Source organism: Natrix helvetica (assembly GCF_964273705.1).
Source record: "Natrix helvetica genome assembly, chromosome: 2".
Taxonomy (NCBI): Eukaryota; Metazoa; Chordata; class Lepidosauria; order Squamata; family Natricidae; genus Natrix; species Natrix helvetica.
Window position 1 is genome coordinate 51,150,289 of NC_138552.1, and position 72,089 is coordinate 51,222,377.

General features: G+C 39.5%; 1 protein-coding gene across 10 annotated transcripts; it reads right to left on the reverse strand.

The window, feature by feature from the left end:
- Positions 1 to 341: 341 nt before the first annotated feature.
- Positions 342 to 56,211, reverse strand: PJA2 (praja ring finger ubiquitin ligase 2). Of its 10 annotated transcripts, none has more exons than XM_081941313.1 (11): positions 56,099 to 56,173; positions 46,434 to 46,546; positions 42,499 to 42,699; positions 38,866 to 39,913; positions 35,522 to 35,707; positions 29,702 to 29,887; positions 28,576 to 28,687; positions 15,055 to 15,096; positions 7,029 to 7,143; positions 6,704 to 6,819; positions 342 to 4,276 (listed from the first exon to the last, which is right to left on the reverse strand). In XM_081941313.1, the coding sequence occupies exons 2-11, from the start codon at positions 46,474 to 46,476 to the stop codon at positions 4,148 to 4,150; spliced, it is 2,178 nt and encodes a 725-aa protein (XP_081797439.1). In that variant the 5' UTR covers positions 46,477 to 46,546; positions 56,099 to 56,173; the 3' UTR covers positions 342 to 4,147. The 10 variants fall into 10 exon arrangements, with proteins under 10 accessions (XP_081797439.1, XP_081797437.1, XP_081797441.1 ...); XM_081941311.1 differs by having other exon boundaries at positions 6,704 to 6,825; positions 56,099 to 56,171; XM_081941315.1 differs by lacking the exon at positions 46,434 to 46,546 and having other exon boundaries at positions 6,704 to 6,825; positions 56,099 to 56,211.
- Positions 56,212 to 72,089: the final 15,878 nt, after the last annotated feature.

Below are 72,089 nucleotides of genomic sequence, written 5' to 3' on the forward strand. Positions count from 1 at the left end.
TCCCCCCCCCCATTTTGGGAGGAAATTATACTGAAGTAATAGACATTTTCTTGTAGATCTAATGGCTTGGATCCTAATGTGTAGTGAAAAAGACGTTCATCTCCTTTTCTAGCTGTTCCCATGCACTAATCTGCTATTGCTAGAGATTCCTGTGCACATGGAGGTGTATATTTATATATTCATAAACCAGAGATGGATTTTTGAAATGCAGTGCAGTGCAAACCACAGCTAATTTGTACTCTGCTAATTTTGCACTTTGGGAAATAGAAATATTAAAGGAAACTAATTCAGCTTCACTTTCTACATTAACAAGCAATAGGAAGAATTAACTCAGACGAATATTAATATTCAAACAGAGAAACAATTTATTTTTTTTACACACAACCAGAAAGCATGGAGAAAGTAGTTCAATTTTACAGAGAGAAAATTAGTTTAGTTTACATGCTCACATCATAGCACAAGGTTGTGCAATTTTTTAAAGCTAGGAAGCAATTCCAAGAGGCTTATATCCTTCTAAGAGCTTAAAGGGGTTGCAGCTAATGATTGATGTAACTAGAATGGAGGTGTGTACTAGGATTTAAAGAGTGAAACTGGTAGCATCTTGCAGCAGCCTATAGTATCTGTTGTGCTCAGTTGTTCTTTATCTTAATTTGAGGAAAACTTATCATTTAAAAGGTCTCTATTGGGTCTTTAGCCTACACAAAATCTGAGGCACCTGTTCAAACAATAAAATCCATGTGGCATCCTGGTTAAGTTGGTTTAATCAAGTCCAATCTTAGCTATGAAGGCCCAATAGGTGACCTTGGGCCCACCATTCTTCCTTAGCCTAATGTTTTGCAAGGTTGCATAGCGCTTTTACACGTCATTTTTAGCTTAACGGAAAGGTGGGCTATACCTCTGGTAACCATAGAAATACATCCAAAATATAACCACTGTGGGTATCCTACTTAACATTTCTAATCCTAAGGAGAGAAAAGGCTAAAAGAAAAGGGTTAAGTTCAAATTTGGATGAAATGACAATATTAAAGCTGTGAACAATAGTTTTACAGGCCAAGAGAAAATTGATTTCTAATGAAAGGGGAGCCAAAGTTTTGGAGACAACAGAGGAAAGGCAGTTTACCTGCTACCAAAGCAGCATGCTAAAGGATTTTGGTACAGAAAAATGCTGCTTGCAGTATTTGGGACAATATTTATAAAAGGCAACATGTTAAGTTTATATAGACCTCATCCAAAAGACTATTATCCAGAAAGAAAGTTTTCTAGGAAATAAAACTGATTGTGGCATTAGGGCAATACAAGAAAAGGCTAATCTAATACTAGAGGCACACAAGCCCAAATAATTTAGATTTAGAAATAGTGAATAGTTCCTATTGGTCTGAATCAGCTCTTGGATTGGTGGACTCATTATTTGACTGCTAAAAGCTATTTCCCTGAGCATTCAACATCTAGTAGATGCATTACTTTCCCAACAGAGCTTTCAGCACCCCAATTCAAACTGCTGAAATCTTGATTGTACAGAACCTTTCTTCTATCAATGGAGAGAATTACAAACTTTTCTTCTCTATGTAGCTTCTGATTATATGTGGTTAGGATTGGCTGACAGTTGCAGACATTTTGTTGAGATGAAATCTCCAGATGGACAAGAGGAAACCAAAATTTATGGCTACTAACCCTGCTTTTTTTGCTTTCTAATACTATTGACTTTATTTACTTCACTTACATTGCATATATACATTTTCTCTCTCTGTTTGCATGGCCAGACAGGAATATAAAATTTGTTCCAATATGTTCATGGCAGTCATTATCTTAGATTCTGTTTCTGTTTCTATAGATACAGTACTGGCTGAATGACTGTTCATATGCAAAAATGCAGGGTGGAAAATTAACATAAACAACATAGTAACTCGTGTGTTTACTGAGTTTTCCATGAGATTTATGGACTAACAGCTCATCACAAGGATTTGCTAGGTTCAATTTTTGTATTTATCTCCTATGAAGTTTAAAGAAAAGCTGTTTTTTGCTGCTCTTTCGAGTTCAACTTACAGACTTTACATCCTCAAATTGAAAGAAACATTACAACATGGAATCTGCTGTATGCTTGCTCCTCAGGTCACGAGTAGTTACAACTTAACTAACCATTGCCATAATACTGTTTAAAGGTACTTCTTTCAACAATGGAATTTATAAGATGTTAAAGCAATAAAGCAGGTAAGCCTGCTTAGTAATAGCAATAGCACTCAAGACTTATGTGGGGTAGAAAGAGCAGAATGTAGCTCTGTCAGCTTTATTTCTGCAATACAGAAAATATGTGAGCTGGATGATCATGTATTTTGATCATGTCCCTAGATTATATACGTGTACAAAAAATCACACAGCTTCAATACAGTTTAATTGCAGAATGCCTGTGTATTTGGGAAGTCTATGAACTTTAGTTTTCAAGAAGCATCTTTAATATTGCTGAGAATAGAAAATGCCCAATTTTTTTCATCATATATTTGTCACCAAGAAGCCAAGGGAACCTAGTCTTCTGTGGCCAAAAAAGGAATTCATCTTAATGTCCACGTTTGGTTTTTCACACCAAATAGTCTATGAATGTTTACCTGGTCTTTTTAGAAAAGATGAAAGAAAACATCTTGTAACTAGGCAACTGAGAACATAATTTCCTTTTCGTTTAGTCCTGAAAAAATGGGTAAGGTTGTGTCTTCAGCAATGCAAGAGTTTGCAGGAGTGGGAGTGCAATAATGCTCTGGAAGTCTTAATAATAATTAGTCTATTTCATTTTGAAACAAGAGCCCAACTGTTTTTCTCTTCTACCCTATAAATTGTTAGGTGATGGCCTTGTGGGTAAAACATTGGATTATTCCTTTACTGATTTCCACCCCCACAATCCTTCACTGTTCTTGTTTTATTGCAAGTATTTTTCCTGGAAAAATAAAGGAAAACAGATTCTAACTACAGATAAGAAGAAAAAAATGTAATCATTAAATAGATTCTTTTTCAATAAAGGCTCAATCCAGCTAGTATTAAATTATTTGAAAAAGACCTGGGTATGACCTCTGAAAGCATATCTTATGGCACTGTACAATAAAATAACCTATGCTATATCTCTAATTATAAGAAATTAATTTCTAACACTCAAAAATGTTTGATTAGTCTCTTTGTAATATATAGTAGTGAATACAGTTAATAAGTTAATTCAGTATTTTACTGAAATGAACTGTAGTTTCACTCAAAACAATACTATAAGGAGGCAGAAACTAAATACATTAAGAAAATGCATTGCGAGGCTATTTTGGTGTTCTAATAACGGGTCACCTGATTTCCATTGTATATCAGTATTATATGACTATTACAGCTTTGTACTTATGAAAATGCGCCTATTCCGATTTCAATTCCTGTCGCTCCAATGGAAGGCTGTTGCTGGTTCTTCTAATATCAAGCAATTTAGCTCTATACGCCTTCTATAATTCCATTGCTTTTTCCTCAATTCTTATAATGGGAATGTGAAAGTGCAGATTTTGAACTTTATAAAATAATCCAAATTAAACCTATTTTGTACTAGTCACAAAACACAGAGGTCATGATGAAATCACAGGGTAATTCTTTGATTATATGCTGTTTATTTTCAGTGAAACCAAAGTATGTTACTGATGTTATCACAGAACATCTTCACATTTGATGCAAATATGAAAGAGTTATATACAAAGTAATTAAGTGGCACTATTTTAAAAGAAATAACCCCAGCCTCCAAAATTATATTATGTAAAACATACCATATGCATAACTTGTGTAAGTTCCAACTGCACTGCAGCTGCATTACTTTGAATATAAGTGCCACATTAACGATCATTTTTCAAGACAAACTGAATAATTACCATTAGACTTTAGTTAAGAGCAATGTTTATCTCAGAAAACTAGTGCAACCTTTTTGTTTTTCAGTCTGTTATTCTTCTTATAATTCTAAACCATTTTGTAAGCTCGCATATTCTTGCAAAATGTGTGTGTTGGAATTTCTACATGTTTTTGTGTATGTGTGTACAGTATGCCACATACACAGGCGCACATACAAAACCAATTTCATGTTATCATTAAATAAAAGAACTTTACAGTACAATGTCATGGGCTAAATTCTTGTTCAGGTATTCCTTTATTGTGTTCCCGAGGCACTCTGGACTGAAGGAGTAGAATCCTGATCGGGCAAGAAGGTGAATATGGGAGCGGCTGACTCTGAGAGCCCAGGAGGAAGCACATGGCGGCACACAGGACATGTTCCAGACTAGGCAAGAGAAAACACCACCGTTTAGGTACAATTCAAGTCAAGAATTCAAGAGTAGCCAAACGTAGTCTCAAATACTGTTTCCCCGAAAATAAGACAGGGTTTTATTTTCTTTTGACCTCCGAAATAAGCGCTTGGCCTTATTTTTGGGGAGGTCTTATTATTTTTGAGGTGCAGGAGGCAGTGACCATGGTCACCTAATGGCTAATGCTGTGCTGCAATATTTTCAGGGAAGGACTTATTTTAGCGTGTGTGCTCAAAAGTCCGATTGGGCTTATTATCCAAGAAGGTCTTATTTTCAGGGAAACAGGGTATATTTAGGGAAGTACTGCAAATTAAAGAAAGCAAAAAAGGTAAAAAGATCTAGATTCACATATTCATGTTGCCTCCTTTAAAAGGCTCATATCAGCTTCATAGTGGTTTCTATGGTATGTCAGTATTATTTTTGATAAAGATATGAATTTTAATTACACACAAGAGGATATGTTCATGTGGGACCGTTGTTCAATCACAAAATCACGACTGACTCTTCGCAACCCCATGGACAAGGGAGCATTCATGTCTTCTGGAGTTTGCACAAATTCATGTTCATTGCACCAGTGACACTAACCATCTCATCTTCTGCCATTCCATTCTCCTTTTGCTTTCAATATTACAAGATATTGTTAGGTATTTTGATAAGGTGCTTAGTATTAGACACTACATAAGATTTGTGTGTTTAAAATACACCACATATTATCCTAGGAAGCAGGCAAATACATTTCAATTAAATTGAGATATTGTCTGATCAAATGGCAATCTCTATGTGACACCTAATTCATTCCCCCAGCTCTTTACACACACATATACACATCAGAAGTGCTGTGAGATCTGGAAGGGACTGTAAATTCTCTACATTGGGTAACTATCAATTTGAAACTGTTTACTAGGTAGCCTGAGTGTACTTAACAGTATTCATCTCACTTATTAGGGCATATGAAGATGTATTTAATTGCTTGCTACTTAGTGGAAATTATATTTCCAGTCTCTTTCATAGTGAACCATAGCATGGAATCTTAAACCTTTGAGAAATAATTTAACTCTTCAAGGATAGTGCATAGATCATGTAACTCATTTTGCAAAGCACCTTTTCAAATGCTTTGCCCAAGCCTAGAAAACATTAAATTTATTTTTATTTTCTTTAAATTTTATTTATTTGTATCTTGCTTTATTACGTTTACAAATAACTCTGGGCAGCAAACATTTCTAACACACCTTTCTGCTTCGTTTTTACCCTCAACAGCAACCTTGTGAGGTACCATGCCAATATAGCTAATCACCGTTATGCACATCAATATACAGCGCTACTGTTGATGTGTTTCCAACCAAGACTGAACTAAACTAAGTCACTGATTTTAAACAATCAATGGGCATTTCTTAGTGCCTTGTATACAGATCTAAGAGAGATAATCTGGATTCAGCTCAACCCTGACAAGACTCAAGGGCTGTGGGTTTTGCCCCCTTTCCCCTCATCTAGTGATTTGCCATCTTTAACTTTGCCTGGGATTACAATTACATTCCACAAGTAGTCAGAGATGGCACACAATCTGAAGATTCTTCTGGACTTAATTGTGGCTAGGACAGCCTTTGCTCAAATACATCTCATGTACCAGTTATGCCCTTTCCTAGATCAGGAGACCTTGCTCAAGGTCACTCATACCTTAGCCAACTGGAGTACTGCAGATGCTGCATGTGGAGATGTCCTTGAAAGCATTTAGAAGATACAGATGCTCCAAAATGCAGTAGCATGAGCAATAGTGATCATATTGCAGTACGCCCAGGTAACACCATCCCTTGATGAACTGCACTGGCTTCCGGTAAACTTCTGAATGTAATTCAAAGGGCTGGTTATCATCTTTAACGTGCTACATGGCTCAGGGTCAGGTTACTTATGCAATTGCCTACCCCTAATAGATGTGGTAAGCATGCAACAAATTCCCTTATGAAACTCAATTGTGGAACCTTGGAATCATGTCTTGTCTGTTACAGTGCCTATCTTATGGAGCAGCCTGCCTTAAGAGATATGGATGGCTCAAACCCTGTTGGCCTTCCAGAAAACAGTGAAGATCTGGCTTTTGTCAAGACACTGGGACCAGGATACAGATGGGATCAGGTTACTATGTTTGATTGATGAATGCAAGTTTTATCAGAGTCTCAATATTGGACTTTTTTGTTGTTTGTCTAAAATATTTTTGTCCCATATTGTATTTTTTATTATTGTTGGCAGCCAAGAGTTTCTTGTGATAGGTGGGCGGCCACAGAAGATAGATAAAGACAGACAGACAGACAGACAGAGACAGAAGATAGACAGATGATAGAGATAGACAATTTTTTAAATAAAAACTTCCTAGTTTAAAAGCAGCATTAAAGTATAACATAATTACACACCTTTTGTAACCAAAGTGTTATGCATGTCACGTGAAAGAAGTGGCGACATGGAAGCTCTGTTACAATTTCTTCTTTGATGTACTCACTACAGCAAATAGCACAACACTGCTCTTGCCCTACAGCTTAGGAAAACAATGTGCATATTAGTATACAAATGTAAAACTAGGTTATTAAAATTATGGTGAAATAGTTATTAATAAATTAAAATAGTTTTGAAAATAGTCACATTCAACCAAATTAAATTACAAAAGATAATAACATATCATACTATTACATCATATAAAGTTACTCGACCAAAACAGTGAGTATGTAATTTATACCTTACCGTTGTGATCTTCTGTAATAATAATTTGTGGCAGACAATCTATGCTCTCTTTACTAGCTGGTGGATGAGCCTGCTCAACATCAATTGCAAGAGACTCTAGATGTGCCAGCGCGGTCTAGAAAAATACATGAAAAGAAACAAGCACATAATTATATATACATGTAAGTATGTGTCTCTGTGCAATCACTGTTTAGGATCCCGTCACTATAAACTAGATATAAATTAATTGCTTCTATTTTGCAGAAATGAAGGCCATATTAATATACATGACATTAACAAAGTTCTACAGTAAAATTATAGTAATTAAATTATGAGAAATTATAATATAAACTTTGTTAATTAACTCGAGTGCATTTTATTAAGGTATGCAACTGTCTGTTACAATTTCAATTGCTTTAGTAACAATGTGACATTGTCATGAATTATGACATTTTTTTTCAATTACTTGTAGTTGTAACTTGAAATTGGACCATAAAATAGTGGCTTCAATAATCTAAGACTAAGGAGGTATATATAAATAATGTCATCTTTTTAAATGCCACACAGAGAGACATTTCTCTTTCAGTTTTCCACATTTTTAAGCAACAACCATCTCTCCTAATGCATGCTTTATTGCTCATTAAGTCAAATCTTTATTTCAGTCATTGATCAACCTAAGTTTTGTCAGGACAAAAGCACAGTCCACCAGGCATTCTTATATGAAGTAGTTAAGCAGCCACTACTATCCAGTTCATAACTTTCCAAAAAATCTTATTAGAATGTTTATGGAGAAACTCATCACCACCAAACTGATAGCCAAGACAAACCTATGTAGAATAATTGCCTATGAGATAAAGAATAGTTCCATATATTTGGGATAGAAAACACCCATTTTCTCAGATTGCAAACATAATTTCTATACTAGTTAGGATTGTGGAATTCCAGTCCAAAATATTTGGAAGATAGCAAGTTGGACAAGGCTTGTTTTTCATCTTGTTTCCACTTGGTTATAATTTCAATCAAATGTTCATTTATCAGACCACAAGTTTATACAGTATGAAAATATTGCCAAGCTTGGTGACCAAATGTCAAATTTCATATTCAGTAATGGATCAGAGAGTACTAGGGAATGGCTAATACATTTAGTCTATGTCTCTGAGAAGACACTGGGAAGATATTCTATCCATTAATTACAAAGCACTTTGCAGTTCTTAAGAATATATATATCAGGGGTCTCCAAACTTGGCAAGTTTAAGACTTGTGGACTTCAACTCCCAGAGTTCCTCCGCTCACTATATCAAGTCTAATGCAAAGGTTTTTGTTCTTAGAAGGATTGTAACCAATTCTGGCAATATAATTAATTATCTGTGCTTCTATAAGCTCCATTTAGTCATTTATGTCCTTTCACAAAATTGACATTTTTACATCACTTGTGGCAATGGCATAAATATGTCCATTATATAATAGTCTTCATAATGTCATTGACATAAATTTGAATGGACTTTTGGATTTAACAGATATCCTTTCCCCCGGTCTGTTAATTCAAGATTTTACTGTATTTCATTGAAGTTGTTCATACATCTGGCAGAATCTCTCTTTCCTGGGTCAACAACAATAAAATACATAATTATTGTAATTATCTATGCATTTAATAATTTTTTTTGCCAATCTAATTAAAGTCCGTTCATAGGGACATATTCAAAGTTCAGATAACTATTCAAGTAAGAAAGTTACTAGTTGAATTCATTTAGCTTAAGGGAATACATAATGAAACACTTTATGCTCAATTCATATTAGTTGGTTACCACTACACAGAAAAATCTCAACTGATAACCTCCACTATTGGCAGCTTATAAACATGGTTGTTTACAATGAAAGCAACACATTCAAAACCATCATAGCATAGTACATAAGATGACTAGGATAACAGCTTTTGTTTAAAAAAGCAATGAAATAAAAATAACATTTACCATGATGTCTTAATACACATAATTGGCCTCTTTGCCCGTGCACACAACAAATGAACAAATAATTAAATAAAAAGCAAGAACTAGTATTCCCAAGGGTCTGGCTGTGCATTGTAAAACTAGGAAACCGTCATACGACTAATCTAATAAAGTTTGAAGATTGTTCAGAGTGAAAAAGTACACACTTTGAAAATGTAATCTTCTAAGCACTTTTGAATTATTTTCTTCAACTTTATGACAACTATAGTAAATTAAAACTAAGCTATACTGTAACATTTATATTCAATATGGTTCTGTAATTAGCATATGGCAAACTGTATGAGAAAAAAACCACAACTCAATCCAAAAGTGTTAGATGGTAACACTGTTACTTCATTGCTAAAATTATTAATTAAACAAATCTTTAATGTTATGCTTTCATACATTGCACAGTAAGAATTTAAACAGTGCCATTTACCACTTTTATATAGTTGGGCCAATGTTTCTGTTTCCAATTAGACATGCCTTGTTTTCATTTGCTGATTCTTTTGCCTTGTGCACAAAATGAAAAGAAACTGATGAATATTTAAATGCCCTTGTGTATATAACATTGATGTAGACACAACCATGGGAAAGTGAATACATGAAAATAACTGAGAAATTATAGGAAATATACAGATTTTCTTTCTACTCTGAAAGACTTGGAAACTTGCCAATATTCTGTTCAGAAGGGAATAAAATAACCATTGCTTTGAAATTTCAAACTATAGTATTGGTAATCAGGCCACTTAAGCCTTAAAAGAATTAACTTTATGGATACACAAAAATTTGTACATGAACTAACAAACCCTCTGAAAGAATAGATAAAAGAAACTATGGATAATGAGAACTACCTGTGCAATTTTTGAAGTGAACTAATTAGGATGCTTCCCTTAGAAAATTAATATTTTTACCATATTTTTTGGAGTATAAGACGCATCTTCCCCCCCACCCCACAAAAAAAGAGGGTGAAAATTTGGGTGTGTCTTATACACTGAATGTAGCCCCACCCACCCCTACCAGAGGCAAAAAAGGCGAGGCATGGAGGCAGTGATGGTCTGTGACAATCCCTGCAGCCTGGAACAGTTGATTGGGAGTATTCCAGCAGTCAGATCCACCCGGCAATCAGCTGTGCTGAATCAGGCTGCAATAAGTGCTGAAGCTGACCTAGTTGGTCAGTTTACGGCAGCAATCACATTCAGAAATCACACACAAGTAATTCATTCAGCAGGATTCAAAATAAAATAATGTAGGTTTTCCAGGGTAGCAGTAAATACAAACAAAACACAAGCAGTTTCACTTTCAGTTCTAAGCTAAGCCAGGCTCCTTCGGGTCTCCTTGTTGCTCACACAGCAAATACTGTTTCAGAATCCAAATAGACCTCATTAGCTGACTGAGTTACTATGCCTATTCATTGGCTGACCTTGTTACCATGTGGTCCAAGTCAGGAAGCTAGCCAGCTGAATACCATGGATGCTGGTAGGCAGAGGCAGAATTTTTCTTCTTCTTATTTTCCTCCCCCAAAACTAAGGGGTGTCTTATACTCCGGAGCGTCTTATACTCTGAAAAATACAGTACCTTTAAGTATAATTCACTAAGAGCTATCCAATAATTATTTTCTACTTTTAAAAAATTATACTTACTAATGTATTCATCTAATAAAAATGTTTTGGTTACATATGAACTTCCCAACCAATAGTCAAGACAAGCTATCTATTTCCTACTGGCAAAAAGTTAATTTACTAGATATGGTTTCAAAGGTTTATACCTGAGGACATTTTGGGCGATCAGTGATTTTATTATTGAAAGCAATATTGACTGGAAAGATGTGTTGGAGCAAGCAGTAGTGGGACATGAGAAATGGCAGAGTACTATACTGGGCTTACTTTGTAGAATGTTATGTGCAGTAATGCTAGACCAGCGATGGCGAACCTTTTTTGGCTCGCGTGCCACAAATGGGGGGAGCGCAGGGGGGTCGTGTGCGGGCGTGCCGCACCCATAATGCAACGTGTCCCCCCAGTGCGCATGCGTGCACAACGCGCCCCCCATTTTTACATGCTTTTTTCGCCTTCCCTAGGCTCCAGAGGCTTTATAGGAGCCTGGGGAGGGCGAAAAGAGCCTCCCCCGCACCCCTGGAGGCCCTCCGGAGGCTTCAGGGAACGTCCGGAGGCTTCCCTGAAGCCTTCGGAATGCTTAAAACCACCCTCCGAGCAACTTCCGGGTTGCTCGGAGGGTCGTTTTAAGCGCTCCGAAGGCTTCAGGGAAGCCTCGGGATGGTCCTTGAACAGGTACGAGACGTGTGTCTCCATCGCCCGAGCCCGGATCATCTCCGCCATGCGGCGCCTCGGGCCCGGCGTACTTGCGCCGCTCCGCCCAGCCTCGGCGCGCTCGCCATGGCCCGGCCTTCACATCGCCGCCGCTGCCACCACGACGGGCAGGCCGCACAGCCGCCTTGATCCCAGCCTCGGGCGGCCCCGCGCTGCATCGTGCTCAACCCCGCGGGCGGCTCCATCCTCGGAGCTCGGCTGCCTGCTGCCTTTCCCCTCCTTTGTCTCCCAGCCGGGGTGGCCCGCCGCCGAGTTGCGACTATTGCCGCCGCCGCTGCCGCCGTTCACGGGACCCGTTTCTCACCCTCTTCTTCCGGTCGGCAGGTTCCGACTCGTTCGCTGCCTGCTGGGCACCGGCGCTGCGTTCGAGCCGGAGGGGGAAAGGAGGAGAAGGAGAACAACAAAGCCCCCTTCGCTTTCCCCGTCGCCCTTCCTTTCGGCTTAACCCTTGCGACACCCACGCAAAGCCCCGAGAGGACGGATTCCTGTGCAGGACGCATGGCAGGAAGGCTATAGAATCCCCCCTCCCTCCGCCATCTGGACGGTCCCTGAAGCTTTCGGAACGCTTAAAACGACACTCCAAGCAACCCGGAAGTCACTTCCGGTTTGCTTGAAGGGTGGTTTTAAGCGCTCCGAAGGCTTCAGGGAAGCCTCCGGACGGTCCCTGAAGCCTCCCGGGGGGCGGGGGAGGCTCTTTTCGCCCTCCCCAGGCTCCTATAAAGCCTCTGGAGCCTGGGGAAGGCAGAAAATAGCTTTTAAAAAGGTGAACTCAGCTGGCCAGCACGTGCCCTGACAAATGGCTCTGTGTGCCACTTGTGGCACGCGTGCCATAGGTTCGCCATCACGGTGCTAGACTGTTCATGATTGTATTGAAATGTGTACATACTATAATTTATACTTCCAATTATATTATTATTGTTCTTGTTATCATTATCATCATAATCTCAGGCAAAAAAAAAAGAAATGAATATGAGTATCTCTTTTTATACTTCATGGCTTGATGACTATCAAAAGAAAGACATGTTTTTGAAATTCAAGTTGAATTTTTGTTCTTCCTTGAGTGGCATCTTCTATCAACAATGCTAATTTAAACTTAGAGATAGGTCGCATGAGCTGGATTGTCTAACAATAGTGATTTATTTGTTGTCATATTTTGACATTTAAGTAAGTTAAATTTCAATTTACAAGGTCTAATGTTTAAAAAAGCAGAAGCAATTATTAATAACTCTTATGGACACAGCAAGTTAACTATGGAAATGTTTTAAAAGCTTTTTGTTCTTTAATCATATGGTGAAAATAATGTTATCTCTGGTATGTTTTATGCAGATCTTTTTTTTGGCTAACATATATTTTAAAAGAGTATTTTCCTCCAAGACAAAAATATTAAGAACCAATTTATACTCAGTAAACATAAAACAAAATATTTTGTTGAGTCTCATCCTATTCATTAAGAAGTTATTTTAAAATATATTTGTAGTCCTTGATAAATGACCATTTGTTCAGTGACTGTTCAGCAGTACAAGAGCCTGAACAAAGGTGACTTAGGGTGGCTATAGTTGGGTGATCACAGTATTCTTGTCAAATGATCACATGCTGGGTAATTAGCAACAGGCTCACAATTACGACACTGCAATGTCCTGCAGTCATTGGATCACTATTTGCAATCTTCACTGCCTGTATCTGATAAGCAAAGCCTATGGGGAAGGAGGCAGGACGTTGCAAATGTCAATGGTCCTGAAATGCTGTGCTAATGCAGGATTCATAGTCCTGCATAGTCACAGCAACTGCAACTGCCATAACTGCTGTTGTAAGGTGGCATGATCATGTGATGTGTTTTATGCATCACTTAGCAACAGAGTTGCCAGTTCCCATTACCATTGCTAAGTGAGGAGTTTGACTTAATATATGTTGATATCTGCAGCCTTTAAATAAGAAATATAGTAGTGTTACTGCTGAAAGTGAAGACACCCCCCTGCTGTGATGTCAAGGAAGTCAGATAACCGTCTAATTGTGCCCAAAGTGAGGGACGTTTTTTGACCACTTGCATACCACTGAAAAAAACAAGCTAAATATATGCATAATGGGAAAATTAAAAATCAGCTGTTAAAGTGCCCATCCAAATATGATAGATAGATCCCTAGTGGCTCAGTGGTTAAACTGCAGTATTGCAGGCAAACTCTGCCCACAGTCTGGAGTTGAGTCCTGACAGGGTTCAAGACTGATTCAGCCTTCCATCTGGTTAGTGAAATGAGGACCTGGATATGCAAATAATGCTTACATTATAAACTGCCCAGAGAGTGCTATATTGGGGCAGTATATAAACCTAAATGCTATTGTTAGTCATAATTCAGATAAAGAAAATGTTTCCATTAAAAAACACACCTTGGCATCTTAACATTCTACTTAAAGTACTTTAAGAGTTATCATCATAGCATTATAACATAAGGCTAAAAATGTACTTAATGTCATTCTTATGCTAACCACTTCTCTAAATAATATAGATCTATGTAGCAGTAATACAGAAAGTAGTAAAGCATACAAAAATTCAATTTATGAAATGATATGAAATAATCTCTCTAAATTTTCTTCTTGTTCCAAGCTACTGAAAGCCTCCGTGGCCTTAAAATGCACAGCAATTTCATATTTTAATAATAAATTGGATTAAAATAAAATAAGTGGAAAATCATTGTAGGTAACATATTACAGGCGGTAGGCAAAGCATCAGGACTTCACTCCTAATGCATCGATATTGATGTAGCTAACTTATCATTAACGGCGGAAGCCAAAATGATGTAGTTGCTGGGTAGTTGTTGTTTTTGCTAATTTCTATATTAATTCTACATGAATGAAATCAAATTGTCAAAATCACTCTAGTCAGTCCTCTTCTCCGTTTGTAAAATTCAGGTATAATTATCCTAGATGCTATTATCATTACAATGTGCAGAATTTTAAAGCCTTCAGTATGAATACCCAGTTACTGTTTCTAAAGCAATTTTATTAAATATAGTTCTTATGGAAAGGATCTATTTTCAGTTGAGGTTCTAAACCTTTCCTTAAACATATAGAAATCAGTTGCTTCTGTTCAGTGGTGGGATTCAATTTTTTTTACTACCGTTTCTATAGTTTGGGTGGGTATGGCATGGCTTGGTGGGCATGGCAGGGGAAGGATACTGTAAAATCTCCATTCCCTCCCAACTCCAGGAGAAGATTAGTGCAAAATCCCCATTTCTCCTGATCAGCTGGGACTCGGGGGGCAGAGAATAGATGGGAGCAGGACTAGACAGAGGTGGTATTTACTGGTTCTCTGAACTACTCAAAATTTCTGCTACCGGTTCTCCAGAACTGGTCAGAACCTGCTGAATACCACCTCTGCTTCTGATGGATAGTCTGACGTAAAATCAAAACAATATCTGTCTGGATTTTTGTTGAAGGTACATCTAATATAATTTCCAACATATATACGAGCAAGACTCAATATCAATAACATGTACTAATTACTTCATGCTATTAACATTTCAAACTATGTCATTTTAAAGAAATTAGAATGTTTGGAATTCCAAAACCTCCATGCAAAAATTTCCTGCAGTGCAATGCATTTTAAGAGATCACTGCTACACACTCACACATAAGTGACTTACTCAACCACAAAAATAAATACAAATAAAATGCTGCCTACCTCTCAATTTAAGTATATTATCTACATTTGGAATGTAGGCAATCAGAAATTGCAAGTACCTGTAGACGCTGATAAGTCATTTCCATGAACATGCTTGTTACCTGAATTTGAAAAGATTCAGGTTAGTGAAGGGAGGAGCACAACTTTCTTAAAAATTGTACCCCACACCTAACTATAGAATTTTACTTATGAAAATTACAAAATACTTTTTCTTTGGGATTATCACAACTGAAGGGACCTACCCCCAGCCCCCAACTAAATGAACACTTACAGTTAAATGAACAATGGTTTTGTATCTGCTGGTAAACTATTTTAGGTTGTTTGCTTCAAATTAGGTTTAACTAGAAGTGTTTTTATTGTCACTACCAGAGTACGGATATATTAAAACTATCAAAACTAATAATGTTCATATACAAGGTTCTTCCAACGTTTTCCGATCAATGAAACCCGGAGAGATTATTCAAAGCAAGTCTAATATGACTTAATACAGAGAAAATCTCAAATTACAGAAGATGCAGTTGAGTCTTTTTTTCATCTACCCTTCTATTCTGTTTTCCTAAGATTTCCCACCATTTGTCAAAATGTACATAATTATTTGAAACTTCAAAAATCTATCCAATTCAAGATGTCACTAAACATCTTTACTAAACTGGACATGATGCCAAAACAGTTATTTAAATTTACAAGGGCAGTTTAAGAGACAAAATGCAATAGCTATGGAAATTTTCCTCATCATGAATTGCTGCCTTGACTTCTTGGTGTTTTTTCTCAACAAACAACAATTTCTCTGTATTTCAATTAGTGTTTATGATATACAGCAGGGTGTCATGTGATGTATTGCAATGTTTTATGCGTTTACCAAGCCGGGTTAGATGTGGCCTATGCAGGACTCATCCGGCTTGCGGGTCGCCAGTTTGACATCCCTGATCATCCTATACCTTACTCTCACTCACCCACAAGAAAAGAAGAAAAATCTTATTGTAAAGACAACTGATTCATTTAACATATCACAAGCAACTAATGAAATATTGAAAGTTAGTTATGAAAGATTATGCTCTTTCATAATTTTACAGCATAGCAAACAAGCATAATTATTTTATCTATTTTTCATAAAATAGATTTATAGTAGCATAACATTTTATAATGGTGTATAAGTTTATTTGGTATAATTTATTTTTATTTTTTAGCTATAATTATAAATACTTTATTGAAAAATCTCTTAATACAGATTAAAGTTGCTTAAAGCAGTATCTTGAGAAATGATTATAATATGCTTTAAATGAGAAAATAATATTTCACTAGCAGTTTTACATTACACTGGTGTTTGGAAATATGTCGATGAAGATTCACAGTAGTTGTTTGGAAGTTGAGTCATGGCAACTAAGAAGCTACTCAAATAAGAAGTGAAAAATGTTTCAAACCACAAAAGAAAACAAGTTCAATTGCCATGACTTCCAGGTTACACTAGTGTTGTCTTTTCCTACTGAAATTAAGCCACATCTCAAGCATACACAGTATTTTCAAAGAATGCACACTTTTTAAATGTACAGACTCATGCATTGTTTGGTTCAAAAGTTGTACAGTATTGCTTTTCACAAAGCTCAGGAAGCTCAAAATCTCCTAAAAGGAATTATTACTATTAGCAATTAACAATGGTTTCTCTATATAAAAGATCTGTAGTGTGGTAAGGAATAGGAATCCATTTTAATGTAAGAAATAGAAGGAGTTTTTGGCAACAGATTAAAGAGAATGGCTTGTTTTAAATTCAACTGAAATAGATAATCCATTTACTAACAAGATGACCTACTTTAAAACAACTGAAGTACTATGCTGGGATAATGCTAAGATCATTTTAAAATGTTTTTACTGCCTAGCTGGGAATATTAAGCATTAGACACTGGAATACAGTATTTAATTTTATTTAACTGTATTTGGAAAAAAGGGATTGCAATTATTAAACTGTAAAATCTATTAAAATAGCAAAATTATGTATATGTATTTACTTATGGATTTAAAATACTGTGTTTCCTATATATCTCAAGTTACGTTTTTACTTTGGAGCGAAAAAGATGCCCATTTTTAAATCACTGTATTTTTAAAAACCTAGAGGACAATTAGCAGGATTTTGAAACAACTGCAAGTCCAGTGCCAGAACATGACAAGTGTCCGAGCTTATCAACATTGTCAGCAGATTGCTGCTGCTATTAACATCTTTGCTACCGTGTTTCCCCGAAAATAAGATAGGGTCTTATTTTCTTTTTACCCACAAAATATGGCTTGGGCCTTATTATGAGGGGAGGGTTTAAGGTTTTGGGGTTGCTGGGTGGCTGCTCTCTTGCAAGCGGGCTCCCCAAAAGCCGGGCACAACCTTATGACGTAGCTTGGCGATACCCCTAGGTCAATGAATGGCGCTCTGCATGGCTGGAAAGGGGGTTTGCCAGGTGGCTGCTGTGCCCAGCTTTTTTGGAACCCGCTCGCAAGAGAGCAGCCACCTGGCAACCCTCCTCTTTAGCTGGGCACAGCGCCGCTCACCAACCTAGCAGTATCCCGAAGGCATCAAGCAATGCGATCACCTTTGCCCCCCCCCCCCCCCCGGTTCCTGTGGCTTGGCACCTTCAGGATACCACTAGGTTGGTGAGTAACATTCTGCCTGGTCGGATCTATTAATTTAAATTATTCATGATCAATGTTATTTTAAAAACAATATTCAGAAACCATATTATCTATATACTACTAGAACTCTTATGTCTAATACTTCGCAATCTTCAACTGAACAGAACGCTGCATCATAAGGCAAAAACTTTGCCAACAAAGTTATCTCAAATGGGCTAATTTGCAGAATGGTGGGAATTAATACTCCCAAAGGAATTAAATTTGGGAAACTGTTTTGCTGCTGTTTAGATGGCCTTCATACTGTCATAATCAGCATTAAATTCATTGTCAATGTTTCCTGACACTTTTTCACAAGTCAGTGGGGAGCCCACAAGGAGCTGCTATGATTGCCAATGCTCCTTGCCACCTTCCCACTATTAAAGTCTTTACTTGTGGGAAACTTGCAGAGAGAAACTCAACGGAGAAATGGTGCACCCTCCACCAGTCCCTCTGCACTTGCACTACACTGGCTAGTTGCATACTTCCTTACTCCCTCCCATACCTGTCAGCAGCCACATTTCTGCCTGAAAGGAAGGAAAGAACAGGGAGGAAGGAAGGGGGGGAAGGAAGGAAGGGAAAGGGAAGAAGGGGAGGGAAGGAGGGAAGAAAAAAGGGAAGAAAGTAGAAAGGAGGGATGAAGGAAAAATGAAGAAAAGAGGAAGAGGGGGGCCGGGAGGAAGGAAAATTTCTGATGTTCATTATCAACTTCCCACAAGGAAACTCAATGGGGAAACAGAAAGTTGGAAGTCACTCATATTCCTGTGAACTTTTGCCTTTTTTCTATTTATGTAAGGAAATATCTCTGAAACAGGTCATGGTAGTTTAGTATTTCAATAATATTTATTAACTTTATTGCCTTTTAGTTAATCTCCCCAAATAATATTGAAATATAAAACAAATAAGAAATGGTTGAATTGTTATGAAAATAACATGTGACGAACACTGATGCTAAGAACTGTATTCAAACTTTACACAGACAAAGATAAAGAATTATTGGAAGACAAAGAAACCCACACCTCAGTAAATGCAAACCAATGTAGAAAACAGGCAACCAGGTCAAAATCTCACTCAACAACTTAACAAAGAAAGATTAAATCATGAAAGAAAAACAGTGGTGAATGAAAAGACATGTATCCATCTTCCCATGCTTCTATGGACTTCTCAAAATATACAAGTCCCACATACCTCTTTAACCAATTTTATCATTAACAGGGACCCCAACATACAACATGTGAAATAATCTCCCTAAATTTTCTTTAGGGGGAAAGGAACATAGCCACACAGGAAAGAAACATAAGATAAAAGATAGCCAAAGAACTTACAAAAAAAGTTTGGACATCTCATAGAGGGGAGTCAATATTCTATTAAATTCCCATTACAATGCCTCCACAAAAACCAAATACTTAGAAAAATATGAAATATGCTTTCATTTGATGTCATAGTATTTTTACATCCATAGTTCCAGAACTAGCAAAAGAATCCATGGAATTGGTACTATACACAATGCAGTCGACCTAACCAAATTCACTAAGATCGAAATACCTGTTTCACTACCTACTTTCTGTTTGAAAACTAATGCATTACACCAACCCAGAACACTAGGAAAAGGAAAGAGACCACCTACACAATGTTTTCCAATAAAACAGATATCCATGCAACTTTATCAGAAAGTGCTTTACCACTCAACCCACTATAGCCCAACCAATACAAGTTATGAAAAACCTAACACTTGTCATACATCACAAATATCTCAAAAATAATCAACAGAGTATTATAACCACATGGTATCACCATAGTATACAAACCAAGTGAAGTCCTTCAATGCATCTTAACCAGAAAATCTAATAGCCCAGAAGAAAAACATAAGTCATCTACAACGTACAGTGTAAGGTCTATAACAGCCACTATGTAGGACAGATAGTGAGAAGACTAGCAGAGTGCATCCATGAACACCAACTAGCAATCAGAAGATACAATTAAAAACTCCTTAATCCTACAACATATATAGACATATATAGCCACTATGTAGGACAGATAGTGAGAAGACTAGCAGAGTGCATCCATGAACACCAACTAGCAATCAGAAGATACAATTAAAAACTCCTTAATCCTACAACATATATAGACACCCAGTCACAGTTTCAACTGAAAAACTGAGCATCCTAGACCAAACTAAATCCAAAAATGCTAACAAATTCCTGGAAACTTGGCATTCAGACAAATCAGCCATTAGTAAATACATAGAGATAAGCCACATTCAAGAGACTGTGAAAAAAAAGGAAACAAAAGGACCAGAACACATCCTCTTCAGCAACCTATACTCAGATAAGCAGGGATTAACACCAGACTACCAATCAAGCAGAAAACAATAACCTAATCAAAGAATTATCAAAGAGAAAACCATACACCCACAACACTGGCAGGACAAGCTGCTATATATAAACAAGGAGCAAACCCTGTATTCATTAGTGCAGATATTACCTAGTCAGGTAATGAAATGTTGCCAGCAAGCAACCAAACTATAGATCTTAAAGCTCAATCCTAAATGTATATAATTACTACTAATATATATAAAATTAATAATTATATTATTACAAATTACTCACAAGTAAATGGCCAAATTACTCCAGTACCTTGTCTTTGAAACACTTTGTAGATTCTCCTCCTGAGTTCTGCAGGAGGATTCTTGGTCAATTAAGATGAGCTCAAATAGCTTTTAAGAGGCTAGTGAATTTTAATATCCTTCTAACTTTTTACTCCCCCTTAGGCAGAGTAATATAGCTTCCTTTTACATTGGGACAATTGCTAATTTCATAGATGAAACTATAGTGCATCATATTAAATTATCTACCCAGTTATTAGAAAACCTCATGCTAATTGAAATAATTGATAGGCCATCACTTGGAGTTGGTCCTATGTGGTAAAGTACAACTCCTCTGCAACTAAAAATAAATGATTATACAATATTCTTGTCACTATATTCATATCTTTCTTAAATTACACATTCCAATAATTCTGGACACATAATTCCTAATTCATAGGTCCACTTGAAGCAAGGGAAGAAAGATCTATTTTCCATGTAAAAAACATCAGTCCCACTATTTGTAAGCATCCCACTCTTCTCCTCTTCCTCCTGCACTGCAACCTGCATCTCGTTCCCTGCACAAAAAGGGCGTTGGTACTTACTTGATATGCCTCTTCTCATAGTGGGGCAGGAGTATCCAAGATGGGTTGACCTTGTCCTCTCATTGAGTGGGCTGAGTCAGATAAGCTATTTGGGCCACGTCCTGGTCACCAGGTACCACCCAGTTATCGGCGAAGAACCTTATCCGATCACTGTGTCATCCACTCCAGACTTTATCTTAGTTTCAACCTTCATTTATTTCTTCAACAGAACAGCTCAACCACCAAACATAACGCTCATGTTACATAACCATATCAGGGAGGGGCTGGATACTCCTCCCCCACTATGAGAAAAGGCGTATCAGGTAAGTACCAACACCCTTTCTCCATAGTGAGGGGAGGAGTATCCAGGATGGGACATACCAAAGCTTACACGTCCCTAGGGAGGGTTACCCATGTTAAGAGCTCGCACAAACCTTATGCCTGGTGAGGCGTCACCTCCGCCCTGTGCACAGCCTGCAACACCCTACGCCCGAATGAAGCTTCTGCAGAGGCAAAGGAGTCCAGTTTATAGTTCCTCACGAATGGTGAGGAGGAAGACCAAGTAGCTGCCCTACAGATCTCTGGTCCAGGCCGTTGAGGTGGCTGCGCTTCGTGTGAAATGCGCTGTAATAGAGCTTGGTGTTTGCAGACCCCGTGCTTGGTAGGCAGTAACAATACAGGCTCGTAACCACCTGCCTATGGGGGTGGATGTCACCTTGTTCCCCAGGGATCCCGGCTGGAAAGAGACAAACAGGGCTTCAGACTTCCTGTTCGGCCGGGTTCTTCTGAGGTAAATCCTCAGAGCCCTCCTTACGTCTAGGGTGTGCCACTTCCTCTCTAACGGGTGAGAGGGGTCCGGGCAGAAATTGGGCAATATCAATTCCTGCGAGCGAAGGAAGCAGGAGCACACCTTAGGGATGAAGGAGGGGTCCAACCTTAGTACCATCCTGTCCTGGTGGAACACACAGAGATCCTCCCTGGCCGACAGCCTGTAGTTCGGACATCTCCCTGGCTGAGGTGATGGCCACCAGAAAGGCCACTTTAAGAGTCAAAAATTTAAGAGACACAGTTCGCAAGGGTTCAAAAGGAGGGCCTATGAGAGCATCCAACATCTTATGCAAGTCCCAGGAGGGGTACCTGTGTACCGTAGGTGGCTTAAGATTGGATGCCCCCTTGAGGAATCACCTGACCATAGGGTGGTGAGTCAAGGTCTGAGACATACCGCACAGAAGTACCAATGAGATGGCCGAGATCTGTCTCCTAATCGTGTTGGGAGCTAACCCTCTGTCCAAGCCCGCCTGAAGGAATCAGAACCTGTGGGATCGTGGCTCGAACTGGATTGTGGCCCCTGGAGCTGCACCATGTTGAAAAGGCACGCCATGTAGTGCCGTAAATGTGCTCCGTGGAAGGTCTGCAAGCCGCCTGAATAGTCTGTATCACCCTGGGGGAGAAGTGGCCTTCCCTCAGGATGCTCCGCTCAAGCGCCAAGCGGTCAACTGAAGCCACTGAGGGTCCGGGTGCTCCAGCGATCCCTGGCTGAGGGAGATCCTTTCCTGGGGGATCCTCCAGGGCCTATCCACTGAGAAAGATTGGAGATTGACAAACCAAGGCCTCCATTGCCAGTGTGGAGCAATCACCTCCGCCCCCTCCCACAGGATTTTCTGTATGACCTTGGGAATCAGGGGTAATGGTGGATAGGCATAGAGGAGCCCCCAGGGCCATGGGCATTGGAGAGCATCCACCCCCTCCGCCCCCCGTGTCTGATACCTGAAATAAAACCTCGGGAGCTGGGCATTGAGAGGGGTGGCGAATAGGTCGACCTCCGGGCGTCTGAAGTGCCTTGCTACTTCCTCAAATATCACCAGCTGCAGTCTCCACTCTGAATTGTCCACCTCGGTCCGGCTCAGCCAGTCAGCTCTTATGTTGTCCACCCCTGCTATATGTTCCGCAGTCAATGACAGAAGGTTCCTTTCAGCCCACTGCCCTAGTCGTTTGGCCTCCTTCATGAGGGCCTTGGATCTGGTCCCCCGTCTGTTTATATGAGCCTTGATGGTGATGTTATCTGTGAGGACTAGGATGTGGCTGCCCCTGACAAGGTGACGAAATTGAAGGAGGGCTTGGCGGACCAACCAGTTTACGTTGTGAGTCAGTTCCGCCTGGTTCCATTGTCCTTGCGCCATCTGAGCCCGCAGATGGGTGCCCCATCCGAACAGGCTTGCGTCCGTTGTTACCGTCACCCTGTCTGGCATTCTGAAGATCTCGCCCTTGGAGATTGCCGGGGACATCCATCAAGTCAGTGAGCAGGACACTTCTGTGGGCAGAAGAACATTGGTCTGGGAGCAGCTCATGTGCCTTCGCTGGAAAGGCAAAGGAACCATTGGAGGTCTCTGATGTGGAACTGAGCCCAAGGGACAATGCCAATGGCAGACACCATGGTGCCAAGCAGTTTGGACAGTGTGGCTAAGGATACCCTACGGCCCCTGGCTACCTGAGCAGCTAACTGCCTAAGAGAGAGCTGTCTTTCTGATGACAGAGAAACCGTGCCTGCCTCTGTATCTATCAGGGCTCCTAGGTGGACCAGACTAGTGGAGGGATGAAGGTGGCTTTTGGCCAGGTTTAGCGAAAACCCGTGGTGTCTCAGGATTGCCATAGTAGTGTCTAGATCCTGTAGCACACCCTTGAAGGAGGACAACTGCAACAGCAGGTCATCTAAATAACATTGAATTCGAACAGGAACTTGCCTCAGGTGAGCTGCCAAAGCCGCCATTACCTTTGTGAAAACTTGAGGGGCGGACGACAACCCGAAAGGCAGGGCTCGATACTGGAAGTAGTGCCCTAGGTAGCAGAACCTGAGATGTTTACAGTGTTCTGGAGCTATGGGTATATGCAGGTAGGCCTCTGTGAAGTCTATGGAGGTGAGAAAATCTCCCTGCCTAATCCCTTCCAGGATGGAATGCAGTGAATGCATCTTAAACCTCCGATAGCGGATGAAGCGGTACAGGCATTTCATGTCAAGAATTGCTCTCCAGCCGGCCGAGGCCTTAGGAATTACAAAGAGAATAGAGTAATACCCCTGGCCTTGCTTCTCTAGAGGCACTGACTGAATGGTCCTGATGTCCAACAGGTGTTGGATGGCCTCCTGCATCAGCACCTCTGGGTCGGATTGCTTGAGACAGGCAGCTCCGAAAGGAATTCGGGGGGTTGGCGAGGAACTCGAGTGAGAGACCATACCGAATGGTGTTCTGGACTCACTTGTCGGAGGAGGTTAAGTCCCAGAGGTCGGCAAAGTATACCAAGCGCCCCCCAATGGGAGGTGAGCTAGGTCTAGATCTAGTTCTTGCGGAAGGAGCGTCTCCTCCTCCACCCCCTCGAAAGGGCCTCTTCTACTGCCTGCCCCTCTGCTGTCTATCTGGGTATCTCTGCCTGAATGAAAAACCTCCCTGGTACTGCTGTGGCCTGAGTACCCAAACTCCGACCCCCTGAAGGAATCCTGACCCCGGAAGGAGGATCCAAAATCCTGCCCCCGGGAGTTGGGGCATCTAGGGTATGGTGCCGCCCTGAAGTTGGACTTCTTGTGAATGGTGGGGAGCACCTTCCGCTTGTCCTTTTTCTCTACCAGAAATGGGTCTAGGGATTCTCCTGTGAAGGGGGCCGATGCGTACTTCCGCTTGCCACTGCTTCAGCCAAAGCATCCTGTGAGATGCCACATATGAGGCGATCGCCCTGGAGGCAAACCTGGCTGCAGCTAAGGTAACATCTGAGGAGAATTGGGTGGCGCCCACCAGCTTGTTGATGTCTTGGTGGGCCCTGCCGTCCGAAATGGGGATTCGCTGCTGCAGGTCTTGCAGCCACAGCAGAGAAGACTGGTTGAAGGAGGTGGCGGTGGTGGCTGCTCTCACTGCCCAGGCCACTGCTTGATGCGTCCTCTGTAAGGTGAGGTCAGCTTTTTTGTCTTCCACATTCAGGGCATCCTCTGGTTCCCCTGGCATATTAGTAGGCGTATGCAGGGCCGTGACAGGCGTGTTGATGGTGGGTTGTGAAAGCACCTGGGCCATGTTCCTGTCCACGTTGAAGGTCTTGTCCGTGGAAGTGGGCATGGGGCCTGCCATGGGAGAGGTCCATTGCTGTTTGATCATGTCTAGGAAAGACTTGGGTGTGGGCACCGTGTCTACCTCGATGGCCTGCTCCTTGAAAATGTTTCCGCTGAAAACCCCCGAGGTTGTACCGGGGCTTCTGTTGGCCTGTTGCCAAGCTTGGCAGATGTCTTGGCCTTGAACAGTAGGGATTTGTACAAAGAGGGCTGGAATAATAAGAAGGTAGGTTTGGGAGGAGGCATGCCTTTGTCCTCAGAGAGTCTACCTCTCTGATTTTGCCCTCTTCGGAATCCAAATCGCTGTCCCCCTGGGAGGAGGCAGGTGATTCTGGAAAATCTTCATCCGAGTCTCTAGCCCTTCCAAGACCCTAGACACGGGGGCTGCATCTGTGGCTGCTGAAAGGTTGCTGCCATACACTGCTAGAAGGCCTGCATCATCATATCCTGGAAGTTGGGCATCCCTGATGTAGGTGGTATTCCCGCCCCTGTGCCAGCAGGTGTGGACGGGTGTGGCGAGAGTCCCGCTGCTGTGGGGCGTGGGGGTGATTGCCATCCTTCTGCAGCCCCCAGATGCCCGAAGTATCAAAGGGAATCCTCACCTGGGGGGGATTCCCCATCTGCAGTCCTACCAGGAGAAAGAATCCCTGGAAATCCTTCCCCAGGTTCCTGGCCAGGGGTAGCCTTCTTGCTGCTGGCCTTGTGGCAAATGCGCTCCAAGGCTCGGTGCCTCCGCCTTTCGTATTTGGAGCCAGACTTTGGGGGCTTGGCGCTGCAGCTTACCTCTTTGGCCCCTTTGGAGGAGATGTGCTTTCTCTTTGCCTTTGCCTTGCCCTCCTCCTCTTTCCTTAGCAGCCTCTGTAGCAGTCTCTGACCTGGTTAGCTGCTCCTCTGCTTCTCCGGTGGAGTTGCTGGCTGCTGGGCTGGAGTCTTGAATCCTGCCGGCATCCTCTGTGCTGCTGGGTGCCGCCATCTTGGATCATGTGGTTCCAAAATGGCCACCGGCTCCAAATTCAAAAAGTTCCTCTCCCTGGAAACACGTGGAAGTGGCTTGTGCCTTTGGGGCTGCCGCACGGCTTCAGCTGCCGCTGGAGAGCTCTCTCTCTCGCTTCCTCTGCTCTCTTCCGAGCTTTGCGAGTTCCTGCGGGCTGCTATCTCTCTCTGGCACTCGCAGGCAGGCACGGGCGCTCCGCTGCGTTTAAAAAAGCTGTGGTTAGCTGCTCGACCCCCTGGGGGGGGGGAGTGGCACAATGCTCCGGCGCCGGCTGAGCCTCTCCGACGTGAATGCCTTCCCGGGGCTTCCAGGGGAGCGTTCCCTCGCCTGCAGTCTCGATTAGTGGCCTAGGTCTCTCTTGCCCTGAAGGGCTTGCTGCATGTGCTCTCTCTCTCTCTTCCCGGTCAGGGAATCAGCCAAGAGCCAGTTACTCACTCAGGCAGGGAGGCAGCAAATGCAATCAAGTAAACAGTGAGTTCAATCATTTCTTTAAAATTTTCCAGGAGCTTGGGATGATCACAGTTGCCCATTGAAGGGCTGAGTTGATAACTGGGTGGTACCTGGTGACCAGGGCGTGGCCCAAAGAGCTTATCTGACTCAGCCCAATCAATGAAAAGACAAGGTCAACCCATCCTGGATACTCCTCCCCTCACTATGGAGAAAGTACACTGATTTTGCTGATGCTCTGAGGAAAGAGGAAGCAGTTCATTTGCCTCTTCATTTAACTTGTACCATCAACTTGAAGCTCCCAGTCCAGCTCACAGGCAAAAGGAAACATTCCATATATATTCAAAAGTTTGCTATTTTAAATGAGTTTCCAGACTACAATTTGAAGGAAGTTTTCGTTTATCCTCCTTTCTACATCTCCAGCCTCTTCAACCCCATTTTTTGCACCAAAGAAAAATAACTCCTGACAGCAGTACACAATTGTTTCTGATGTTTATTTTTTTGATATGTTGTCTGGAGTGCCATTTTGTAACAATTCTGCAATTTGTTCTTGTCTATTTTGTTGTATTTTGTTTTTTATAGTTTTCATTATTTTGTCAGCTGCCAACAGTCAATGGGAGTTGGGCAACTTTAAAATCAAATTAACAAACAAGTAAATAACATGACACGCTTCCTAACTCTGTAACCATTACAAAACAAACCTACTGCCTCTTATTTCAGATCTTCTGGGGCTAATAAAGCACTTACAATTAGATCAAAATGAATGTGGATTCTGAATATAATAGTGTCTGATACTAAGTCCAGCAAATTTGAATGCATAATATGAATTGGTTCATTGTCTGGCTATCTTCTTCAGGTTCATGAAGAACACACTTTTCAATATTTTGCATAAATAAGTGGTAGTCACCTGAATAACATCCTGATTTCTTTTCAAAAGGTCGCCCTTGCATGAGACTCAAATTAGAACTGGCTTTGAGCAAATATATGAACACAATTTTTTGGCTGAGTTGGAAAAATATGTATTTAATTTTCCCTAACTGGAGCATTTGGATTACTTGCCTTGTTCATTTTATTCTTTTTCCAACTGAATGGAACTTTTTTTTTTTAATAAAAAGCTTCTGGCTGCAAAAGTAGCTTTTAGCAGTTGTAAAAGTAGCTTTTAGCACGGGGCACATTTTTTAGAGGATGCAAACCATCCAGTACTGGTACATGCATATTGCAAAAATGTGGAGCACGTTTACAAATTCACAAAGTTAAGACCTTCAGTCCACATCAGGTGACACAGACATCATTTTTCTTCAATTTTTAGAACACTTGTACACTTGACTCATAGAATAACCAGGTGCATCATTATCATTATATTTTTATATATGCCTCCTATTTCCCTACAACAACAATCCTATGTGGTAGGTTGGAATGAGAGAGAGTGACAGGTCCAAAGTTACCCAGCCAGGTTTCATGCCTAAGGGACACCTAGGCTATTAGATTGTAGGCCAGCACTTTCACTACTATACCAAACTGACATTTTATGTAAGCCCAAATATCTCTGCCCACCACTCCTTACTGTAATTTTGAAGTTGTGCTCCCCTTTCCCCCTTTCCAGCCAGAAAGTTAGAGATTGAAATCTTTCTGAATGGCACAAAACCTTTCTAGCCCTCAAGGATGGTTCATGACTAATTTTTCCTGAGTTTCTCATAACTTCAAATGGCTGTTAAGTAACTGGTTGTAAGTCAAAAATTATCTATGACATTCACATACTGCAAGTAGAATGCCAATTTGCCAATTGCCAATTGGCCATTGAGTATTCTCTTAGTTATATCTGATCCATTTCATAAATTCCTGGAGCCTGTAGCTACATGTGTCAATAGTTGTCTTCCCAAATTGATTATTTTCAACACAGGAACTCTATCTTTGTCATTTGCCCATGAAGGCTAAAAAGATATGGAAACATTATCGTAACACTGAATGGTACTCTTTGTACAGATATTATCAGTATGCCGCATTGAGACTGGTAAATAGTAACTGAATTTTAAGGATGAAATGTAAATACCATCAATATTGCAGTTACTTTTACTGTGGTAATTGTGGTACAGTGATTAGATAAAAAGATATATTGCATTATTATTAGATATATTACATTACATACATTTAAAAAAATCTAAATCCACAGTGGAAGTTAATGATAAACAGACTTAACTCAAGTTCTTTTCTCTATCTAATGTTAAAACTTACCTCCATAGCCTGTGCCAATCGTTCTTCCAAGGCCATATAAGTAAGGAACTGGGGATCCACATACGAAATTGCTTGAGCAACCCCAAGACCATCCCCAAATTCATCAAGTAGCCTATAGGAAAAGATAGTGTTATTTTTAAATCTCTAAGTAGGGATGAAAACATGTGCAATGATGCTTAAACGTTTGATTCTGAATAAATATGACCTTACATTATTAATTTATACATGGTGAAAAAATAAAAATTCTGCTATTTCCTATTCAGGAATGAAAATAAATAGAATGTAAACAGTAAGAGATTAGTTGTTTAATGTGGCTACTTCTAGAATTTCAGGACATTAGTGAACTAAGTGACAAACCGAGCACAGCCTTGCTAGGAAAACCCATTTATCAACATGAGTTCAGTTCTTGAGACTGAAATGACATAGAGACATAGTAAACTATTTTCTTATTTTGTCTCTCCCATCTCTTTCAGCGTTCTAATTTTCTAACTCTTTCAACTTACTCAGATCTCTCTCAAACCATTAAGCATTTGATCTATGTAAAGCAGGGGTGTCAAACTCGACTTCATTGAGGGCTGCATCAGGGTTGTGTTTGACCTCGTTGGGCCAGGGTGGGAATGGCCAGCTCAACGTCACTCCTGATGGGGGTGCCTGTGGTGGCCTCAGCTCTCTGCCAGCGAAAACGGGCCCCAAGATCCGTTTCGGCTGCGCGGCCTCCTGCAACCCTCCTGAGCTCTGTTTTCAGTGGCAAAGGGTTGCAGGAGGCTGTGGCAGCCAAAAATGGAGGAGCCTGTGAGCCCATTTTCATTGGCAGAAGCACTGCGGGCCAGTCCTTTGCTGTTACCAGGGCGGCCCCGTTGGCCAGATCTAAGTACCTTATGGGCTGGATCTGGCCCTCGGACCTTGAGTTTGGCACCCCAGGTATAAAGGATGACAATCAGAAGCAAGTGGCAACTACTATTAAGCTGAGTTTGGTCCTGATGCCCACTCTTGTCATATATTTCTGATACGACATTAACAAGAAGCTCTTACACCTATCATGGACCAAGGGTTTCATTCTGCAATTCTATTTCAAATAAAATACAAGACAGATTATGTACTGAAGGTAGCAGAAGAGGCTACCAACCTCCATTCAACATCTAGGTCTTCACTCATACTGGAATCATCTTCTAGATTGTTGTTCCCATCTAACATAAAAAAGCCAGGATGTACAAAATGGCTAGCTTGATCATTTTCTTCATCACTGCTACTTTCGATTTCTTCATGGTATTGCAACCAAGGAATCTCTCCATCTTCTAGAGAAGTCTGTTCCCTTTATATAAAAATGAGAAAAGCTATATAAAATATAGCAAATACAAAATTTAAATTACATGTAAGCAAATAGTATAGAAAGTACAGAATCCTTTATTTATGCTGAGTGCTACCAGTCAAACACCTGCAATCTATTTTCAGCAGACACCACTTTAAAAATAATAGCACAGTTCAACAATATAGCTAAAATGCGATATTTTATGAATGATATTTATATGTGACATGTATAATATTTTTATCTTAAGATACATAACAGCATACAGCACAGCAATAACCTAAAATGTTTATTATGTTTTTTTAAATAAATAAATAAATAAATAAATAAATAAAGAGATATCATTTTTGCTGGGATACAAAGAGAATGCAAGACAGTAATTGTCAAGCCGGCCTCCCTCAGCAACCAAGAAAGAAACCACTTAACTCCATTTTGCAGAATTAAGAGTACTTTTACTGGTTATGAAAAGATAGCACCTAAGCAAAGCAAGATCTGAGGCAAAAGCGCGCAAAATCATACATATCAATATGTGACCAACCCCCTCCCCCTGGTAACCCTCATCCCACTGTCCAATCTGTAAATCCCTTAAGTGTCATGTGAGTTCCATCTTTAAGGAGTATCATCAGGTTGGTATGCAGGACAGTTGGCCTTGACCGACACCAAGCACTAATCTCCAGCACGCGCAGTAGACAGTGAGACCAAAACTCCCTTTTTACAATCTCTCCTGTACTAAAACTTCCCCTCCCAAATACCAGCCCCCCCCCTCCCCGTTTCAATGGCAGCCGAAAGCAAATAGCGAAACAGAGGCTGACATTAATTTTATTCTGGTGGGGGCTGAAGAAAGAAATACATTTTACTTCTATGGCTGTCCATCTTAGATACATAACTCTGGACAACTAACAGTTTACAATAACAACAACAAATAAATCCCTGTAATAAAACAATGATATAGTTAAAAACAGCCAAAATATTTATATGATTTGAAAAGAGACCAGTGTAAACAAAGACTCTGCCCCTGTGGAGAAAGAGTTCCTGAAACCCTAACCCATGTACTTTTATACTGCTGTCATCACAAAGATTTGCAGTGGCAACTAATACTGCCCTGTCTAGATTTCCAGGCTGCCTAGATCCTACTTATTTGTAGTTGCTATTATAAAATCAACATTATTTAATTTACTTTTCTTAACATGGTTAAGCTTTGTGTATTAAATAAATATCATGCCAATATTATAATTATTGGGTACTTTTGTGATTATTTCTTGCTGCCTTACACTTAATGTTTTCATTTTGTTTCTAAGCTGATATATTATTGTAATGGGAGCCAGTTTGGTATAATAGTTAAGGCATCAGGCTAGAAACCAGGACACCATGAGTTTTAATCCTGACTTAGGCACGAAGCCAGACCAGATTGGTGCTTGGACCAATCAGTTTCTCTCAGCCAGATGAATAAGAAAATGGTAAATTCTTCTGAAAAACCTTGCCAACAAAATTGTAGGTATTTGATCAGGCAGTCTCAGAGAATCAAACACAACTGAACAGGGGAAAATGAATGTAATAAATAAATAAAAAGTAAGGCTATACATTTAGGTAAGAAAAATACACAGGTACAATAATAACTGTGAGAGGGATCTTGGCGTCCTAGTGGACAATAATTTAATTATGAGCCAGCAGTGTGCTGCAGCTGCCAAAAAAGCCAACACGGTTCTAGGCTGCATTCACAGAGGGATAGAATCAAGATCACATGAAGTGTTAATACCACTTTATATCGCCTTGCTAAGGGCACACTTGGAATACCCCATCCAGTTTTGGTCGCCACGATGTAAAAAATATGTTGAGACTCTAGAAAGAGTGCAGAGAAGAGCAACAAAAATGATTAGGGGACTGGAGGTTGAAACATATAAAGAATGGTTGCTGGAATTGGGTATGTCTAGTTTGATGAAAAGAAGGACTAGAAGTGACATGATAGTAGTGTTCTGAAATGTCAGGGGTTACCACAAAGAACAGGGAGACAAGTTATTCTCCAAAGCACCCGAGGGCAGGACAAAAAGCAATGGATGGAAACTAATCAAGGAGAGAAGCAACCTAGAACTAACAGTTCTAACTGACAGTTAGAACAATTAATCAGTGGAAGAACTTGCCTCCAGAAGTTGTGAATGCTCCAACATTGGAAGTTTTTAAGAAGAGATTGGACATCCATTTGTCTGAAATGGTATAGGGTTTCCTGCTTAAGCAGAGGGTTGGACTAGAAGACCTCCAAGGTCCCTTCCAACTCTGTTATTCTATTCTAAAACATCTATGTTTTTATGTAGTTAAATTAGTCCAATACAAAAAGAAACCAAGAAGTCATAGATACTGTGAATACTGTTAAGAATTGGATGTCTAATTAAGTTCTAAAGCTGTTGCTGCTAACTTTTTATCTCAGAAAGAAAAAAGAAACTATGGTGCATTAGGTTTTAGGTTGGAGATATATTGGTTAGGATTACCTGGATAGAATTTCAAAAGAAAATAATTCAATACAGGTGGAAAATTTTGAGAATTAGTGTTGGATAATACATCCACTTAAATCTGAAAAAAATGGAAACTACTATGGCTGCATAATGAGCTGAAATTTTAAAATAATATATAGGAGAAAGAAGCATGCACATAAATCCAAGTCTTGAGTGTGACACAACAACCTGAATATACAGTACCAAAAGCTCAAAATCAGATGAAGCCTGCAAAAAAAAAATTGAAAATGAACCAAACAAAAGAAAACAAGGATTAAGTAGATTTGCTGCTTGAGAAAGCGAAACATCAATTTATAAGCAAAATGCTGAAATTATCATATTCTATTTTGCAAGCTGAAACTTTTACTAGCTACTGTAGTACTCACACGTTTCTGAATCCTTTTGAATAATATTTGTGTAAATATGATCTAAAAATCTGTTTTCCACAAAAGTCCTAAAACTAGATAATCTAGTTATACAAATGAGTGAAAAAGTATACATGTTCATTCATTTCTTGAGAAAATGATCCAAAAGACTAAAAGACTACGACTAAAAAGGTTTAATCAATTTGAGATTTTGATAAATCTGCAGATTTTTCCTACTTTCGTATCTGAATGTAATATAACATTTGATACAATTAAATAATCTGTATTATTATTCTAAATATGACTTTGTACTAAGTCCAAAATATTGTAAGCAAGATAGTAACATTAAAAATAAGATCAGCATTTTAAAACTGTTTTTAGACTTTAGCATTTTGGACTAAGTGTCTTTACTTCTCTAGTAGGAAGTATGCATTCCAACCTAGATAGACAAAGATCAACTGATTCTAATGTAATTTCCCCTAAAGGTTCATATCATATACATGCTTACTATCTGTGTTCCCATAAATGAATCTTCATATTTGCTCTATTCATTAAGATTTATATTCTTTAACAGCAATAAAAATTAAATCATTAAGAGAAATCATTGACTTTAGTGACACCATGTTACTATATGATTAAAGTCTTGTCAGTTACAGGCAGCTGTAAGCAGGCTTTTGTTAAGATCACAACAATGACTTGTTAACTTGCAGTTAGCACTTTTTAAGGAAGTGCTGCACTTCAGAGAAAAGCAGCTCAGAAAGAGATTGTTTGTTTAGGCAATCTCTTCACTGTGAGGGGAAGATTTAAAAATGGGTCAGGCACAAAAGAACAATGCCAATTGATTGTAATGGCAAATATGTGATGGAAAGAGAGAGATGTTGCAAAGGTAATAAATGTGGACATTGATAGCAAAGTTACATTTTCAACTCCAAGTATTTGCTGACTGAGGAAATTGCTAAACAAGGTCTGCATGAAGTATTGTGATATTTCAGAATGCATGTGAAGCAATTCCCTTTGTTTTGCCCAAAACAAGAATGCAGGTTTCTCCTATTTAGTTTATTTTCTAAAGTGTTTAAATGCTTTAAAATACTGCCTGGTTGCTATTTTGACATTTATGGCAATTAAATAAATGGCCAAAAAGCATAATAGTACCCTACCAGAGAGAAAAAGCAAGACAGTAGTATATATATTACAGAATTCCTTGTTAATTACTGAGGAATATAACAAGAGTATAATATATTGTAGAAATGTATTTTATGGAAGCCTAAATTTTTGTGTGGTGGTAATTCTCTTATGAATTATTCCTTCAGTTACACTTGCCAATTTGTAAACCAGTCTCATTTCATGTAGTGCTAGTGAAAAGTTAAAGATACAACCCTATACCATAAACCAGTTTTAATGAGCACCTAGCTGGTTATTCTAGTCAGTTGTAGTGGAATAGATTTAGTTTGCTGTGCTTCCTTATGCCTGTGCACAGCTCCTTCTTTTAGTGTTTTTTAGAATCCTTTTAGATTTTTGTTTTATATTTTTAGCTTTTCATATGTAATAGCTTATTCCGATATATTTTTATGCTTTTTAACTCTATCTCACCCTCTTATGCTGGTCTTTGCCTATAATAAAAAGATTTGATTTGATTAGTGAATAAAACGATTTACCCTTTTATTTCACAGCTGTTAAGCTTAATGAAAAGTCTTTAAAAAGGGACATTATCTAAGGCTTTTTGAAAAATCTGAGCAGACAGTTCCTATTGGTTCATCCTTCCACATGCTTAACAACACCCGCAAAAACTTCTGTTCAATTAATTAGATAAGACTTTCCCTTAGAAAACCCATCTTGGGTATTCTTGAACAAGGCCTGTGTCTCCAAAAGTTTGGTAATTTTAACTTTAATAGCGGTTTTCATTAACTTCCTTGGAACAGATGTTAAACTGACAGGCCTATAATCTCATTCATCTCCCTGTGAGGCATTCTTAAAAATAAAGAGTTACATTAGCTAACTTTCCAGTCCTTTACGTCAGAGCCCAAGTATAAAGACAGGTTGCATATTTTAGTTAGTAGGCCTACAATTTCAACTTTAAACTCCTTAATAATCCTTGGGTGGATGCCATTCAGGCCTGGTCATTTTTTAAATGTTCAATTTGTCAATAAGATCTAGCACTTCTATTATCACCAATATGGCTCAATTTATCCGATTCTTTCCATGAAAACAGAAACTCGGGTTCAAGAAATAGATTGTACAAAAAGCACCCTTTCTAAGGCTGTCATAACTTGAATGGTGGTAATTGTTTGTAAGTTGAGGACTAGCTATGCAAGTTATATAATTATTTAAATTTAATATATGTTTAGCCTGTTTAAACATATTTTGAAAATTCTATTTTAAGTTTTTGTTGTGTTAGGGTTTTTATAGAATATTTTAAATTTGAATTTTAGTCCTTCTTCTCACTCAAGGGTGTTCTGATTCTATCGCTGTTGCTAAGGTCAGGAAGATCAGCAGCCAGCTCAAGTCAGAAAAGCATTCCAAAATTGTATTAAACACATCTTCTCCCTCAAAATCTCATACGGAATTCCTTAATTCATACACCTCCCTTTATGATCAATTTCCATTCAATTTCTGTGTTTCTCCTTTGCTCTCAGTAACACTGTATATATACAGTATAATATAATGTAGTAGTACACAATATAAACATTTGTGTATGTAAATTTTCTACATTGTGTGTAGATTATATAATGCATACAATATAGCATAGTTTTTTGTTTATAAAAAAGCACTTCATGATTAGAATGACATACCGTGATTGGAAACCAAAATCATTATGTTCCTCTTCCACACCACTGCTATCACTCTGCTCTTCAGGTTCCTGTTCCTCTTTGCCTGGAAGTGTCTCCCAGCTTTCATCACTGGAGGATTGATCTTTCACAGTCACAGAAAAATAAGAAGGCAGGGATGCAGACCATTCACCATCACTGCATTCTGAGCTGCAATTTGAGAGAGTCCAGATGCACTTAAAGATTGATAGTTAATATTTGCCATGATTCAATCAAGCTGAGCATAAAATGGAAAAGATCTAAAAGCATCTCTAGTTTCCCTTTTGGATATGAACATGCTCAAGTTTGGATGATTCTGTCCATAAGAGTAGGATATAATCTCCTACTAAAATCATACTATGAAAAAAAAAATCCCTTACAAATTCTCCCAGGTGAGACCAAAAGAAAAAGCTATTACTTCTTTCATCCTGAAATCCTAATCTTACCTCCTATCAAAGAAATAAAATACAATATTTGTAATCTGAAGGAGCACCAAGAAAATTAGGATCTTTTTTTTTTAAAGTCCTCTCTTGGCTACTAGACTTTAGAATCCTCAAAAGCATCAGACTAGAACTGGCCTGATGCAAAGAAAAATAAAACTTTCTTTAAATTCATTTCTGATATAAAATGTGTATTTAATAATACATGACTGACAATAAACAATTTAAACTTCTAATAAACATGCTGAGAACATGATGAAACAAACAATTTTATGGACATATTATTCTCTTTTTCTTCTTACACATACCTAAATGTTAAACAGAAATTTTAAATAAATAATGAATGAATAAGCAGTTGGTAGCTTGGTGGAATCAAATTTGCTAAAGGTAATTTGCTCCTATAAACATCAAAATTATCAACCAAATCACTAGATACAGAATAGAAATTCCTGAATATTTTAAAGCTTTTATTTTTATATATAAATTATGGTCTTTGTACTATTTTTCATTCATCCCTTATCCTCAACATTACATAATCCCACTTCTGAACTATTTGCTAACAGGACACCCCTGTAAAATTCCATACTTTCTAATTACATTTAAAGTCAAAAGCCTTTTTCTAATGATATTGGACAGCAATGCCTGTAAGCAGTAAGGGAATGATTAACAGCAAACTTGGAATGCTGCCAGTTTTAAGACTTATTATGAATACTTCCATTATTTTATATTTTTCTTGTTAAATAACTTATATCACAAAGTAGATTCAATTTGCAAAATAAAAGAGATATAAATCTAAAGTAATAATAATAAGAATAGAAAAATAGCATTGGTCTTTGTGACAGGTTTTTGTTTTAAAAAATCTTGAAAATTTTATTTTCATTCAAATCTAGGTAATATTTTTACTATAAAATACTTTTACCATCCTAAAACTATGAAACGAAAGCCTTCCCATTTAAATACTAAAATGATAGACACAATTTAGACATAATATTTTGTTTGTGTTCCAAATCTACTGAAGCCTTACTTTAGGCTTACACTGTACAAACAAATCTAAATCAGTTTGAGACTTCCAAAATTCCTCAGCCATCTTAGGGTTCCAAAAATTGTATTCTTTATTTGAAGGTATGTTTCATCTTCAAGAGACCCCCAACTGTACACAATGGGATATTCCTCACCCCCAAGGAAAGCAAGGCAATCACCTGGGAGAAAGGTTGGAGTAATGTAATCTTAGGTTAAAGTTTCTTTCTTTGGAAGTCAGGTTCAAGGTACAAAGCAAACTGAGCATTTCTCAATTCTTCAACAAAGATTTAAAGGAGGAACATTTCTGGCAGATTCATAATATTTGATAGAGATATAGTGAAAAGCAAATGCTTTCAAATATTCAGAAAAAACATTGTAAGCTCTGATAAATTCCATTCACACACACCCCCAATCTTCCTAATTTATTAGGAAGTATCATAATCCTTTAATAGTGATTATGTATGATGAACCTTCTCTGCAACTTAAGTTTCAGTAGTAGTTTTGGCAGATGGAACATTTCAGTTTGAACATATTAGTGCTACCCCAACTATACGTCACCAGGTTGTATAATTTTGTATAATCTTCAGCTTAATCAAACCTAAGAAGTGCATTAACACTGCATTTGTGCAGTTCAAAACAAATAGAACACAACGGAAAGTCTTGAAGCATAAAACTAATTAATTGAAGGGGTGGCAATTGTTTACCTTGTACTTGCTCTGGAGGGTTTCCCAACCCTTTGGACCAACTTTTGAAGGTCTGAGAATTAAGAGGAAAACTCTCTTTGATCGTAAGAAATGGGATATTACCTATGTATTTAATCACTTTTCAGTTCTTCATTGCTCTTTTTTTTTTACTAACTACAGACACAGTACTACACATAGGCAACTTTCTATGAGATGCCAATAATATCTTATAAAATTGTTAAATGCTCTTAGGATGATTAGACAATATCACTGAAGAAAAAATTAAGTACATTTATGCTATTTCTTTGTCTCAATGTTCATTGAGAGATCATTCAGCGGAATTCTTATGTAACAGTCATCTTCTTACTTCTTCCCTCAAAAATCATTACGAAGGACTAATGGATTGGCCATAATCTTAAAAACTAGCCATATTAACTTGTACAGGAACATAGGATTGTAAGGATTTTGATGGGATTCCTCTGAACACATTTGAGTATTTTTCTATTCCAGTTAGATGATTTGGGATCCAAGCCATGTTGCTGTAGAAGTCACTGAAGTATTCTTCTTGGTAAAATAAATTTATTTCCAAAAACAAAAGTACTGCAAACCACATTTTTGTATAGTTTCTCAAAACATTTATTTGCTTATTGATAGAAAAAAGTAGATGAATATATTTAGCTGAAACTAAAATTTATAACGTGCTTCTAGGAGTCAAGGAGGAGGAGCAAGTAGACCCGAGCGTTTGGCGCTTCAGGTGCTTTAAATGGACTTTCAGAGCCTCATCACCATGAAAAAGGAGAGAAATCACACTTATCTGAGCTTGGAGCTCATAAAAAACAGTCCTGTGAGCCGAGACTGAATTGAAAGATTGAGGACCATTACCAAGGAGGCGCATTTCAATTCAGTCAACGAGCTAGCAGGCTAGAATAACCCATCATGGACTGTCCCATTGATACCGTGGAGAATGTGGCATTTAAAGGTACAGTGCCTGATCCAGCAAGTTGTAAGTACAACACACAATTGGAAGAAATACTTTGTTCAGATATCACTATGATATCTGAAAAGGAATTATAACACTGCAACATTGAGAATTCAGGAATTTTTTAGTCAATTTTAAATGTACACATATTAACTAAGTGATCAAATATTTGGAAAATGTAAAATTAAACTTCTTTTAAAAACTTACCTGTCATCTTCATCTTTGTTGGAACTAGATAGATTTATGCCACAATCTTCAAATTCATCCCAAAAAGCACTATCATCTATTTTACTTTTTTCTTGAAGACTTATATTGTGTTTCCTTGGTTCATTTTTTAATTTCTTTTCAGCCAATTCATACTCTTTGGGGTCAAAAATGATATTAGATTTTTTTTCTTTACTATGCTTTGAGATAATTTCAGCATTGCATTGCTGATCATCCACATTATCAGTCCACATTTTACCACTTCTCTTTTCTTCCTCTTCATTCATTACAGACTGTTTTTTATCAATCTCGCTAACAGGATTCTGTTTTCTAACTTTGGGTCTTACTACCAATTCAGCTGAATTCTCTTGGTCCATCTTCATGCTTGTAGTACTCAGTGCATTACAAATTCCTACATGTGTCCTAATTGTAGGCTCAGCTGTACTGTTTTTCTGTTCTAAATCATAAGTAGAAATAAGGTTACTTTTTGCTAAAGTTTCTTCATTAGATATTTTCGAAAGTGACTTATTTTGATAAACAGTATCTGATTCTATGCTAGAAAGTCTTCTAAAAGGCACTAGTCTAAGATCTTCAAAACTTTTACTTATGGTATTATGACTGAAACTAGGCAGATGTGACTGCAGATCACTGAAGGAGTCCATATCTTTTTCTAACCTAGAAAGCATATTGTCCAGTTTTTCTTGAAATAGTCCTGTTTCTTCTTTAGCTAATGTGATAGCACTTTGGAAACCATCTTCCTCTCCATCACTGCTGTCTGGTTCATAAGAGTCAATGTTTACAAAGGCTATTCCATTCTGGCCATGAAGATTATTGCACTCTTCAGAAGTAGACTCCACGTTGTCATTAGAATTCTCATTGTTGGCAACATTTTGGTGATCACACAAACTGTAGCACGTTGGAGAAAACATGGAAGTATCTATGTTGATAGCGTGGCTAGAATCAGCTTCACAAGCAGGTTCTTCGGATCTAATATTTGGTAATAATGGTGCATCTACCAATGGAGAACATACGGGAACGTGTGGACTGGAACCTTTATATAGAATTATAAAGAAAGATACATTGAAAGGATAAGACCAGTTATTGGATTATAAAGTAAAACAGACATGTTAAAATCAGTAATTAAAGATATTGTATCAATCTACAGCTGTTTTTTAAACAAACTAGCAAAGTGGAATAGGCTCAAGTATAAATTATCAGAACATAATGAATATATACAGTAAGTCATTTAGAAAAAGTGGCTAGATATCAAAATCTAAGATATTTCTCATTTTTAGAAGAAAATATATTTGCAACAATTTGCAACTCTACCTCATCTTTCAGTACTACATCAATAAAGTTACTAATATGCCATTTATTGGCATGATTCCAATGGAAAAATAATTTGAAAAAACTCTTGATTTGTTGTGAATAATCAAGCACACTGGTGGATACAGTTCCACTGTTCAATTAAACATATCTTACCAGCAAAAATCACTAAGCAAATCAGGGATCTTCCCTCCATTTTCTTCAGGGATACATAAAAACAAGAATGTTCAGCTTGTTAACTTGCTCAACAAACTATAATACAGTGATGGCGAACCTATGGCACGCGTGCCACAAGTGGCACGAGGAGCCATTTGTCAGGGCACGTGAGGCGCTGCCGTCAGCTGGCCAGCGCGCATGCGCGCGCTGGCCAGCTGAGTTCACCTTTTTAAAAGCTATTTTTCGCCTTCCCCAGGCTCCAGAGGCTTTATAGAAGCCTGGGGAGGGCGAAAATAGCCTCCCCCGCCCCCCCGGAGGCTACAGGGACCGTCCGGAGGCTTCCCTGAAGTCTTCGGAACGCTTAAAACGACCCTCCGAGCAAAACGGAAGTGACTTCCGGTTTGCTCGGAGGGTGGTTTTAAGCGCTCTAAACGCGTCAGGGAAGCCTCCGGATGGTCCCCAAAGCCTTCGGAACGCTTAAAACGACCCTCTGAGCAACCCGGAAGTCACTTCTGGTTTGCTCGGAGGGTGGTTTTAAGCGTTCCGAAGGCTTCAGGGAAGCCTCTGGACGGTCCCTGAAGCCTCCGAAGGGCCTCGGGCGGGGTGGGGGAGGCTCTTTTCGCCCTCCCCAGGCTCCTATAAAGCCTCTGGAGCCTGGGGAGGGCAAAAAAATCATGTAAAAATGGGGGGGGGCGCTTTGTCCGCGCATGCGCACTGGGGGATTGCGTGTTGCATTATGGGTGCGGCACACCCGCACACGACCCCCCGCGCTCCCCCCACTTGTGGCACGCGAGCCAAAAAAGGTTCGCCATAGCTGCTATAATAGAATTGTAGAACAAATGACTTTGTAGATGTAGCACTAAAGAAATTAGAGTCACCTCAAGATGAGATGGATAGCAAACAAATCAATCCATCCATAAATAAGGATAAAGATTTAAAAAACAAGAGGCATAAAGAGCAGATGCTAGCAATAAACGAGCATTCACTACCATGCTTAACTATTCACAGTGAACCAGCATTTTGAGTTCTCTCTATGGCTGAATCAGACTATGCATTTAAACAATGCAATTATATAATTAGTTGTAGCATGCTATATAATACTTCCAAATCATTATACAGTATTAATTTGCTGCCTTCATTATGAACAATCTTGTTTTGAAAATCTTATGCAATTGCCCACTAGAAAAAATAATTTTCTTATAGATTAGGAATAGGGTATTTTATCATTAATAAACAGAATCACCCCAAATATATAGTATTTCATTTAACATGGTACAAGTAGTGTCACTACTTTGTGAACAGATGTTTCATTGACTGATTTTATTGGATTCTAGATTTGCTTCCTCGTTCCCTTTATCAAATTTCCTCTTTAATGTTTCTCATTTAGAAAAAAATGATGAAATTTGAGATATTTAATTACTGATATTTACTTCTAATAACTATTCTAATGGTACACATAATAGCCTTTATTGAAATTCACATTCTGTGTGTTGTGAATCAGTTTTGGTAAAATAATATTATGTAAATGTGTTAAATAAATAGAAGGGCATCCTATGTAATATTGCCTCTATGTCTGCAGTAAAATAATTGAGGGATACTATTTTGTACAATTTGATTGAAGAAAACTTCTAATAGTTTTTAGAAATTTAAAATGCAAGCAGATTTAGCAAAAACAATCACAGAAATTTGATAGTATTCAAAATAGAAAGAACCAATCATATAATGTTAATAATTTTGAAAGGCAAACTATACCAATTAAAGCAACCCGAAAAATAATAATGAATTAGAAATTACAAGTATGGTAGATAATAGCATAACTATGAATACCCCAAAATATTAATATTCAAAGATATGATCTTTGAATGTATAACAAAAGAAAATGAGCCCTGTAACCTACTTTTATCATCTATTTTATATAAGTCAGGCTGACTTAAAAATAAATAATGCAAACCTGGGAGCAGACTTGGATTACACATAATAACTACATATTATTCAAATAAGGTTCAGATATATGTTATAGATTTAAAAAAATCAATATGATATATCCAAATTATGTTAAATTCACAACATCCTAGCTTTTTGTACAATGTTTGCCCAAAGTAGAAAGTTTTCTCTGAATCAAATAATAATAATTTGTAATTATGTGACACACACACAATAAATTTTCTTTTAGAACACTGTCTAGTTCTAATCCTTCACATTCTTCTGTGTGTTGGTTTGAATATCTTTCTTGATTCATCAGAGATGGTCTAAAACTGACATAGGCATGTCTTCTTCCATATCTTCTCCCTGTAATAGTTTGATAGCCTCCTGCTGGTTTTGGCCATGTGGGTTTTCCAGCTTCCTGACCCATCACTGCAAGAGAGGGGGGAGAGGGGAAAGGAGGAAAATGTAATTCTAAATATAATATAGTTTTAATTAATTTAATTTTAATTTTAATACTAAACGTATTTGTGGTATAAATATAAATGCTAACAAAAGAATATCAAGTAGCATGAAAGCAAAGAATCAATCAATACAATTATTCTAGTGACAGTAATACAGGACTCATGTATATCAGGGGTGTCAAACTCTATTTCATTGAGGGCCACAGCAGGGCTATGTTTCACCTCGGGAGGCAGGATGGGCATCGCCAGGGTGGGCATGGCCAGCTCAATATCACTCCAGGTGGTCTGAGCACTCTGCCAACAAAAACGGGCTCCCAAGCTCCATTTTTGCCTGCAACTGCTTCCTGCAACCCTCTGCCAGCAAAAACAGAGCTTGGGAGGGCTGCCCACAGCCCTCGTGAGTTCCATTTTCACTGGCAGAGACACCATCAGCCAGTCCTTTGCTGTTTCCAGGGCAGCCCCCCGGGGTTGATCTAAGCATCCCCGCTGGCCGAATCCGGGCCCCGGGCCTTGGGTTTGACACCCATTATGTATAGCATACAATAATACAATACAATACAATAGCAGAGTTGGAAGGGACCTTGGAGGTCTTCTAGTCCAACCCCCTGCCTAGGCAGGAAACCCTATACTGTTTCAGACAAATGGCTATCTAACATCTTCTTAAAGACTTCCAGTGTTGGGGCATTCACAACTTCTGGAGGCAAGCTGTTCCACTGATTAATATTTGTGAACGTCACAAACGTTCATTTGTGAATGTTCACAAACGCATATTTGTGAACATCCTTGGCACAATGTAAAGGATTTATAATTTTTAATATTTTAATGTATACTATAAAGTATGCTTTTTTAAATTTAGTGGAGCAGAAAGCAGAGTAAGAACTGTCAAACAAATCACTTTTCACCTTTCAAATTCTAATTAGTTCTCTTAGTACTAAGCAATCTTCCATTAGAAAAAGAATGACTCAGCTAGAGGCTATTGCAATGTCTTCTAGCCTTAACCATATTAGACTTTATAAAATAAAAGGGAGAAATGGGGAAGTAAAGAAAGTGTGTGCGTGTATGTATGTCTCCTTATAAATCTGGGGGCTATGGGAAATAAAATGAAGAGACCTGAAAGTTGGGGACATAGCAAGTGAGCAGATATACAAGCATTCCAAACTGAACTAGATAAGTGAATTATTTTGTATAAGCAAAATTGGAAACAAATCCATACCAGGCAGATACTAAGCATACATTTAATTTATTTATGTAGTTTATATCTGTCTCAATTAGTAATGGCTTAGAATTGGTTTGTAATATCATAGAAGATTTTCAATATTGTTATAAAACTGACTTTGGTAATGCCCACTTTGTTGAAGACTTACCATTTTGTGATACTATACAGTGACTTAAACATTTTCATAGTGTATATTAAATAAAATTTAATATACAAATCATCTTAGACAAAATATTTAATGAAAGGTTTTGCTCATGTTCCTCAAAATGTTCAGCTATCTTTTGGCAGGAAAAATCCCTTAATTTCTCAAAATGTTCCATGACTATATTTGGAATAATGGAAAAGAACCTGACTAAATAAATAAATAAAGTTTAAAACTGTTTTGTATTCTGAAGGTCAGCAACTGTCTTTCTTTATATTTGGAACCTTATTTGTATATGTATAGACCATTTTTCCTTCAGGAGACCAGGGGTATAACCTCTATAGTATTTCCACTGGGTTTGTTTTTAGAAATAATCTTGTAAAATATGTTGGATTGGGAAATAATATTTCTCAAGACATCATTGAAACTCTATAACTAGATATGAATGTGATCTTCTCTAGTCATAATTTATTACTATAATCACCATGCCAGTTACTTATCTTTTAGCTTCATTATAATGTCTCTTAAAACTGGTATTTTACCAGTTTTCACCATTTCCACCATAAAAATATTTTTGCATACTATAGGCATTCTAATGGTAAACATTTGTAATAGCATCTATAAAACATCCACAAAACCCAGCAAGTCCACTAAAAAAATAGGGTTCAAAAGATGAAATATGAGTATGTTTATCTTGAAAAATTAAATTTATAGGTTGATTTCACTTTAAAATATTTGAGTATCATTATATACATTATAATTTAAAACTAAAATTGTATTCCAGTCTTCAGCAGGTGCATCAAAACTCTGAGATACAGAGGATGAGGCTAATTGCCTTATAAAGCTTCAGAACTTCTTAACTGATATCTGACATCAAGACTGGAAGAAGTTAACTCTTCTTCAACATTTCAATAATAATTCTAAAATTAAGAATTGGGGAGGGGGAACTGTGTGTAATGAAACACACGTAGAACACAGGAAGATCACCACAAATAAATATATTTATTATTTCAGTATTCAGTTCCTTCTGCAAGTTATCGTTCTTTCAAATTCACATTGTTTGTATGAAGTTATACCTACTCCAAATTGGATTGGATAGTCTCTCACAGGGGTGTTAAACTCGTGTCATGGCGATGTCACATTACATATCAAGACTTCTTCACTAAACCGGGCGGGGGCGGGACCAGCACATGACGCATCCGGCCCATGGGCCGTGAGTTTGACACCCCTGTCTATCACATCTGAATGAAAATTTAATTCATAATTTTTCTAATTCTTTCACCTTTTATCGTTGAAATGAGAATAAACTCTGTGATATGAAACTTTGGGCAGGACATTGAAAATTTCTATAGGAGTACCTGTATCTTCTCTGTAGGAAAATTACATTTGTTTCAAAGGAAAATAACAGAGTCGCAACTAGCAAATGTGTCCAGCTACATATTAAGATGAAGTCTAAATATAATCTTGCTAGTTGAATGAAAAAATGTAATAAGCATATTCGCTTTGACTATACAATTTTAATCTATTATATTTAATCTGCATCATGTTAATGCTAGTAATATGATTTCTTCATCTATAATTCAATATATTATATATTGGATTTATATTCAACCAAATAAAAATGTGTATACATGTCTGTTCACTTAGTATAGTCCTATAATGCCATTACATATATATTTCTATCAAAAGTAAATCTTACTGATTTCAACTGAAGTACTGTAAAACATTGCCAACAAAACATAAACGTAACATAAAACCTTGCCAACATTTGCTTAATATACTTTGATTTCTGTCCACACAATCCACTTTACATTACAAATAGAGTAGTGGAATATGGAATTACAACTGAAACAAAAATATACTTTGAGTAACAACATTTAGATCCCACCTGTCCAATAAGTTAACAATTTATGATGTATAAACTGATTTTATAGGTTTAGGTAAATTGAACAGTTCAAATGCCCAATGCTTATCAAGGCACATTTCATGCTCATACTTAATTTGCAATCATTATCTTTTCTACAACTTGATTTACATCACAATGCCAAATCTGGGTTCTAGGATTACTGCCAATCCATTGCATCTCTGAACAAGATTGTCCATAGACTGCCGCTAAAGAGGTTTTCTGAACTTTGATTTAACATTAACCAAAGATAGCCAAAGAATAGAGAAAGAAAGATTCCTCTCAAGACAAAAGATTCCTCTCAAGACAAAATCTATGTAAACTCATGATGTATTTTCAATAATTTTCTCTGCAACATCTGAACTGTCCTTTATATGTAGAAAGTTGTTCCTGAGTTCCATGTATATTTTCATCAAAGTCTGATTATTTCAGAATACCTACAATTCATCAGGGTCCTGTAAGAAAGTACTTCAGTCTGAGCCATATTTCCTCAGTATGTCTCTTTCTGCCATCTGTCTGTCCATTTGATCTATCATTTTATTTGTCCATGAAACCTGTATGATGCCAATCACATGACTTTAATTAGCACCTTTTAAGCCAAGTTTAAAAGTACCTTTTATTTTAAAAAGTGCCTAAAAGAAATGGTACAGTGCAATTAAGTTTCCCATTGCTTTTAATAAGGTTATTGTCTTCTACAGAAATTGAAAAAAATACTGACCATATAGGTAGCCCGAATGGTAAGTATTTCATCAGAATATTTCCAACGATGATAGAACCATCCATATGAAATTCAATTTATTTGGTTCTAAAATGTATGGACTTATTGCCCATAGTTTAATAACATCCATTCCTAAAGAATGCAATGACTTGGGTTGTAAACTGAATATTTAACAAAGTACGTTGTTCTACAAGGTAAATGATAAATTAAATTATATTATTTATATGCGCAATCATTTTTATTTATTTAATTTATATTGCCACCTATTCGCCCATGGCGACTCAAAGAGGCTTACAGAATATAAAACCACATTTAAAACAATAAAACTAATAAAAAGAATCAAATACATTAGTATAATAAAATCACACACCCCCCTCTGGCAACAGCAGATCATATGAGCCATTTAATGGGTTCCATCCCACTCTGGGTTCCTCGGGCCCGCTGTCAGAACCAAATCTTCAGCACTTTCCAGAAGAGTATTAGAATGGGGGCCGTTCTGATCTCTGGTTGAATGATGTTCCAGAGAGGTGGGGCCACCATGGAGAAGGCTCTTCTTCTGGGTCCACCAGGTGTATCTCCCTTGGGGATGGGACCCGCAACATTTGCTGCCTCCCCACTCCAATGGGTGGGGTAGATGTGACCAGCAAGAGACAGTCTCTCAGATAACCTTGTCCCAAGCCATGAAGGGCTTTAAGGGTGACAACCAGCACCTTGAATTGCACTCAGAAGAAAATCGGCAGTCAATGCAGCTTCCACAGGAGCGTGATATATGTGCACACCGGGGTCTGCACTATAAAATTACTTAATAAATAAATAATAGTAAATCAACTTTATTGTGATGACAATGGAATAAGCTCAACATAAACTATCAAATGAATACTGCACAGGAATATTAAGTATTAATATTAAGTACCGTGTTTGCCCAAAAATACGACCTGTCCTGAAACTAAGGCCTTGCCACATTTTTCTGGTGAGCAAAAATATAAGCCCTCCCCCGCAAATAAGCCCCCTGGACAACCCCCCATCTCCGTCTAGGCAGAGTGCCGCTCACCAACCTAGCGGTATCCCGAAGATATCCCAAGCCGCGGGAACCGGGGGGGTGAAGGTGATCACGTTGCTTGGCGCCTTCGGGATACTGTAAGTTGGTGAGCGGCTCTGTGCCCAGCTGCAGAGGGGAGTTGCCAGGTGGCTCTCTTGCGAGCGGGCTCCCAAACAGCCGGGCACAGCCTCAGGGGCGAACAGCTGTGTTGAACTGTTGCAGCAGTGCAGCACAGCAGTCATGGAGCGACCACACTCACGAGCAGTCACCTGGCAAATCCCCTTTCCAGCCAGGCATATCGCCATTCACTGGTGTACGCCCTATGGTTGTGGGTCAGCTGCCGGCAGAGCATACTCCCAGAGTGTACACTGGGCTCTGGGCATACGCTCTATGGTTGTGGACCAGCTGCCGGCAGAGTGTACCCCAAAAGCGTACAACTATAGAATGTATGCCCAGAGTGGCCACTGCCAGAAGAATCGGTTTGGAAGCCGCCGAAAAAGCCATGCTGGGATAGTGGCGGCGGCAGCAGCAGCAGCGGAAGTGCTCTGGCTCTGCGGGGAGAGCTGGGCCAGGGCATCCTGAGGCTGGGAGGCGCACGAGTGGGAGCAGAACTGTCACTTGCGCAACCCCCCTCTCCAGCTGTGCAGAGCGCCATTCACTGGCATTTCGAAGGCGCCAAGCCGCGAGAGCTGGGCGGCAGCGAACAGGCGCTCACATGTCTTGGCGATACCCCTAGGTCAGTGAATGGCGCTGTGCCCAGCTTGAAAGGGGGTTTGCTGGGTGGCTGCTTGTGAGTGTGGTCACTTCATGGCTCCTGTGCTGCACTGCTGTGACAGCGCAACACGGCCGTTCACCCCTGAGGCTGTTCCCGGCTCTTGGGAGCCCACTCGCAAGAGAGCAGCCACCTGGCAACCCCAAAACAATAATCCCTCCCCTGATAATAAGGCCCAAGCCATATTTTGTGGGTAAAAAGAAAATAAGACCCTGTCTTATTTTAGGGGAAACACGGTACTAATGTAAAGTATTAATGTTAAGTATTAATGTTAACCTTCAAGTTATCTAGATATTCATATTAAGCACAATTTGTATTTTAAAAATACAAATTAGTAAAATAAGTTTAATCACATTTTAGTCAAGCAAAAAATGTTGACTGTTATTTCTTGTACTTCTTATACTGAGAATTGTAGGAAGACAAAAATACTATATAGTTTAATACTTGAAATCTACCCTTTCCAGACTGTATAGTGGAACAATCACATTCCTAGTCAAGCGGACATGGAGTTTCATACTGAGGCACTCAAATATGCTGGTTTTCGAAGATTAGGCTCAGGATTATTTAAAACAGTTGGGCAATAAACTCATTAGCAAACTAGTGGCTACATGCTACAGCTAACATGCTATCTTGGATCAGCATAAATAGAGGGCATTTCTTTTAAAGCAAAGGCCTATTTTGGTGCCATAACACATATAATTAAAGAGAACTTCAGTTTAGAAAATGTAGAAATACTATATGAAAAATGTTCTGGTTAGTCTAGTTTTTCTGTGGGCTCACCCCCTCCCGTAAAGCATTTTTTTCTGTATGTCCCCCTATCCTTCTTATCTCCAGTTCATGAATAAAACAGGCTTATAGTAAAACCTTCCTTAAATGTATCTTGTTTTCCCTCTTAATGTGGTACCACCCAGAGACATCTTTGAGATGTGTAAAGTCTATAATGTTTTGTTACTCATCGCCTTAGAGGCTGCAATGATTTGAAACAGAGCCAAGAAAGGCAAGCTAGAGAATGGGAATAGTACGGAATGAGAATAGCAAAATTCATACACCCTTCTGCTGACTGAAAGTTTGGAGGAGGGAATGGTACTGTAACTCTAATATTCAGTGATGAGATCTATGCTTGAAAAATAAGGAATTGCTCTTTTTTGCCAAAAATATGACAGATTTTTGCATAGTTTCTTAGTTTACTTCCCTAGGATTTGCTAGTTTATGGCCTTTTAGCTACTAAAAGCATACCTTAGATTTTTTTTGTAGTAAATGAACAACAATCAGCAAGCAGACTATTTGTTTCCAGCTGATTAGTTGGTGCTTTACTGGAGGATGAAAAAATTGTTCCACATTACACTAATTTCCCTCTGCAATCCCACTTTCATATGCCTTTTGTAAACCAGGGATACAATGGCAGCTAGCAAGTTTCCATCACCTGAAAAGGCCCAGTTATTTAACAATAGCAAAACTAAAATGCTTTTATTTACTGAAATTATGGTGGCATGTATAGAGTTTTGGATTAACAGGATGAATCCTTATTTTTTTAAAAATGAGAATATTCTGGCTTTAATCTCTCTGGTCAGAATATAGAAGGAAATTCATTGTAAATATGCATTTTGCATTAGTTGAAAAAATGCTGATTTTAATTTTTAAAAAGATAGCTGGGAAAGCTTGAAATTTTACCCTCAAACTATATGCAGTTCTCACAATGAATGCATCAGGATAGAGGATTGTGTTCTAATTCAGCATTTCCTAACCTACTGGTTTACAGATATACTGTGAATATAACCATAGAATTCCCAGCATATCAATTGTCTGATAACTCAAGTTACAATATACCTACAGAGTATTTCAAGATTACTGTCTAAACTAATCAATACATCTTAGAAATCTTGTATCTACATAGACTCTTCACCTTAATAGGCCATTGATCAATAGTATAGCATACTATTAAATTTGGCAATATCCTATTTTGATAATACCCAGTACTTACATTCTTAGTACTTACACACTTTTCTGATCTTCAGGACCTTAAATACTGACCTAATCACACTGAAAGCCTGGAAGTAATGGACTGTTTTTGTTTGCCTTATCTGGGAATTAACAGGAATCTAGATGACCCAGGTAGTAAGATTTGGAATACATAGTTTCTATTATAGACAATATGCATTAGAATCATCATTTGCAAATGTTCCTATATTCATTACTTGAGACACTTTCTTGTAGCAATATATCTATACTATATTGATGTAGTTACCTTTGATAGTCTTAAAAAAGAAAAATGATCAGTCTTAAAGGAGAAAAATGATCCTAGCCCAGTGGTTCTCAACCTTCCCAATGCCGCGACCCTGTAATACAGTTCCTCATGTTGTGGTGACCCCCAACCATAAAATTGGTGTCTCAGTTCCCAAGACCATCGAAAATATGTGTTTTCCGATGGTCTTAGGCAACCCCTGTGAAAGGGTTGTTCGACCCCCAAAGGGGTCCCGACCCACAGGTTGAGAACCACTGTCCTAGCCCAACATCTAAGAAACCATTCTTCTCACTACAACTAAAAAAAGAGTTAAAGAATAACTCTTGTGGCTATAAAGTTCTAAGATCTGTTTCCTGCGAGTTTTTATTTTATTTTAATGAAGGCAAAAGGACATGTTTTAATAGCTTGCAACAAGTATGTTTTGCCTGTATTGTTTCTCCTAGGAAATTTAATTGTATCATGTAACTCTTACCGGACCATTCCCTTTCAGGATAAACAATATTATGCAAAGCACAGAAAGGTGATGAGATGTAATGGACAAAGAAAATTAAAGGCAGAAAATGATTTAAAAAGTAATACAGATTTGTTATTTTATGCCAACACTTTTCAATATACCTCTCCATGCTTATCTAACCTTGCAAAGCTTTCTGGTTTCCATTCATGTACTATTTTATACATTGTCTTTTGCTCTTCAAATTTCTAATTCTCTCTTTCTGAAGAACCAACTCTTTAACCAAGGTTCCATGTCTTTCTGGTCTTAATGGAAGTTCTCCTGCTAGGTCAGTAATGGCTAACCTTTTCCGGAGTGAGTGCCCAAAGCACATAGGTGTATGTGTGAAAGCGTGTGCACATGCCCAAACCCCCAAAATGCAATGGGCACGCGATTCCCATGCATGTGCTTCACCCCTGTGCATGCATGTGCGCCCACCACATGCCCCCTGCCCCCATATTCTCACTGTACTGATAGGACTATTCTACTTTTTAAAAAAATAAAAAATCTCAAACCTTGGAACTTTAGACCAACCCATTCTCATATTTATATCATCTTAAAAGTATTGTGAATTACCTCCACTGATCAGAATATGCAGTTTTTGAGGGAAGATCCTTCCTTGCCCATTTTATGGGAGCTAAGCTACTTTAACTCTATCTTACTAGGTCTAAAGGCAGTCTTTCACCCTGCTTTAAAGTACAGACGGTCCTTGCTTAATGACCACTTGTTCAGCTATTGTTTGAAATTGTGACAGTATTGAATGAGTGGTATTTATGTCTGCTCCTCAAAAATTCTGGCTGTTGCAATATCCCTGCAATTACATGGCTGCAACCTTTACTGGTTTCCTACAATCAAAGTCAATTGTGAAGTTGGCAGGAAATTGCAAATGGTGACTTTATGCCATCGTCGCTAAACGACAGCATGGGATTCGCTTAAAAATATACTTTTTAAATAAATCCTTTCAATAAACAAAATTTATAATCACCCTTTATTTTTCATTGTACAGCCAATTTTCTGTCATTAGCACTTTGCCTTTGAATCAGGGGTTCCAAAAATATAATTAACAGATTCTGCAGCCTGAAAGAATTGAAAAAGTTGGAAAATCATACTTTCAAGCACATATGAATGACTAACTCCTTTTTTTCTACATTTTTATCTGTAAATTTTTAAGAACTTTACTTTAGAAGTAAGTTTTCTTTCTGAGGCATTTCTGTAAAGAAAATCTATTAACAATTTTGCGAATCTGTTCATGTTCTTTTTAAAGATAATGTTTTCCTTATATCAGTAACCAATTGTAAGAAACTCTTATACCTTATTTATATAGCTTAAAACTATTGGGACATTGATACTGAAATACGGTGTACAATATATTTCACTGTTGCCAGCTGAAAAGTGAAATATAATTACAGCATCAGCCATTTTGAGATAACTATTCATTACATTGCTCTGCCTCCAGGCAATTACATTTTTATTTTGGTAAAAAATATTGTACACAACACACACACATTCATCTTAACTTTAAATCACCATAAGAAGTACATAACATCTTATTCTGATATTTTCATTCCTTATTAATTCATTTTGTAATATTTCATTGATTCATGTTACATGCTATTAGGTCCAATACAGACCTATGCCTCCCTCCATCCTCTCACATTAAAATTTCTCATGAGTTCTTCTTTCTCTAACTACTCAGTTTTAGAATTGGGAGGACCTTACCTTCATTTAACCTTCATTTAACTGTGGGAAAAGAATAGGTTTAACACTGTAAGCATAGATCTTAGAATGTAACAATATTTCACCTCATAAAACCTACTCCATATCAACTGTCCATCATATAGCCAGTTTTTACTGTTAAAACATTTAATGTAAGTTCACTGAAAAGGTAAATGTAAAGATTTCTCTATCCAGTCATGTCCAACTCTAGGGGGAAGTGCTCACTATAACGAGTAGTGCTCATCTCCATGTTTTAACTGAGGGACCGAGCATTGTCCTAAGACATTTCTGTGATCATGTGTCCAGCATGACTACGCACAGAGGCACACTGAATGCTGTTACCTTCCCACCCAAGTGGTGGTACCTATTTATCTATTTGCATTTCCATGCTTTCAAACTGCTAGAGGAGCAGGAGCTGGGACAAGGATGGGAGCTCACCCCATCATGCAGCGCTCAGGTCTCAAATCTGGACTGTCAGCTTTTCAGGTGACAAGCTCAGTGTCTATAACCCTTGAGCCCTCAATTCCTCTGAGTGCATTAAATGCAGAAATAAACTCTGCCACATTATAAATGAACATTTGAAAATGCATCTTCAGTTTAGACATTTTAAAAATTAAGAACAGTACCTGATTTAGCATGGCACCCACTTTCCATTTAATTTATTAAAAGTGTACAACTTTTAAAAGGTATTGAACAATCAAAATCAAATGAATATATAAATACAATCAATCTTTATCATTTTTATTTTAACCAATACACTAAATCTTTACCCATATATTTAAGTTCAGTACTTTTTCTTATTTTCAGCTAAGGAAATAAAAAAAAAGAATGTCACTTGCACTTTTCTGAGATAGTGCCTTGCTTTAAATATCCTCAATTCTGATATGTGGATGACATTAAGTCATCAGTTGCTTGTCACCTAGAAGCATTTTTTATAAAAGGACATAACCTTATATATTGGATCACAAGAGTTTGATGGTAGAGTGAAAACGAAAGTGTTTAGCCAGACTTAGAATAAATGTTCTGATATTCTATGAAATGCTAGTTAATAGCTAGTTTTGATTGGTCAAGAGTTAAAATGATATTCAGGGAAGAAATATGGACTAAAAAAATAGAATCATTCCATGTACATTTTGCTCAAATGTGTAAATCTTTAGTTTAGTTTACTTTGTCGACATTGCACATGGTACAACGAAATTAAATGCCTTCTTCAGTGTACATTATAACTATAAAAATAAAAACAGAAACATTCATCCTTTATTTTTTATATAATTGATATTGCACTATACCAGCGATGGCGAACCTTTTTTGGCTCACGTGCCATAAGTGGGGGGAGCGCAGGGGGATCGTGTGCAGGCGTGCTGCACTCATAATGCAATGTGCAACCCCCAGTGCACACGCACGCACTACAGGCTCCCCCCCCCATTTTTACATGCTTTTTTTGTCCTCCCCAGGCTCCAGAGGCTGTCATTTCCGGTTTGCTCGGAGGGTCTTTTTAAGCGTTCCGAAGGCTTCAGGGACCATCCGGAGGCTTCCCTGATGCCTTTTGGAGCGCTCAAAACGACTCTCCGAGCAAACCAGAAGTCATTTCCGGTTTGCTCGGAGGGTCGTTTTAAGTGCTCCGAAGGCTTCAGGGACCACCCGGAGGCTTCCCTGAAGTCTTCGGAGCGCTCAAAATGACCCTCCAAGCAAACCGGAAGTCACTTTCAGTTTGCTCGGAGGGTCGTTTTAAGCGCTCGGAAGGCTTCAGGGACTGTCCGGAGGCTTCCCTGACGCCTCCGGAGGGTGTCCTGGGGGGTGGGGGAGGCTGTTTTCGCCCTCCCCGGGCTCCTATAAAGCCTCTGGAGCCTAGGGAGGGCAAAAAATGGCTTTAAAAAAGGGTGAACTCAGCTGGCCAGGGCGCAGATGCGTGCTGGCCAGCTGACAGGGTAGCACCTCGCATGCCCTGACAAATGGCTCCGCGTGCCACCTGTGGCACGCGTGCCATAGGTTTGCCATCACTGCACTATACCATAGAATTCAATATGGTTACTGCCCTAGGATAGAAGCTGTTTGTCCTTTTTTTAATTATCCTGTATCATCTGCCAGATGGTAATAGTTCAAGAAAAGGGTGCCGAGGATGAATTATACATGCATACATGATGTAAGCCAAAGTGGATAAAAATATCTATCCTATATACAGGCACAAGATGTGTGTGTGTGTGTGTGTGTGTGTGTGTGTGTGTGTGTGTGTGAGGGGGGTGATTCAGAACTGTTTGATGTGATGGGGCCAGCCTTTTTTCTATTTACCCAAAAGTTTTAGCCATCTCTTGATAAGACTGATTTGGTATCAAATCAGAGAACACATTCTGATGGGGGGGAAAACCCCAGTAATGATACTTTATACATGTCTGTCCCAATTAAAGAGTCGCATAAAAGAGAAAAACATATTTAGGCCCCTCCAGGCTGCTTAAAACAATTCCCCCCTGCCTACCTAGTTTCTGGTGTACAGAAAGCAAACACTTCAATGCGGAAGAGAGCCATTCATTTGGTTCCGACCTAAACGGACCAATTGAGAACACGTCTTCAATCTTTCCCAACCCAAGCAGCCTGGAAACAGTCCAAGCCTGGCAAAGCTGTCAAGTGAACCTCATCCCACCGCATTCTCCCCATCTTCCCATTGACCCGAATAAAGCCTTTTTTTTTTCCAGAAGCGAGCTCAAGATTCAGCTCTTCGGGTCCGCAACCCCCACCTCTCCCGCTCCTCCAACCCCGACCCTCCATCTCTCCTTCCTGCCAGAATAGGATGCCGTATCGCGCAACCCTGTCACACGCCCTCGGCCGCTTCCTCCCCTCAGCTCAAGCGACCGTGAGAATCAGCCTCAGAGTAACCCAGGGCATCAGCCCAACCCGGACCCTTCCTCGGACTGCGGCAACCAAGATCAGGCGGGGAAGGGAGGGGGGATCCGGCCTGGAAGGCGCGGCCTGCTTTCCCTCCTCCAACACAGGCCGCAACGCCGAGACAGGTAGGAGGCGGAGGACCAACCCGCGCCACCGCCTTCTTCTTCCCACTCCCCACATGGACACAAGCATCTCCGGCCCGTCTCTCGCCCAGCCTTCGGCGGCCAAACTCCGGACGCCACCACTTACCCGCTTCCCAAGCCAAAGGCCGAGAGGGCACCACCAGCGGCAGTCGCAACACACACACACGCACACACACACAAACAGACGTTCTCCGGACTGAAAGCTACCCGAGCCAATCCAGCCCGCGGCCTGGGCAACGCCAACCAATCCCGGCTCTCACCTAGCCGACAGGGGCCAATCGGGGAGGAACATAAAACAGAGATTGCACGGATTGAACAGCACGGCTCTCTGTGGGCTGGGATTGGGGGGGGGGGGGGGTGTTGGAGGTTGCGGATGTCTATCCCCACCGCCTTTCCCGGGCCGTCGCCGCATCTGTGACTCCACCTATTCGGAGCGATGCACAGCGACGTTCTGTCCTCTCCTCTTGGCAGAGCGCGCAATTCTCTCTTCGCCTCCCCCTCCCGCCCCCCGGGACGCCTAGAGAAGATGGGCTGCTTTTGCTGTCATCTCAGCCAGAATCGCAGAATCGAAAGGGGCCATTTTGGCCAGTCCCTGCGAAATGCAGGAATACAGTTTAAAAGAGAGCCCGCTGTCCTGCATTGGAAAACCCTCCAGCTGCCTAAGGCTCCACTGTCAAGTTCCGCATTAGGAAGTTTGCCTTGATATCCAATCTGAGTCCGCCTTCTTATAAATATTAATAGTTTTTTTAAAAAAACCCACTATTCCGTGGCCAGCTCTCTGGGAGATAAAGAACATGTTGTACTCGATCTGTGTGGTTCTTTCTCAGGTATTTGGGGAGCGCTGCCTTCTTTCCCCTCGGTGTTCTCAATCAGGCCATATTGACCAATGGAGTTTTCACTTTCCAGCAGCAAATTCTCCCGGGACTCAGTCAGGAGTTTTTCCTCGTGTCAAATCAGCGGAAACAAATCTTTATACAAAAGGCATATCACCGGAATCCACGGCTACAAATCAGGCGTAGATTATTCTTGAATATTTTGGCCAGTCTCCACCCGTCATGCCCCAGATGTTTAATGTCTTGATAATTTCCACATCCTGTTGTATAATGAGGAATACATACAATGTTATGCAACTATCAGCCTAAACAGTCCTCTAGATTTAAGTCCCAAATAATGTCAAAAATAGAAGTCGCATAACTTAAAAGTTCTAACTCGTGATTTTTTTTTCTAACAGCAAGGTAATTTCATCCAAGTTTTTAAGGTGTCCAGTACACATGAATATGTTTTCATGTAGTTTGTGCATGGTGATTTTTATTTAAATGTGTCAGTGATCAAATAAGTCTTAATTTCAAAATCAGGCAGCTTTACATGTCAGTGGTTGAATTTTGCTTATAGTAAGAGTGCATAGTCAGGAAGAATCACTTTATACAGATTAATTTTCTGCCTGTAACTAGGACATCTGAAATAGACACTGTGGCTTTGAAAGTATAAAATACATAGAAGGTTGAAAGGCATTTTTCTTCTAGTATTAAATAATGGCAATTAGAAAGCTGATCAATTCACCACATCATGGAAAAACAAGTATCACCCTGATGTTTCTAAGGGATATACAAATTGCCTTGTAGTAGGTCAAATTATTTAATCATCGAGGAAGCTCTCTGGTCAATATTGTTTAACATTAGTATTTGCAATCTGATGTTTGTTTTATTAGAGATCCAAAGATTATACTGCAGACCTACATGCAAAACAATTTTAGTCTATAACTAAGGTATCAATAAAGCTCTAAAACATATGATGGTATTGCAACAATACCATAATATTTCCTTGCTATTGCACTTACTTTGTTTTCATAACATCTACATAAGTAAGGGAATAGCAAATATAATTTTTGTTTATTTCAGATACAGTATGTAGAATTAGAAGAAGGCATAAAAAGAAGATAAACATTTTGCTCTCATTTCTCTGCAGCTGAATGCTATTTATCAAATTTATAATAAAATTGATGCCTTCGTTGATTCGGGTTCACTTCTGGTAATTCGTGTATATAATCATAAGAGTTTTCTTGGCAATAAAGTAGAAATGGTTTGCCAGTCAACCTTATAGTCCTGGTACTCCCAAGAGTTGTTTCATTCCACCTATTAATCTGATCTCATTTCAGACATTTTTACATGACCATCTAATTGGCAGAGAAATAGCTTGTGTTTCAGGAAGAGATAAATGGATAAATTTGTTAAACCTAACCCACCATGAAAGCAACTTCATATTTTCCTGTTCCAGTTTTAAGGTGATGTTTCCTGCCTTTAGTCAATAGAAACCTAGCTGTTTGGGTAATTTGTATGTAATGCCTTGGAGTAAAATTAGGAATGAGAACCTGCCCTGCTTTTATTGGCTTCCTAAGGCTGCTGCGGGCATGTATATACCCGTCAATCTCTGGTTAGTATTTCCCAGATCCATATGCCCTTGGGCAGATGTAAAGGGAAAGGAAGTAGGTTTTTTTTTACCTCTTTACTCACCAACATCCCTAATAAAACTGCCCCATCCACTCTTAGCACTGCTAGATGCATCAAAAACATGCACCACCAAGTCTTATGCAGTCGGTTCTCTGATCCCAGTCAACTGGGAAGATGTTAATGTTGCTGGATTGTGCAAATGGATCAGTGGGTAGATCAGTGGGTAGAAAATGCATTGGAGTATACAGCTCATTACATAAACACCAACATGAATGTTAGCATTAAGCTTTCCCTCATATATGGGAAAAGATGCGTAGAATAAATCTAATGGCAAAGAAAAACATTTGGATTAAATTTTAAAATACACATTTTAATTTTAAGAGGTCTTTAAAAATGAAGGCAAAGGAAAGGCATACATGAATACATTTATAATCATGTTATTATCAAAAAAAGTGAATTTTCACATATTTAAACACAAGAACATAGAAAGAAGTGGTTAGTTAATTAGGGCATCCCTGCATTTTCTGACAATTTAATTAGTAGTTGCTGATTGTAGAAAATTTGAGAAATGCTGGGCTAAGGCAAAACTCATATTATTTACCCTTAGGGATGTATAACCTGATGCCCAAGGCCCCTCGTGCTCCTAAAAACTGTGGTGCAGCCTCTAAAAGTTGACACCAATTTAAATACATGGGGTATAACATTTTAATGACATTTGATTGAATTATTATTTGGGACTACTTGTATTTTGTGTGGGACATTCACCTCATAATCAAGTATTTCAAGAAGAATCTTCCTCAAGCAGATATTTTACGTTTCCGTTCCAAAAATGTGCAGCCACATAAGAAAAAAGATTTGAAAGCTGTAAATGAGTAGCTCCATCCTGACTGTAGCAACTCTTGAATTGTAATTAACTTGCAGAGAAAGCAAAGAGAGAGGAAGGGGGGGGGGGGGAGAGAGAGAGAGAGAGAAAGGGAGAAAGAGGTGAGTTGGTGAAAGGCAAAACTGATAGGCAAAATAGTCTGAAATCACAAGTCCAAGAAAACAGCAAATATGTGAATATAATTTTAATCATTACACTGTGAGATCATATCAGTTCTAATTCTGTTTGTGGGATGAACAAATACCTTATTCAAAAATTGACCAAATAAAACAAAAGGTAATACTAATATGTCAAAACAGAAAAAATGGATGGTGGTTATAGAAAAATTGAATTGTAGGCTTTTTTTTTTTTTTTGCTTGGAGAGCAATATAAAAAAACTGAAAAGGTATTTGTTAATATCTCTGGTTTATAAATATAGCCAAATAGCCAAAGTCTTAGAAACCCAAATCATGTCTATTCTTCAAAAATATCTGTTTTTCAGAAAAATGAATATATTCTTTTGAATCACTCTTTTTATATCTCCATGTATCAACAAGCTGCAAATAATCAATTAAATTAAAGTCTTTTGTATTTTTTCCTTCTCTTCTATCTTCAATTTTTCCTTCTGTTAGATATTTGCATAAACTGCTGTAGGCTCCACTCAGGTCCGCTGTTTAGGCGGGAACAAAGGGCTACTCTGATTGGTCGGGAGGTCTGCCAGCTCCCCATAAAAGGGGAGCTGCTCGACCCTGTCTTCAACTGGATCGGATCTACTTGACTTAATAAAGAGCTGTTGTCACGTTCGTCTGGAGTCTGTCCTCTCCTTTGCCCGAATCTAACACTGGCGACGAAGGTGGGATCGAGAGGCAGATAGGATGAAGAACTACAAACAGACATTCCAGCAAGTGATCCAGCCCGGGGAATCGGCGGGAACTCCGGCAGCCATTTCAGCGCGGCAAATTCAAATCGCAGGACAAGATGGCTATGCACGTTCCGCCAACCCCGTACAACCCAGTGGCCAAACATTGGGAATCTTATATGCTGAGGTTCGAATGCTTCCTTGAGGCAAACGATCTCATGGGAGTACCGGACTCCCGGAAAAAGAACATGTTCCTGGGTTACTGCAGTCGGGAGGTTTTCGAGACGGCCAGAGATCTATCGGAACCAACCCCCATCCAGGCAGTAACATGGACGGCTTTACAACAGACGCTGCAGACACACTACGCACCCAAACCTTCCCGCCATGTTCGCCGCCACGAATTCTACATGAGAAACCAGAAGGCGGACGAAACCATCAACCAATACGTCGCAGCACTTCGGAACGTATTGCGAATTCAGAAATCTGGACGAGCACATCCTGGATCGCCTCATATGCGGAGTGCGGGACATTTCCCTGCAGAAACGTTTGTTGGCAAAATCCAATTTAACATTGCAGATCGCACTCGATGAGGCAAGAGCATCGGAATCGGCAGACAGATCAACGGAGAGGTTACAACGCCAGCACAACGCACCCCAATCTGGGACTAGACAGACCCGTGTGCATCACGAGGCCACCGACCATGAGACCGAGGACAGCGAGAGCGAAGACAGCCACCGCATGCGCAGCAGCCGCACAAAACCGGCGTGAAAATTCGAATCCCGTTTGCCGCCCTGCGCAAGTTGCGGAGGAAACCATCCCCGGTCTACCTGTAGATTCCGGGAGGCTGTTTGCCAGAGTTGTGACAAAATGGGGCACATTGCAAAGGTGTGCCGGAGCGAAGTCCCTGCCACAACATGGCAACCTCCATCTTACCACCAACAGAAGCCCACCCCAGGGGCTTGGCAGAAAAACAAAGGGCGCCCAGAAAGAGAACCAAGGGAGTCAGCCGAGAGAGAGTATTCCCAGAGAGAACCACTGAGAACCTCTTTCACAACGATCGGGCAGGTCCGCACCAAGCGGCCCAAAAAGCTGAAACTCACTGTCCTCCTTGAGGACGCTCCATGCGAGCTAGAAGTCGACATGGGCTCATCACTGATGATCATCTCATGGTCGACCATGAAGAAGGCGATCCCCAGTCTTAAGAAGCGCCAGCTGCGTAAGCCAGACATCTTGCTACGCGACTACCAGGGGAACAGGGTCCCCATCGTGGGTCAAGGCACATTCCGGGTCCAGTTCAAGAACATCACAGCCCAGCTGCCCGTAACCGTGGCCAGCGCACCATTGAAAAGCCTCCTGGGACTGGACTGGTTCGAAGCCCAGGGCCTGGAAGTCACGGGCATCAACGCCGTGGAAAACAGCAGCGCCGAGGAGATTTTTAAGGAGTTCGAGGATGTGTTCAGCCCCGGCCTTGGTAAGTACGTGGGGACGCCAATCTCTTTTAATTTAAACCCAAACGTGGCGCCTATCAGACTGAAGCCCAGGAGAGTGCCCTTTGCCCTCTGGCCAAAAATTGATAAGGAAATTGACAAGCTGGTCGACCAAGGAATCCTAGAACCAGTCGACCATGCTCGTTGGGAAACCCAAATAGTGACCTCGGTAAAGCCAGATGGGTCCGTCCGCATCTGCGCGGACTATAAATGTACAATTAATGTCGCTCTACAACAGAGTGCATACCCTGTGCCCATAGTACAACACTTATTACACTCATTGGGGCCAGGAAAAATATTTGCAAAGTTAGACATGGCACAGGCTTACCAGCAGTTGCCTGTAGATGGCGCCACGGCGGAGGCCCAGACTATAGTGACGCATAGGGTTGCATTCAAATGCAACCGCCTACAATTCGGTGTGAGTATTGCCCCTGGACTGTTCCAGAGCGTCATGGAACAGCTTTTGCAGGGAATACCAGGAGTCGTCCCCTATTTCGACGACATCTTAGTATCGGCTGCAAATGAGGCGCAACTTTTAAAACGTGTTAGGACCGTTTTGGCCAGAATTCGTGAAAAGGGTCTCCGTCTTAAAAAGGAGAAATGCCAAATTAATGTGCACAGCGTAGAATTCCTGGGCTACATGATCGATGGCTCGGGAATCCACCCGACATCCCAAAAAATTAAAGCAATTCAGGACACCCCCACACCTCAAAATCAGACCGAGTTGCAGGCATTCCTCGGACTTCTTAACTTCTACAGCGTCTTTCTCAGACAGAAAGCTACCGTTGCTGAACCCTTACACCGGCTTCTAGCGAAGAACGCCAAATGGACCTGGGGACGACCCGAGTCAGCCGCTTTCGCCACAGTCAAGCGCCTGCTCACGACCGATTCTCTGTTGGTCCAGTACAGCCAAACCCTACCTCGTATTAACATGCGATGCTTCACCTTTCGGCGTCGGAGCAGTTCTCAGCCACAGAATGCCGAATGGAAACGAAGCTCCCATCGCGTTCTACTCACGAACCTTGTCCTCTGTGGAACGGAATTATAGCCAATTGGACAGAGAGGCATTGGCTGCTGTAGCGGGAGTCAAGCGTTTTCATGAGTACCTCTACGGCCGCGATTTCGAACTCGTGACAGAACACAAGCCGTTACTGGGTCTGCTGGCGGGGGACCGACCCACACCGGTATCTCTCTCCCCGCGAATGACCAGGTGGACTGTTTTCCTGGCTGCGTACTCATACAAACTGGTACACCGACCGGGTTCCATGTTGGGGCACGCGGACGCATTAAGCCGTTGCCCATTGCCGAATCTGTTGGCCGACCCCACTCCGGAGACACCGGTACTTTTGATTGACTGTTTGGACACATGGCTAGAGGTAGTCCTGCTGACCTCTACCACGGCAGAGGAGGTCATCAAGGTACTACAGAGACTTTTATGTCTCTGTACATACTCCGACATTAGGACAACTACCGATCTCCGCTCCTTCCGCACGAAACTCAAGACCCACCTGTTCCAACTAGCTGGCCTGACTTGAATTACAACTACATTTTCTAATCCCCCCTGGACAATTTTAAATCTAAACTAACTGATTTTTTGGGTATTTTAATTGTTTTAAATTTTATTGTGTTGTTTTTAACTTATGATTATTTATTTATGAATTGTACAATGTTTTGATTACCTCCTCGTCATTTATTTGTGTATTGAGTTGTACGCCGCCCCGAGTCCCTTCGTGGAGAGGGTGCGGCCTATAAATTGAATAAATAAATAAATAAATAAATTTTCTCCACTCACGGCCTGCCTGACGTTCTGGTCTCCGACAACGGGCCCCAATTCACGGCCATGCGGTTCGAGACCTACTTAGCCAGCCAGGGAATTCGGCATGCCCTGGTCGCGCCACTCCATCCGGCATCCAATGGCCAGGCGGAAAGAATGGTGCGATCCGCAAAAGAGGCCCTCGCTAGGATGGGCCCGGGGGATTGGCAAACACGGGTTGATCACTACCTTTTGATCCAACACATTACGCCTAGCGCCACCACGGGGAGGAGCCCCGCCGAGCTTCTCATGGGTCACCGGTTGAGGTCTCACCTAGACCGGCTACACCCAAACTACTCTGCCACGTCGCCCCCAGACTCCACAAGCAAGATTCGGAACTTTAGCATAGGGGATTCAGTATACGCCCACAACTATGCTGGGGGAACTTTATGGATTCCGGCCAAGGTAATAGGCATCACCGGACCTCGCTCTTATCTGTTAGAGTTGGAGGACGTTAGGAATTGGAGGAGGCACATTGACCAGCTCCGTGGTCGCCTAACCCATTCTAATCTTAAGTCACCAAACGAAGAGCTAACACCTACGGAGGTGTTGCCAACACAGGAGGAGCAAGACTTCACACCCCTCGCAGACGACTTCAATCCATCAGAACCGACAAACGTACCCGAGGTCGATGCAAGTGCGGAGCGCGCCCCGAACAAATGGGCTCAACGGACTCCAACCAGAGCGGCGGAACAAAAGGGCTCCTCCGACCAAGTACGAGAACCGGCTCAGCCCGAATTATGCAGGTCTACCAGAACGAAGCAAAGACCCGCATACTTACAGGACTTTGTAACGAACTGGAATGCTCCTACCAAGAGGGGAGGGGTGTTAGATATTTGCATAAACTGCTGTAGGCTCCACTCAGGTCCGCCATTTAGGCGGGAACAAAGGGCTACTCTGATTGGTCGGGAGGTCTGCCAGCTCCCCATAAAAGGGGAGCTGCTCGACCCCGTCTTCAGCTGGATCGGATCTACTTGACTTAATAAAGAGCTGTTGTCACGTTCGTCTGGAGTCTGTCCTCTCCTTTGCCCGAATCTAACACCTTCTCTTGTACCTTTTGCTTTTTTGTTTCTTTTTTTCTTTACTTTTTATTATTCTGTGCTAGTTTTAATATCCTTGTTTAAGTTTTAATAAAATTATGCATATAAAGAGGCACAAAAATATGCATGAATTGGAAGTATGTTGAAACAAAAATAATTACCTCTGGTCACAAATGTTTTATTTAAAAGAACTCCAAAACACATGAAGATTACCTATGTGAAGTCATTTCTAAAATACTAGATAAATGGATATCCTACTAATTAAAGCTACCCTCAAAATTATAATAGCTTTAATAACAGAGAAAAGTTTAAAAATAAAATACAGGAATTAACAAAATGTCTAGTGATCTGTAAGGTAATTTATGAATAGAAAAACTAACTAAGTGTATAAATGAAATGTGTATAGAAGATAATGTAAAACATCAGACAAACTTAACTGGAGAAGTTTTATTGTTGGTGCTCCATATGTTTTCTATTATCCACGTTATAGCAACCAAACCAGTGGTGAAATGCAAAAATTTTCCCTATTGGTTCTGTAGGCGTGGCTTGGTTAGCATGGCTTGGTGGCCATGTGACTGGGTGTGCCATAAGCAGGAACCTCACAGATCACAGAGAACTCAAAAACCAACTATCACATTTTACACAAAAATAGCACAAAAGCTACACAACTGACTCACACACAATGCAAAAGCAGCTGGACTTCACACACAGAGAAAGGTTCCCACAATCGCACAGCACAGCTGATTGTCACAGCTCATCGTTGGAATCTTTTGTAAAACTTTTTAAAGCATTTTTTTACTACGTAGTAAAAAATGCTTAAAAAAGTAAAAAAAAAATCTGACAACTGTGCGACAATCAGCTGTGCCGCACGATAATTGGTACCTTTTTTTTTACTTTTTAAAGCATTTTTTACTACTGATTTGGGCGAACCAGGAGCATTTTTACTACCGGTTCGGGTGAATTGGCTCGAACCGGTAGCATTTCACCCCTGAACCAAGCATCCTTTCTCAATATAGTTTTTGGAATTAAATAAGGTTGGAAAGTATTCAAAGTGACGAATAATGGTACTTTTATATGTGGAAATTATGGGACTACAATTTTGACAGTGCCACACTGCTCTTCCACAGTCCTTATACTACCTTGTATTCTTCTGAAAACCATGTTGTATTACTCTGGAAACTCTTTGTATTTGGAAAAACCTTCCAAATGCCTTGACCTACAGTTAGAATTCAAGCCAAGGTTGCAATTATAATGTTAATATCTTACAAAGAAGAATTGAGCAATGAATACAAAGAAAAATGTCAAATGGCCCAGAAAGTTTGAAGAAGAAGAACACATGATCAGATAGCAAAAGTAAAATGGATAATGGCTAATAAGGCTTTTGAATATGTCAATCATGTTAGTATGTGGAGTATATTAAAGTTAATGGGTGTGCTACAATACCTGATTATTCCTCTGAGGAGCCTTTATAATGGGCAAGGAGCTACTATAAGAACTGAAAAGGGAAAAAAAGAGTGCTTCAGAATAAAAAAAAAGAGAGACAAGGATGTATATTGTTCTGTTGAAAGAAATGTCCTTCTGGGTTCGGCTCCAAGTGGGGAAAAAGACACTGGAGACATGGAGGCTGCTTCCAATATCTTTTTAATTTAAATAGAGAATATATAAGAATGGCAGGATTTGAAAGGATGATAGCTGGAAAATTGGAGGTTGAAATGCTAACAGTTTGAGATAAGATATCACTTTTTTGTTGAAAATAAAAGATTTAGGAGAGCTCGTGAAAAAAAATTCTGGGTCACTGTTAAATGGTAAAAATATCAGCAAGCATGCTTAGACATTTACAGTTGCTAGTTGAAAAGTCTAAGGTAAAGATTTCCCTTTCACATATGTGCTAGCCATTTCTTACTCTAGGAGGCAGTGGTCATCTCCTTTTCAAAGCCGAAGAGCCAGCATTGTCCGAAGACATCTCCATGATCATTTGGCTGGCATGACTAAACACTGAAGGTGCACGGAAAGCTGTTATATTCCCACCAAAGGTGGTTCCTATTTTTCTACTTGCATTTTTACATGCTTTCGAACTGCTAGGTTGACAGAAGCTGGGACAAGTAAGGGGAGCTCACTCTGTTACAAGGCCCTAGCGATTCAAACTGCCGAACTGCTGACCTTTCTGATCGACAAGCTCAGCATCTTAGCCACTGAGTCACCGCTTCTCTTTGAAAAGTACAACCTATATATAATTTTGTTTTCTTGAATTCAGCAAAAGTGAATATGAACAGCGTGCTGGAGAAATAAAAGGAAATTAATTTTAGAGAGAAAGGTTCTTGATAAACAGACAAAATATTGAAAAGGAAGGATGTTTGTATTATATAAAACTCAGAATATTTAAAATTTCAAACATTTATTTAATTCAACAAACCTTGTTGGAACTGATGTCTAGCAAAATAAAAAAAATTCATAATAATTGTGTTTTTAAATTAATCAATGTTGCAAATACTGTAATATCAGGCAGAAAATGCAAATTAACCTTTGCTAATTATAGTATTTTAAACCTTCCTATTTAATCTAAAAGATGCTCAGAAATATTTTGTTATAGGATAACCTACAAATTATGAAATAAGACAATAATTATAGAAAATCCCTGGATTAGTTATGCACCCGTCATTCAGATAATATTACGAAAAGACTTTACTATTTACCTTGTCTCAATCCAGACAAAACTATCATTACACAGGAGTAAAAAGAACAAATCTATAGATTGAAATGCAACATCTGTTTATGTCATATTTTTAAAAGTATCCTGTCTAAAACATATTAATAAAACTTTTTCTTCTTCTCATTATTATATGAACCTCAAGAGAGATGACTGTGGCCCTCACAAACAATAATAAAATAAAATGATGTTGGTAAATGCCAGGTGCTACTGTCCAATGAATTATTATGACTTTAACTGACATATTTGAGTAGGAATAGGCAACATATGCCTAAGTCACTGCTTATCACTTGTTAACCCCATTTTTTTCTTCCTACTGGAACTACTTAGTGGGATTTTCTTGTGAGTTGGGTGGGAAACATGTTTAGCCTACAGCATAAACTCTAAAATAGATTTCGCATGTAAATTCATGGGCCACCCATGAAGCTGTTTGCTTTTTCAAAGTTAAATATTGGGTGACACCTGGCCACCAAAACTTGTTGAAGTGCACAGCCAATGCATAAGAAAAAAAATATTTATTGATTTCTAATGAAACTTTGGAAGTTAAAACAAAAGTATTATTACAATGTCTGTAACAGACACTATAACAATACTTTCCCCCAGCAGCAGAAGGAATGCTTGAAATATATATTCCACATATTCCCTACTGCACCTGCTAAAAATTAAGTCTTATTTTGGTTCCTTCTTAGGTTTCCATAGGCAGAGGCGATTTTCTGCTCACAGTGCTTTGCAGACCAAATTCAAAGCCTATGCCAATATCCATATCACTGTAATTCTAGCCATTTTCCTATCTTGGAAATTTTCCTGTTGGAAACAGCTTGATAGGCAACCAGCGGGTGAAGTTATTGTAGGAAGTTATCACCTAGCCCTCTCCCAGAAAAATGAAATATCCTAGGAAATATTGAAAAGGCAGAATATTATATTTTCCTGGATGTGAAAAAGGGAGAAACACATTTTAAACACTAAATTCCTACAGCTTCCTGCCCATCCCCACTTTTGTCAATGGGCCATTAAGAAGGCCAAGCTAGTCCACTTTACATAATAAAGAGTTCTCCTCTTCAGCTGTGATGGGATTAAGGCAGGATAATAAGCCTTTACTCAACTGACCACATGGCATCTGAACTCAATCAAACCTGAATTCAAAACAGCCTAGAGGGTTGCCCCTGCATGGGCCCATGTGAGTCTGGCAACCAATCAGAATACATTTCTTACACAGGAACAGGAAACAGATAGGTGGGGCAGAACAGATTATAAAAATCCCTGCAAGCCCTTCTTCAGTCCTTCTCTTCCCTTCTCTTCTCTTCTCCACCAACATTGAAGCATGTGATCACCTTTGCTGTTCAGGGCTCAGGCCATGTGGTCCTGTCCACCATTAAAACCATCTTTCCAAGCAGCTTCCATGTCTCCAGTGTCTTTTTCCCCACTTGGAGCCGAACCCAGAAGGACATTTCTCCCAACATTATCTTCTGAAGGGGGATGAAAAGCCTTAACCGGGAAAGTTTTCTTACTTTTAATAAATGCTACTAAACTGATCCAGGGCCATTGTACAATAACTTACACCAGTGATTTGCACACCTCAGTAACTATGAAAAGAACAGGAAGCATATTTCCTTTCACAATTGGCTGCCTTAGAGCAACATCTTGCTGTGCAACTTTCCCAAGGCACAGAAGCTATACTTGGGCAAAATAATTGGCAATTTGATCCTTGTCATTTTCAGAAATCTGCTCAGTACTGTTTAATAAGGACTTTGTAAGTTGGAATATCAAATAGGAATATTGTGGCAGTTTGATAATGTGATCCAACTAAGATTTCCCCCTCGGCTGCTTTCAGGGTTTTTTGTTTTCTCTCTTGAAATACCCTTTACTGAAAATGATATGGGGGAGTCTATGTTAAAAAGAACAATGGATTAATGTAGTCCAGTAAAATGGTACTCTTCTACCATCACACTGCTAGTGATTGTTATTCTTTACATAAAAATAATTTGTGTACATGCAACTTCCAAGCACATGTCACCTTATTGAATGGGATTGACTTGTCTAATCACTAAATAGAATTACTGCTCCTGATGCTTCATGTAAAAAAATGTATATATATATTCGTAATATTGTAATTATAGAGGCAAATGAGGAAAATGTAATAGATTTCATTTTCAAATAAGTAGCTTATATTGATTCCCCCCCAAAAACATTTCTAGACTGATGCTGCCAAATGAAAATATGCAATAAACATTAGAGCTAGACGGCCCCAGAAGGAAAGCAGATTTACATCCTTTTGAGAAATGTTTTTTGTTAAGTGTGTAAACCTCATGATGTACTGCTAAAAGGGCTTGGCCAAATATATGTCCATTGCTGGAGAAAAGTGATTTAAAGAGTCATTTATTTTCATTTTCACTATCAAATGTTTCTCCTTTATTTCCAGATTAGTTCCTGTTCCTACATATGTATTTGTTTACTAAAACTGTAAAGATATAATTGACTCGATCTGCATATTGAGCTAAAGAAAGAATGTGCAAATCCCAGCAGCTTGTAGGTCACAACAGACTTAGCATGATATGTAAAGAATACATTCAGAAAATAGGTGGAGCCAAGTCTCATTCTGAAGGAGACCTTCAATTATAAAGGTTTAAAGTACCCATTTCCCTTTTTCACTTAGGCAAAGAATGACAGACCTTTTCCTTCCCCACATTTACTACCGCTTCAAGTTTGATATATGAAGCCCGGGCATGGAACAACAGATTCATCTAAGCAAACTTACAGTGCTTGAGAATAGAGGGTGACCCAGGGATTCCTGATTAGCTTGAAATCTAACCCTCTTAAGAGAAGGGGGAGAAAGATATTTGCCTGGACTTGCTGAGCTGGTTCTCCTTGCTGTGGGTGAGAACTCTCTGCCTTGGGAAAAAGCAGAAAGAGCCGTAGCTGGTAGAGGTGAAAGGAAGCAAATAACTTGAGAGCAGAGAAAAAGAAAGAAAGGGACTTCATGGAATGAGGTAGGCAAGATGTAAGCTGAAAACAGTCACATGGTCGTCTGGAAAAGTAGAGAACAAAGTAAAGTTCAACTGGCTGGAAAAGCAAGCTAGGGGGGAAATTTTTCATTTTGACATTAAAGTGAAAGTTCTAGGTCAGGATTTGTACTGATTTCTTTGTTTTCAGGTTTGCTAGTCTGCTTCATAAGTTCTGATGTTTGGAAAGTGTTAATAATGTCAGGCGCTTGCCTTTAGTATCAGAAGTTAGTGATCTGTTGTAAATCCCATGCTTACAGATTCCATCAAACTATTTGAGCTGCTGCTTTCACTTGTTGAAAGAAATATCCTTCTGGGTTCTGCTCCAAGTGGGGAAAAAGACACTGGAGACATGGAGGCTGCTTGGAAAGATGGTTTTAATGGTGGACAGGACCACATGGCTTGAGTCCTGAACAGAAAAGGTGATCACATGCTTCAATGTTGGGAAGAAGAGAAGGAAGGAAGAGAAGCTGAGTCGCTGGTTTTTATGTCCTCTCTGGCCTTTGATCTTGAGCTTGTCTTCTGATTGGTTGTCAGACTCCCATGGGGCCATGCAGAGCAAATCTGTAGGCTGCATTTTGAATCCAGGTTTGGTTGAGTTCTCAGATGCCATGTGGTGAGTTGGGTAAAGGGCCAATATTATCATGCCTTAATTCCATCCCCCTGGAGCTGAAGGGGAGAACTCTTTATTATGTAAAGGGACTGGCTTGACCTTCTTAATGGCCCATTGACAAAGTGGGTGTGGAGGCAGGAAGCTACAGGGAGCTATTCTCTCTTTAAACACGTTTCTTCCTTTTCACATCCAGGGAAATGTAATATTCTGCCTTTTCAATATTTTCTAGGATATTTTATTTTTCTGGGAGAGGGCTGGGTGATAACTTTCCACAATCCCTCCTTTTTGTTTTCAAAACATGTGAGTGGAACACACATGTTCTTGACAAAAGATAAAAATCGGTCAGATCAGGGAGATTTAATTTTTCTGATGGAAAGGCATTGAGAGAGACAGCAGAAGGATCCCTTCAGTGGCTCCCAGAAAGCTTTCAACCATGAAGGTCTAGCAGCCAGGGCACAATTTCTGGAAAGAAATTTACAGTATCCAATTTTCCATGCCAATTACTATCAGATATCACTTTCTGTGAGTTTCCAGACAGGTTTCAAGCAAGCAGAAATCCCAAAATTCTTCGCAGCTATGGTTTTGCCTTTTAAAAACTACAGGCTGCCCATTTCCAAGGGATGGTTCTTGAAAATGCCCTAGCTCTTATTTTAATGAGGCCAAGTTGAGTCTAGCTAGTGTGCAATCCAGGCTATTTAGTAATTTTTTAAAAAAATACACACAATGAGCCCGGGACTCCTACTCATGAGACCACCAGTGCAACATATTCTGCTTTACTGGGCAACTGAGCAGCATCAATTTTTTGAGTCACAGTCAGGGTTTGAGTTTTGAAGATCCTTTCTGCTACTCTTCAAGTGGGGGAATTGCCTGAGGGGAATTGACCCTCCCCCATGAGGTTAAAAGGGAGATATCACTGCTTAGGCTTTTGTGCCAGGGCAAAAATCAAGCTTTGTGTGGAGGTAAATCAAGGAGATAGTTTCAGTCTAATTCTGAATAGGATCTCTCTCTCTCTCTCTCTCTCTCTCTCTCTCTCTCTCTCTCTCTCTCTCTCTCTCTCTCTCTCTCTCTCTCTCTCTCTCTCTCTCTCTCTCTGCTTCTACAATACAGAAAATATAGACATTTTGGACAAAATTTCCCTCCCACTAGAAATAAATCTAAGGTGTTCAGAACTTGCTGTGCTAGCCATTCTCAAATACAATTCTTACATGAATACAATAAACTGATTACAATATAAATGAGACAAGAAACAAAACCTTACAATGAATTTTTG

Coding starts and splice junctions, on each gene's coding strand:
- PJA2 (XM_081941311.1), bottom strand. CDS start 46,476: ATGGCTCAGACTGAAGTACTTTCTTACAGGACCCTGATGAATT. Junction 35,708..38,865: donor AACAAAGATGAAGATGACAG/GTAAGTTTTTAA, acceptor CTCAAATTGCAG/CTCAGAATGCAGTGATGGTG. Junction 29,888..35,521: donor GATTTTGGTTTCCAATCACG/GTATGTCATTCT, acceptor TTTTATATAAAG/GGAACAGACTTCTCTAGAAG.